This window comes from Maylandia zebra, linkage group LG10 (genome assembly GCF_041146795.1).
Source record: "Maylandia zebra isolate NMK-2024a linkage group LG10, Mzebra_GT3a, whole genome shotgun sequence".
In the NCBI taxonomy this organism is placed as follows: Eukaryota; Metazoa; Chordata; class Actinopteri; order Cichliformes; family Cichlidae; genus Maylandia; species Maylandia zebra.
Genome location: NC_135176.1, coordinates 3,783,243 through 3,853,765, shown reverse-complemented (window position 1 = coordinate 3,853,765; position 70,523 = coordinate 3,783,243). Strand labels below are relative to the sequence as shown.

Sequence of the window (70,523 nt, the reverse complement as noted above, 5' to 3'; positions counted from 1 at the left end):
CCCCCTCTTAATTCATCCTGACCAAACTGGTTTCATAAAAGGTCGGCACTCCTCAACAAACACTCGTAGATTACTTAATTTAATAGACTACTCATACGATAAAAACATCGAAACCATAATATTATCTCTAGATGCAGAAAAAGCATTTGACAGAGTTAACTGGAAATTTTTATTCGCAACTTTACAAAAATTTGGTTTTGGAAACTCTTTCATAAACTGGATAAGAATATTATACAATTCCCCAACAGCTCGTATCAGAACAAATGACCAGACATCCTCCAGCTTCTGCCTCCTGAGGGGCACCAGACAGGGATGCCCACTCTCCCCTTCACTTTTTGCAATTTTTATCGAACCTCTAGCAGCAGCAATTAGACAGGCTACAACAATTAAGGGCATAAAATGTAAGAACATAGAACATAAAATCAGTCTCTATGCGGATGATGTGTTGCTTTTTCTGCAAAACACACAAACCAACCTCTCTGAGGTAATTACTCTAATAAACTGGTTTTCAAGAGTTTCAGATTATTCAATTAACTGGCCAAAATCTACAGTTCTCCCCATTAACTGCTCCTTCCATAATTCTTCCTCTGCCCCACTGCAATCCGGAAATATTAAATATTTAGGTATTAATGTCTCTCCTAAGCTTTCAGACTTAACTAAATTAAACCACATCCCACTTCTAAAGAAAGTAGAAGGCGATCTGACTAGATGGAAATCTTTACCCATATCACTCATGGGAAGGGTCACCACTATAAAAATGATGATCTTGCCAAAAATAAATTACTTATTTTTGATGATCCCTAACAAACCATCACAAGATTGGTTCAGATCTCTGGATTCATATATTTCCAAATTCCTTTGGAAAGATAAACCCCCGCGTATCAGCTTAAAAACGCTACAAAGAACCAAGTATAGAGGAGGATTAGATCTGCCTAATTTTCACCAATACTTCTTAGCCAACAGGCTTCAGTTCATCTCAGAATGGTTAAAACATACCTTCTTAGATGAGCCCTGGCTAGATGTTGAACAGGCACTATGTAAGGATCTAGAGATTTCAGACCTACCATTTATCAGCTCAAACATCAAGAGACATGAATACTTTAAAAGTATCAACATCAGCTTCTCTCTGACAGCATGGTGGGAGTTTCTAAAAATAACGGAGTCTTCATTAATCCCATGCAAACGTACACCTATCTGGAATAACCCTGACATATTACAAAACAATAATATGATTAATTTCCCAGAATGGAGTTGTAAAGGAATTAAATACTTAGTACATATATTAGAGGGAACAGAATTTATTCCATTTGACAGACTAGTTGCACAATATGGGATCAACAAGAAAAGATTTTTAGAATATCAACAAATTAAATCCATAGTAAAAAAGAAATTTAACCTCAGTCAAGTTGAATTACAAACACCACCAAGTGCGGCACATTTCCTTACTCTTAAATCCCCCAAATTATTATCTAAAATATACAGAACACTTTCTAAATTAGATGAATCAATATCCCTTCCTATTGCAAAGTGGGAAGCAGATTTATCAGTCAGCTTAGACCAAAACTTCTGGTCTCAGGTATGCTTAAAAACCTTTAAATTGATTAAAAATCGCGATGCGCGTATCGAGGCTTGCTTCATTTATGGGAGGAGCTGAAAATGATGACGTCCGAAGCCTCGCTGCCCGGCTGTACCACGTCACTGGTTCATGAAGTGGTTCGAACTTTGCCGCGAGATATGACAGCGATATAAACCCCTCAGACTTCAATCAAAAATGTGAGTGTTTGATGGAGAGTTGCGGTTAGTGAGAGTTTGGAGACCGTTTGGAGGTTTATGAGAGTGAGGAGAGAAAGTCAGGAGAGAATGGAGCCGGCTAAGAAGAGGAGGATGTCCTCCCCTGTGTGGGAACATTTTGATCTTATTCCTCCCAACAAGGTATGTAAATTTCTACAGAAGATGTATTTTCATAATACTGATGGTGCAATACAATTTATGTTAAGCGGCTTTACTTTTGTACAAGGTGAAGTGTTTGCTATGTGCCAGGGAGCTGGGATATAACAACAACACCTCATCCATGCTTAGGCACTACAGAGCTTTGCATGAGAATAAGGGGAACACCGATTGTGGAGCAAGACCAGGTGAGCCATCAAATGCCATGATAATATAGCATGCAGTAATGTTACTAAATGATATAACAATATCATACAACTGTAATAAGTTACGTGTGTGATATTTATATTTGTGCTTTGTCTTTATTGTCTTTCCTCAGGAGAACAATCTCAAATAGATGAAGACCTGGTTAGCATGGTGATTGAGGACTCCCAGCCATTTAGCATTGTGGAGGACAAAGGATTTAAAAGATTTGTTAAATCATTAAATCCTAGCTATGTTCTCCCCACTAAAAAGGTCATAAAAGCAGTGGAAATTTAGTTTTTACAGAATAAAATGTGAACAGGCAGGACTGAGGCTCAAAGCCTCAGTGTGTAGCTGTCCATACCTCAACGTTACAAAAGCACAACTACTGTCCACACCCCAACCACACCTCACCTCACAGTAAATGATCATTTCCATTTTAAGTATTTCCAAATAATCATTTTCCATACTGCCAGTATAAATATACACAGTATACTGCATCACTACAATATAGATGTTTTACACACTCCTTTTGTTGTTGACATTTACAGGCGGTGTGCAAAAGGCCACACTCTTCAAATTCATGCCAACTAATATTTTTACATCCAGTAGATGTCCTACTACAGCAAATGAAGCTTCAAGAAGCTTTGCGCTGGGGTGAACCAATTGGATGAAAAGCTTCAGTGCTTCATGAAGCTTCATCTGCCCATCACTAAGGTGACTCCAGCAACTGCAGCACAAGAGAGTCTTGTTAACAAGCGAAATCACAGCATGTTACCAACATGTGTTGATGACAAACTGGCAGAGAATGAACATCAACTTGTGGCTTAAATTCCTCTGACTTGATGGCTCCAGGCTTGCACGAGCTGGAGGAGTTGGCCCTGCCCAGGGGCGGATCCCAGGTAAGTTCAGGAGCCTTACGGAAATTCCAGCCACCCACCACAGACCATGACAATTGTTACTATTGCTCACTCATAAAAATCAAGCTTTAAGTATTTTTTAAGTACTAAGTACTGTGCACTCACAATTAACAGGTTGCCTTGTCTTTGACATCTTGTCCTAGATCATTCCCTTTGCCTTTTCCGATTAAATGTTTCAGATCAATAAAAAATGCATTTTGTATTTACTACGATTGTCTAATATGTGTTTGCATAATTTATGTAATACTTATCTGTTCACCGCAACCATTTCCATCCTATCTGACAATCTCCCGACCTCCACAACACTATTCCCATACTCTTTCTTCATTATTTCCCAACTCCATTTTCCTTCCAATGTACACCATGGCAGATCATTTTGAATCTAGCTCCTATATGGCCTTGCTTCCCTTTCACCCGGTGTTCTGCACACACAATAGATCTACCTTTGTTTTGTCCATCATATCAACCAGCTCGCTCGCTTTTCCAGTCATGGGTTTTAGATTTAGTCTCTCCCTGCCATAGCTGGGTTTGAAATAAAACAAAAATAACAAAATACAGAATTATCTCTTCACTTGAAATGAAAGTAGCACAAAGAAAAAACTTACTCAATGGCCCCAACCCTACTGTATATCTGATTCAGTCCTGGTGCCTAAACCAACCATTTATCTATTCTGAGTCATGGGTCAACATACCCCCCCAAACACAATCCAGTGAGGGGCACTGTAGGTCCAGCCATAACCTTGTAGAAATCCTGTAGTCTTTTCAAAGTAAATGCCATCCAGATTGTCAGATAATTATTTGTGCCAAGTTTTACTGTTTTGTTTTTAAAAGAATCAATACAATTACAAGGGCCCAGACCTCAAAAGCTGCCTTTCCTCACTGCCTCACCAGTTCCCTTACCTGTTAAAGTAGGTGAGCATGACATGGGTGCTTCTATTACTGTGTTTTCACAGTACACACCTTTTTTAGGTGTACAATATGTGCCATGTTATGACTCAGAATAGGAAGTGGATTACTACATTAGCAACCACTACAACCAAGTAAGTGTTCCAGTTTCATGAGCAGGAGCTCTAGGTGTATGGGTTTAGAAGGTCACTGGCAAATACCAGTCCTCCAAACTGCAGTTTGGGAACCACATACAACAATAATTACAACAATCTGTTGGAAGTCTTTAGACCTTATAAAAAAAAATACTTCATCAAACCTTTTTCGATTCCCGCCCCACCCACTTCACAAATGAGAAGCGGCAATGTTGATCATGTGATTTTACAGTTAGAGCTTTGCAGGGGAAAAAAAATCCTGGCATTAATGTATCATAGTTTATCTGTCTTAGCGTTGATGCTCAGTGTCTTGAATTATTTTTGACTGAGATCTAAATTCCATCAACAAGAGTATACAAACAGAGCTAATTTATGGAAAAATGTGTTTCTTTGTAAATACAAGTAGCTAATACAAGGGAAGTGGTATTTTCATGCTTATGATATTATGCGTGTCTGATAACAAACACAAGGTAACGATTTGAAGGTACGTCATAAAACGCTGTTAGTATCACCGAGTAGTATAAAGACAGAAATCATTTGTATTCCATCATACTGAATTTGGTAAAGATAGGAGCCCGGAGCACAGGCGGAAATAAACCACCAGCCCTCCTCCTTCCTCCGATGTGTGGTCGTCAGTTGGGGCGTGTTGAAGAGCTCCTCCTACCAGCTGAGTTAGTGGAAGTCACGCAAGCCTCCCCAAATATCCTGCGGTCAACTTTACAAAGCTTGCTGCGTTACAGGTAAATATACATTAAACGTAGCGATTTCATAGAACAAATGAAAACAGTTCGGGTTTAGTTAAGTGTCAAGTTTTACTGAATATGACGGCTATGTTTACTCGTGTAGCTGAATTAGCTCAGAGCTAAGATAGCAAGTGTAAATCAGCTGCTTTCCAGTATATCGTTAGTTTAAGTGCGTGCTGCGACGTTACGAGTTTTTCGTTTTCATACGGTATTTTAACGCCACTGAGCAGCTGCAGGGCGAATAACAAGCTGACCTGAAACAGTGCTAGTTTTGAAGCATAACGCTACATAGCATGCGGATATATATTCAGTTTGCGTCGTTACCTAACCACACAATCTAGCAGTGCTGTTTAGAGGGGGACGTTTTACTGACTAGACCCCCTCATATATGTTCAGAGATGTCATTATCGATTTGCGAAGAACAAAGATAACTTTTCAAATCTCATCCCGTTTCAGTCTGGGTGCGTCATGGATTTTCTTCCATATCAGGAAACATTTTAACAGGGTCTTTTGGGTGTGTCGTTAATTAATGAGTCTATGAAGAAAACAAACAGTGTGTCTAAAAACTACAGTGTTTGTGCGTCTTGATGCATGCTCAATCATTCAGGTAATTCAATCTCCAAAAGTTGATTCTGTTCATCTGGACGGGGCGTTTTCAGTGGGAGAAACGTTTCCTCACTCATCCAAATGACTTTTTCAGTCTCAGCTGACTGCAGGTTTCCCCAATCTTATAAACACTACATTTGCATAATGACTGAAACCAGCCCACTGAAGGAACAATGGGCTGGGAGGTCAGTTCCTTCATCATAATTATGCAAATTCTCATAATCATTGATCAACAACCACTGATCAAGAGTGTGATATGTGTGATTCAGTGTTTGTGAAGGGTGTCACGCATTTTACCGTGTGTTTATATATTTATTCAAGAAAAAACAAATAAATATTTGCATTTTGCATTCACAGTTGACAGAAGATGAATTTTGTCAAAGCGATTATTGGAGGCATCATTGATGCTGCTGGGTGAGATTCTGAAATAAGTACCAAGTACCAGGTAGGCAAAAATTTGGTCGGTCTGTTGGTCTAACATCTGCTTTTGATCTCTGCTCCTGCCTTTGTAGCAACATCGACCCAAACCAGTTTGTGCCTTCTCAACCCGTGAGTTTACATCGTTTCATCACTGCCCATCACTTCTAATTTCTAGATTGGTGATTGCATTTCTAATATTTTCTCGGGCATCTGTCCCACAGCCTCCACCACGCATGCCAGTTACGTATGCAGCACAAAATGAGAGTGAAGAAGAAAAGCAGTTCCGCAGAGTTTTCCAACAGATTGCTGGAGATGTAAGTGCAATGCCTAGTTATGCTTCTCTTTAAATCTGTTGCTTTTTTTTTTTTTTTTTTTGCAGTGATCTGTTTCATTTTTAATGTGAAAACATACAATTGTAATTTAGTGCTAAGAGGTATGGCCAAGCGATTGTATTATGGTGTTTTGGTTTGGTTTTTCTAACTTCTGGGATTCCCTGTTTGCTTTTTGTTGACATTAATATTAATGTGTCCAGCAGAACTGTCAAATGCAGCTTAAAAAACTCAGTTTGAACTTAGACTATTCCATTTTTCACACCTGTTTTATTTATTTTTCATTGACTGAATAATTACCTTTTCCTCTTCTGACGGGTGTACTATGAAGCTAAGTTTATGGCTTCGCAAACTGAGTTGAGCTTAAAGAGTTTTCTGTGTCCTAAAAGCGGCTCTCTTGTTATCTGGATAATTCACTGTAGTAACTCATGCCAAACACGTAACCTGGCCCACCGTGCATTTTATTGCCACAGGAATGTAAATATATTACTCTGATGCAGAAAAATATATCAATGTTTTTATATGTGACTCTAATCTGCTGCTAAGGACACAAACCAAGAATACTGGTTTAGTTAGAAAAAATGATTTCACTTTGATCTACTGACATAATAAAGCTAAAAAATATAACTCTTTAGGTCACTATCCAATAGGCTAATTAAACTGGATACATTTAAACATTTTTAAGTTGCAGCGCTCTAATGGGCAGCTGGCACTGCAGGCCTTAAAGCTGAAGGCTCTCCCTCCCATTCTACTTTTAAACTCTAGGAACCACAAGTAGTCTGAGAGTGAAGTGCTCTGTTGGGACAGTATGATACTACAATCTCTTTAAGATATGATGGGGCGAGATTATCCAAGACTTTGTATGTGAGGAGACAACTTTAAATTTAATTAAATTCAATCCCCAGCTGGAGTTTTAGGTTTTGCTGGGCCAGCTAAGGCAAAAAAAAAAAAAAAAAAAGCCTGACTGTGTTCACAATAAACCCGTCTGTCATTGTGGAGGAGCTGCTTGAGCTCCACCCACAATGCCTGTTAACCTGTTAACTGTTAAACAGTCATGGGTTGTTTTGGAACATCTGTTATACTGTTGCTGAATGTGGCCCCCGAGCCCTTCCCAGTGGTTAAAAGAGTATACCATGTTATGCTTCTTTTGAAAAACTCATCTCATTAAAATAAATAAAATCAAACCTATACATCAGGTGTATGACCCAGCAGTAATATGGATATTGTTTTGATCATTTAGCTAAACCATACAGCTGTGTCTCTGCAGGTTTCTTCATGTTTTTTAATGATGTTCCATATTTTTCATGTAGGATATGGAAGTGAGCCCAAACGAGCTGATGAACATCCTGAACAGAATCATTGCAAAGCGTAAGATGTGTCTGCATTTGTCATACTTATTTTCATTATGCTTATGATTCAATTCTTCAGAATACATATACATTTTAGGGTTTCTTTTCTTTCTTTCTCTTTTTTACTAATAGATTTTTTTGTTATGTTTTAGATCATGATCTGAAGACAGATGGTTTCAGCATTGAGTCTTGCAGGAGCATGGTGGCAGTCATGGATGTATCTTTTCCTTCATTAGTACTCTGTGTGTTTTATATAACCTGGGTGACAGTATTGAACTGTCACTGACAGCAAAAGTTTAAAAAATGATGCAGAACAAATAGAAACAGACAACTAAAGTGGGGGATATGTTGGCTTAACAGGCCCATTCATACCTGTGGCTTACTAAAACCTTAAAGCTGCAGTGGACTGAAATCCAGAGAAAACCAAAAACAACTGAAGTCTTCATACACATTTTCTTTTACCCTCTCTGTTCTAGGCTCCTCCCATCACACAGTTCATATCTGGGTAAAAGTAAAAAATGACACTAAGCAATTATATAATTTAGAACGGCGACTTTACAAAATGCAGAAATGGATGTTGCTTTGAACATGTCTAAATATGTCCTTTGAAAACGACTTGAGCACTGTTAAATTGTATATACAGAAGTGTGTTAGTTAAAATCTGAATGGCCTATTGAAAGGCAACGAAATGATTCATTTTAGTTCATTTTTAACAGTTCAAGGTGGTCTGGTAATATAGCACCGTACGTAGCACTATGGGTGACACACTTATAGGCACGTTATAGTTCACTGGGTTGTTGTAGTATGTATATCATCTCTGCTGTCCGCAGTTGGCTGTTTGACAGGGGTATATATTCTGTAATTCTGTTCATTGTCCTAATTGAACAATAACAAAACGCTTTAGCTAGCCCTTCATGTGTTGCTAAGCTGTGGATTTAGAAAACATCTGATGGACTCAAACTTAAAGACTTTTTTTCTCCTGAGCCAACATAATATTGTAGCAGTGGATGGGGAGGATTAATCACATTAAAATGTTTGGGAAGTTGAACACTGAGAGGACCACAAAGTTTCAGCTGACAGTCTTATTTGCATGTTTATGAAAAGAAAAGTTAAATGAGAAATTTGTAATATGTGGTGGATTCCCTACTGAAAAGGCATGTGAAACCCATTGTGCAAACACTGTGCAAGTAACTTCGCAACTGTTTGCTTAACTAGAGAAGTTGTTGTCTTTTGGCCTTAACGCTTTTTCAGTCTGACAGCACTGGAAAACTTGGCTTTCATGAATTCAAACACCTCTGGGACAATATAAAAAGATGGCAGGCAAGTACAGTTTCATTTTATTTATCCTGCACATCTGTTTCTCTGTTGCATAGTCTAAGGCATTACTGTGGTCAGGCTTAACCATTTACAGCAGGGGGGGGGGGGGTCACAGAAGAATAAGTGGCTTAAAGATTTTACAGCATCAGCTGCTTAGGCGGGCTGATTTGAATACACACTGTGCCAAACTTCTCCCTAATTTGGTTAGCCGCCATGTTTTTACAACATAGAAATGTGATCTGTATAATTTTTTTTTTTTTTTTTTTTTTTTGGCTGAAGGAGATACAAGTTGTAACTTGTATATGGTGGTGATTGAATTTAAACCTTTATGGCTTGGGAGTTGTGAAAGCAGCTCTTTTTCCTTTTTTCCTTTTACCCTTTTTAGGTTGTCAGTGATCTTACCAGGAAACCTGGGTTGCCACAAATGTTTTAAATGTTTCTATTGTTCTTACTTAGGGAGTGTACAAGGCCCACGACTCCGATCACTCCGGTGTCATTGGAGCAAATGAGCTGCCTGAGGCTTTCAGAGCTGCTGGTGAGAATTTTTTTGTTCTTCTGCATTGTTCAAATGGTTCCACAGCACTTCACAAGAATGAAGGGAAAAGATTTACTTAATCCTCTAAGAAGAGACACTGGAAAAACAATACCTATACATACAATAACTGTTGTATGTACATGATGTTAAGGTTCGTGTTTAGTTTAATAAGCCAGAAAAAATTTGAGGCTTGGTTTAATAATTAGTCATTTACAACCCCAGGTCTGAAAAATTTAGGACACTGTATGAAATGTAATGAAAAACAGAAAACGGCATGTTCACAATAGAAGATTGAAAATGTCAATGGAATGGATACAGTATGTAGACACATTGTTTCACTTGCAATGCAAACTCAGCAGCCTGCAACAAGTGCTTTAAGGTGATACTGTGCAAAGGAGGTAACTCCTAGAATCTGATGAAACACCTGGCGACGCATAGCGGGTTTATTTTTAAAGCCGAGAAATGCACCGTACCTACTGCGGGTGTGGTGCTTGTTATCGGACCCGGAGTTAGCAACATCCCCCAAGAACCCGAAGAGGAGAGTCCTGGCCCCTAGCCCTGCCAGTGTAGCAGAAATGATGACGGATGATGACGGCAGCAGCAGCCGTTCTTCTCTGCATGAGTAGCTCAATGTTGTTCGTGTGTAATTTACGTTGAGTAGGCTAACCACGTTATTACATCAATGCATGTAAGGTGAACTAGCAAACACCGTCGTAGTTACATGCAGCTGTCTTCTTGTTTGATGGCAGATACTCCCTTCACCCTGGCCAAAAAGGCTAAAATGACCAAAGAAAAATTGGAAAACCGTTAAACATGAGAGGTTTTAGGACAAAGTTTGTGTTCTTGATTCTTTAAGCACCGGCACCGTTTCAAAAGTACAGGTTTGGCACCGGTATCGGATAAAACCTAAACGATACCCATCCCTAGATATAAGCAGCACAGCCTTATCCAGACATAATGCACATGTACCTGTTGTTGTACTGCTTAATTGTAACACACAGTTGTGCGTCTCTTCGTTAGGCTTCCCTCTCAGTGGTCAGCTGTACCAGATGATCATTCGCAGATACAGCGATGAAAGTGGAAACATGGATTTTGACAACTACATTGGCTGTCTCGTAAGGCTGGATGCAATGTGCCGTAAGTTTCATTTTAAAGACCAATCACTAAATTAATTCTTTATAGTTTAGTGTGATAGGAATGATTGACTCGGAAGTTTAATACCTGTTCTGAATCAGGTGCCTTCAAAACCTTGGATAAGGATAACAACGGGACCATCAAAGTTAATGTTCAAGAGGTAAAGTAATCTTTGTTGTTTGTATCAGTGGGTTTTGACTTCAGTTCAGACCGTTTTAAAGTATTTGACTGGTTGTTTTGTTCTTTGCTCTTCTTTGTGTCTTGTCAGTGGCTCCAGCTCACCATGTACTCTTAAGTCCAGATCATGTTTCTCCGGCTTGTTTCATGGAACCACTTTGTTTATATACACAATTCGAGATATTTTAATCATCATCCCAATAACTTCCTGTGTTAGCAAATCCCTTGTGTGTGCAGGCTTATTTTCACAATTGCATGTTAATGGAAACATGTGGTATTCTTCACAGCTCTTAAAACTTACACGAAAGATTGGAAAACACTGTTAACAAAGCTGCATGCAGAATGCTGCCGTAGCTGACGATGATCAAAGGTGAATGCTAATAAACGCTTTGGACAGCTGTGAAATCACATAGTTGTGTAAAAGTGATAGTATGTTGAATTGCTGCCATTTTTTGGCATTTTCTTTTGATCTTCCTCACACCCCAAATTTCTAAATGGCACAAGAAGATCCTGCTTCTGCCGCCCTGGGATTTGTTATTTAAAATCTAATGTGAAAGCAGTATTGCTCTTTGTCTGGGGCTGATTTGACAATCACCATGTCTTAGAGAATTGGTAGAAACATGTTTTTGCTCATTGGTTGTTTTTATCCTAAAACCTGATTGTCAGCTGGCTTTTTTTTTTCTTCTTTTTCTGCCTTTTAACTCCAAACTTTGCTGGGAATGCACCTGTGCGCTGCACAAGTGTTGTAAAAGACACACAAACCTCCTTCAGGTGTCACTTTATTAAAGATGTGACTTCTATTCTCTGAGCACAGGTCAGCTGTGATGTGGTAGACTAGGCATCGCACACCTCTTTCCACCCGTTCTACTAGCTTAGATCTTTCTAGGAATTGTGTGGGTGTGTGAGCGCTGATTGCTGTGTTGACAACTCTTTGTGGCTGCTATTAGTTCTGTTACACCTGTTGGGGCAGGTAGCCTATTTCATCAGTAAACATGTAGGTCCTTAGAATTTCATAAATTCTCAGTAGTTCCACCCAGTTTCATCCTGAGCAGAGGACTAAGCATAGTTGCAGCAAAAAAACCCCAAAGGCAGCTCACACCTAACTGAATGATGTCACTCTGAATATTCCTTCCAGAAGAAATTATGTAGAGACATTATTATTATTAACAAATAAACACATTTCCATTGACCTCCTCTTATCATGGCTGTCACTCATGCAGTGATACCAAGAGCTGTTTTCAGGTGTTGTGGCTGAAGAGTGAGCCCATACAGTGTAACATGTGGCCACATCTCTTGCAGTTCTAAATGTTATGGGTGTGTCTAAGCAAGCATGAGCAACAGGATAAACAGGCTGTCAGTCTGTGCACACCCATGCAGCTCAGAGGAAGAGGTTTCATTTTATAAAACAGGTATGAGCACCGTATCCTTGCTGAGACTCTGCCATGGAAGAGACCGCTGATGTTAAACTTTTCAACCCCATATTCAGCGTTTGTGAAACCAGCCCCAGCTCCTCTGACTGTAGATTTGTGCTCACTGAGACTGTACTGGCTCACAGATTTGTGTTTGCTGGTGAGTTACAGCACTGTAGGAACACACAGCATGAATTATTGATTTCTACACTCCATTCTTTTACATCATAGACTGTTATTGCATCTTATCACTATCAGAATGCCTTTTACGGCCACTAGATGGCTACTTGGTTTTTAAACATATATATCCTGTACTTTCTGGGTCCTGCACTTAATGGTAAGTTGATGCAACGACCCAACATAGCTGACTTTATCTTCCATCTATAGTAGTAATGTACATTAAAGTGTGAAAGGTGTGAGCTTTGCTCGAAAGGCTAATGTGCCATGTTTTCTGTTTGAAGTGAAAGTCTGCCATAGCTTTGTGTGTCTCAGCTTTCTGATCACTTATGCCTCCATTAGATGATGCCAGCATAGTGTGTGAGCTGATGCTGTATGCCACTAATGCATGAAGCCCAAAGTGAAATGCCATAATTAAGGGGTTTTAATCCTGTAACTCTTTATGCCACAGCCATTAAACTGTTATTGGATTTGCTTGATAAATGACCTGTACTGCATTTGGAATAAAAACATCATGTTAAATATGTCAGTCTTATTATTGGTGTACTGCTGACAAATACTCTGCGTGGGTTATTAAAGAGTGACGCCTTGGTCAGTTTAAAGCAGAAGATGATCAGTGATGGATGTTTTGTAAACGGCTTCAATATGATCATAGACTCTGAAAGTTGAAACAAAGTTCTGTAAAAACATCCTTCTGTATACTGTGCGTGGCACATCATCTTCTGGTTTTCATGTGCATCTTATCACTTTTAAACAAAGACGCTTCTTGTTTGGAAAAGTGTTTAAAATTCATTTACTCTAAGGCAGAGCTGTCAGACTCACTCACTTTGATCTTAATGTCTCAGTTTCCTATATGATGAATGCGTAAAATTGCAGAAAACATTCTGGTAAGTTATTGCCCAAACCTTTCTGTAGTTTTTATTGCTTAATGAAAATATCAATTTCTAGTAGATGGTGAAAAAACAGGAACTTTTCTGTCATTTCATTGATTATCTAATAATACTTTGGTATTTTTGAATGGCTATGTGGGAGGTCTTTATCAGCCCAAAAACTTGCACGACTTCTACAGATACAGTTGAAAGTCCAAAAATTGATGTGCTAGTTATTTTCCAAAGCCTTCTATTTGGCTGGATTGAAGTCTTTGCCGGGCTATTTCCGGCCCCTGTGCCTTACGTTTGACACTCCTACTAATACACACACACAAACAGATTTGTCAGACCCATCCTAAATTGATCTTTTTTTTACATTTAAGTAATTAACATGCCACTGAATAAAACATACAAGGGGAATTTGAAAGCTGTTTTGTGTGAATCCACAATATGTGGTCAAAGGAGCTCTTTATGCAGATGAGAGAGGCCATTCCTTAAGCTGCAAAATCAAAACTGTTTAATCAGAGAGAGCATGAGTATTTGGAGTGGTCACATCAGTGGTTTAGGATGTTCTGGGAAGACCAACAATGGTTTTTGGCAATATAAAACAAAACGCTGATATCTTCAAAGACAAGTGTGGTGGGTAATTGCAGGATCGTTTAGTAAATCGGCCCCTTAACATCATTCACTTTCTTCAAGGCTGCCATAAAGACAAAAGACTAACAAGCTGCACACCATCCATCTGCATTTAAAAGAAAAAAGAAGATGAATTAGAATGAAGTAAAAAAAAAAAAAAAAAAAAGACAAACCTGTTCTGGAACTGTATTTTTTTGAACACATGAAGATAAAATATATCTGCACGAGAGTTGATACAGAGTAATCCATGAACATGGATGACTTCATTAGCACTTCTCGATAATGTGACAGAGGACAGAAGCAGTTGAAGGAATTCTAAAGCGTATAGTTATGCTATTTACTCATATTCAGTCTCTATTACTGGCTTGGGCCACCTTTTGCCTTTATTCTTAATGGTGCTGAGAATATTTCTGAGAGATTTGACTTGACAGCATCACACATCCCACCACATCCCAAATTGGTTTGAGATCCGGTGTCTGCAGAGGCAGTTAGAAAACAGTGAACTCAATGTCATGTTAAAGCATGGACCAGTATCCTGCTGACAGTGATCAGAAGATGAGCACATCGTGGTCATTTAAGGAACACGAGGCAGGATGGATCTATGCAGTCATTTATGCCAAATTCTGACCCTCTCGTAATTGAGACTCATTAGATCTGACAACGTCTGACAATGGCTGTGTGGAAAAATCTCTGTAGTTAAGAAGTTTCTAAAATACTCAGACCAGCCTGTTTGGCACCAACATTGACAGTCACTTACGTCACCTTTCTTCCACAGTCTGATGTTTGGTTTGGATACAGACCACAAGGATGAAATGTTAGCATGGCAAAAATCTTCTTTATGTAGCTCCTTTTAGATGTTGCCATAGCATACAGTCTGACTCCATCTCACTCTGTCTCCAGCATCCTCTTCTGTCACACCGACCCTCTGCATGCTGTACTTTACTGCGTTCATTCATCTATAAACCTCTGAGATCTTACTTTTTCCTCCCTCCTGGCAGCTCTATATTCACCACCTTTTGTTCACTATCTCCACTCTCCCTCTGCACGTGTTTAAACCATCTCAGCATTGCCTCTCTAACTTTGTCTCCAAAGTACTCAACTCGAGCTGTACCTCTGATGTAAAGTACTCATGTCTAATCTTGTTCATCCTAGTCACTCCCAGTGAAAACCTTTACATATTCATCTCTGCCACCTACTGCTCAGCCTCCTTCTCCACCTTCTCAGCAACATCTTATAAACCTTCCTTTTCACTCTTGCACCTGAGCTCCTGTCACACTCATCTCCATCAACTCCATCCTGCCTGTAGTCTAATTTTCACCTCACCTGTGCACTGTCTGTTGCTTTGGATAGTTGACTTCAGGTATTTAAACTCATCTACCTTCACTACCTCTACTCCTTGCATGTTCACATTTCCAGCTGTTTTCTCTCGTTCCCACAAGTATTCTGTCTTGCTTCTACTGACTTTCACTCTTCTTCTTTCCAGGGCATACCTCTGCCTCTTCAGATTCTCTTCCACCTGCTTACTATGCTCATAACAATATTATCTGGAAGCATCAGAGTCCATGGAGATTCCTACCTGACCTCGTCAGAGGTCAATCACCATTGTATACAAGATGGGGCTCAGAGCAGATCCCTGATGAAATCCCACCCCCATCTTGATCCCAGCTCATAATGCACTCAATACTGTTTCACTGACTTCACACATGTCCGTTACTACTACCCTGCCACTGCTGACCTACGTAGTACCACATTTCCTTTCTTGGCATCCTATCATATGCTTTCTCTAGATCAGGGGTGGGCAACTCCAGGCCTCGAGGGCCGGTGTCCCTGCAGGTTTTAGATGTGTCCTTGAACCAACACAGCTGATTTAAATGGCTAAATTAGCTCCTCAACGGCTGTGTCCCAATTCAGGGTCTGCACGCTTGAAGTACGCATTTTAAGTGCGGTTACGTCACCGCCACGCGACGACGGCTGTCCCAATTCGAAGTGTGCTTCAAATACATACTCCAAATCCGCCGTCGATTTCCCAAAATACCAAGCGTGGTCCGGTGCATGCTTCGTGGTCCCATATATCCCACAATTCATAGCGCGGCGGTGGGTGTGGATAAGTTTGCCGCAGAAAGGAGCTGCCGAAGAGGTTTCTTTTTTCTTTTCTCCAAACTTTATTGAAATTATAAAGCGAACAGTCAGTCATTCCAGTACATACAAGGCAAATAAGAGTAACAATATACAGTACAATGAAATAGGAAGGATAAATAAATAAAGGATAAAAAAAAGAAAAAAAAGGGGGGGGGGGGGATGTGACAGACTTCATAACAACTTTGTACACAGTAAAAAATGGAGTGTCAATATTTCAGAGTAAACCTATTTTAACCTAGATAGAGTATTTACAACTCTATGAGGAGTAAACCAGCTCTAACATCAGAGTTAAAAGTCAGTGTAAAGTTTGTTAGTCACGCAGTGAAGACTTCACTCCACACAGTGTTGATTATTACCAGTCCGCAGGCGTGTGTGGCCTCAGAGCTCTAATGCGCATGAAATTTTCTCCGAAGAGCTGCCACAGTCAGGTAAGTGAAGTTAACATTCCCATATTGGTAACATTGTTTAAAAGGTATTTTTAAACTAAGTAGCTCTTTATAGTTTCACTGATGTCGAGTGAGGACATGTTAGCAGCATTTACCCATAGGTTTAATGGCATTCCAGTAGCTACATGCTAGCAGTTGCTAAAAGTTAAGATGTTCGTTATCTTCTCACTGCGTTAATATGAACCTAAAACATTTTAACTATGTATTTCTGCTGTCTAAATAATATCATTGTCACATGTCAAATCGCACAGTTTGAACAACTAAATTACCGTTTATCAGTAAGCTAATAATCGCTAATTAGCTTACATAAGCGAACATACTTTCAGAAAAAGTGGGTAACATTACCATAAAGTTAACTTTACTGGTTTATATTATTTTAAGCAAATGCCAAAGGCATACACTACTTTAGAGTTTTGCTCATTATTTAGTAAGAAATATGTATTTTGTGTAAATTAACTGATAGCAATGTTAATGACATGTTAAGTAATATTAAGTAATGTTCCTATTTTATAGAAAGGTTTAAGAGTATGGAAAAACCAAATCTCTGAGAGATGCAACCAGAAGACGGATGAGAAACATACTTGAGGCTGAGATGACAGAATGACATGGGTAAGAATCAAAAATGTAAGATATAAAGAAACATTTTAAACATTGTATTATTTTTAATTGTGATGTTTAATGCCAATTATTGAATTTATACATTAGGACATCTCCCCCTAAAAGTGTAAGAGTGATGTATGCGCAGGGCATTGTTGCTCTGTCTCCATATCTGGAAGACCCATATTCACAACATGGATATGTAAGTAAAGGGAACTTTTCAACATTAAATACATAATTGCCCTCAGAAATGTTGATAACATAGTCCTTCTTCGTTTATTTAATTACATAGAAACATTACTACGATCCAGAGAACAGTTCAGGATACATTGCATGGCGGTTGAAGACCATTCAAAGAAAAGCTGTGGAGGAAAGAAGCGTCTCAGTTTGCAAATCTCCCAAAAGTAAGTTCACTTATCATTTAAATGATACTGATGTAATTTGTAGGCAGGATTCAATCATACACCTCTCAATGTTCTGTATTTTTGCATTACAGATAGAACAAGATTTCCGACTCCTGTTTTGTGAGGTCACTGGGAGCAAATTCTTGGAGAGGTGGCTCACCAATCTCAAAGCAAAGGTTGTAAAGGAAAGTCATGGACTTGTCCCCACCTCAGAGCTCTTGGAGTTAATGTGCAATGCTGAGTCAGGTACTGAAGTTGAGAATGGTATGATTGTGACTGTTTTTATTTGCCATTGTTGGTTATATAGGTAATTCTGTCAATTCAATGTATTTTTGGAATAATTCTTTGTTTATTCGTCTGTAGGCTGGGACAGTGACTTGTCTACCATCTTGCTGCTGCTACATCTGCTACTACCATCTGCACAAGGGCGAAAGAGACCAGGAAAGATGTCTGCATCTCAAGCTGTCAATAACCTCATCAAATTCCCAAAGGTATGTTGTTTAAAATATACTTTCCATCACCTCTATTTTCATGGACAGTGAGTTGAGCTAATCTACTGTCAGAGGATAGTCACTTAATACTGTTGTTTAATGTGTTGTTGTAGGCTGGAACCAGTGTACAGCAGCATCTAGACAACATCACCCGAAGCAGTCAGCCCTACCATCTTACTCAGGGATCCACAAGAAGCAGCATTCACAGCTTCATTGTGATTGAGAAGCATGCACTTCCATGTAATGCGACAGGTTCTGTAGGAGCCCTTGATGAACTCTTTAGGGCCCATTATGTCTTTGGTACATCATACAGTTCATCCCTGACCAACTTTGTTACTTTTCTGCAACTACGACATTGGGGAAATGTCATATTGCTTTCTCTAGTGAGCATCATAGAACTGTGAATTGTAAAGGTTTGTTACGTTAATTAAATGACACTGAATTGAGAAACATAATAAATGCTGTTACTTTAACCTGTATATTTGTTATTTCCATAATGTAGGATAGATCAGTTATTTAGTAATATAGCATCATAAGATGAATATGAAAAGAATCACACTACAGAGAAATAAAAATGATATATTATTACACATCAGAGTGTTATTATTAAACTAAATTTGGAGTAAAAATAGCTCTATAAAGTGTAATCAAATTACTCTGAACAGTGTGAATAACCCTCAGTGTTAAATATTTTTACACATTTTGTTGTTAATTTTGACACTAAATTGAGTACAATTAACACTGAAAAGTTAACACTGGCCATAGAGTAAATTTAACTAATTTTGAGTGGGACCAAATGTTATCTGAAGCAGAGTTAAAATCAACTCTGTAAGTGTAAAATTGACACTTGGTTTTTTACTGTGTACTTGAAAGTTGTGAGAGCTCATTCGTTAAACATTTCTGAATGAATTTCAATCAATGATAAACCTTTTTTATTGGAAGTTAATTTAATAGAGTTTAAGTAATATTCTATTTCAATCAAAAACAAATTAAATGATGGGGTTGAGTTTTGGAATTTACATTTATGTATGTGGAATTTCCCTAATAAGATGGAGCGGCCGAAAAGTGAACTGTCAAAAGTACTGAACATGACGTCACTTATTTATGAATAAGCTTAATAATTAAAGTCAGTCATATATCCACAAACACAACAAGCTGAAAGTCAGTGATTTTATATATATATATATATATATATATTAGGGGTGCAACGATATTCGTATCGATATTGAACCGTTCGATACAGTGCTTTCGGTTCGGTACGCATATGTATCGAACAATACAACATTTGTAATTTATTTTATCAATTTTCCTTCTGACGATGCTGTCTGTGTTGAGCGCTCAGTGGATCTGTGTTCGACTACTCCGCCTAGGCTGCACTGTCGAGCGCAGATCCACTGAGCGCTCAACACAGACAGCATAGTCAGAAGGAAGAGCACAGGGCAAGCTAGCGAGACAGAAGTTAAGCTCTCCCTGCAACAGGCAAATTGAACCTCATTCAGATCTGGCGTTTGGAATTATTTTGGTTTTCATGTGACGTATGACCCTGAAGGTAAGCGAGTCATGGACTAAAGTAAAACAGTATGTTGGATGTGCCACGCAATGCTCAATTACATTGGTGTGAACTAGTGTGTTAGCTCGTTAACGTGTTGGCCGTCTAGCCCCATGCACGGAGCGATCGGCGGTAGCTCGTTAACGGAGATTTGCCGTGTTGTGGCGTTAAGGTCATTTCAACGAGATTAACCTGAAAGCACTAGTGGGAACACAACGAATATGACTGCACATTTACGCCGACATCATCCTAGTGCAAAGACAAAAACAACAAGCATGCTACTAACTTTAGCCGAGTCATTTAGACAGCTGTTAGCACATGATTCTCCTTATGCTGCTGAGAATATAGCCCAGAAGAAGCGGATAGTATAGCTTTTATTTTGGAAAGAGCCATTTCTCTGTAATAAACTCTCTTTTCCAAAGATGAGTGATTCCTCAATCAGATACAGGGCTTGCAATATCGCTAGCCCGACGTCCTGGAGCTAGCGGTTTTTTTCAGTCGGGCTACCAAAATCTTTCTCTTCCCTGCCCGTCGGGCTATTGTAGGAAAAATATATGTCAATGCTTTTGCATTCTTTCAGAAATGTAGCTGGGTAATTATGTCATTGGCATCGGTGAGCCACTGTCAATATGTGACATATTGAAGTCGCGTTTGAATTTGCGCTTGTTTTTTTGCTTTCACTTTGCAATCGTGCGAACTGTGTATAGAGAGCGACAGTACTGATTGGTGAGTGATGATAATTTGTGCACCAATTCCTCTGACATCGTCTTATTAATCGTTAGCTTACTATGCAAACATGACAAGTGAAATCTCCCGCAGCTTACACATGTGAGAGGTTGATCGCGCAGAGAATCGCTGAGCTTATGTGAGTCCGTGTGTAAAAGCATTTCAGTTCTGCTGAGCCAAATAAGACAGGTCAGGGTGAAGAAGTGACAGCCAAAGAAAAGCTTACCACAAAACGGAGAAGTTATGACAAATCATACTATAAGGCAAAAAGAAAGTGCAGCTTTATGGTTTCATGGACAAAAGAATTTCTGTGGCTGCGATATGATGAGCTAAATAACCAGGGCTGCACATAAGTGGTCCGCAGGTGCGCATTCGCTGTCAAAATAAAAAACACGCACAAGGGTTAGGGTTAAATTTAAAAACTGTACTTTTGAGTTAAAATATATATTTATAATTTTAATAAATGACAAATTAAAAATGCATGAACATTTTTTTGTATCGAAAAAATATCGAACCGTGACACCAAAGTATCGAACCGTGAATTTTGTGTATCGTTGCACCCCTAATATATATATATATATATATATATATATATATCATAATAATCTGACAATACTATAAAATTGGCCATATTATATTTACATTACCACAGTGAGATGACTTTAGTCTCATGAACAACTAATTGTTATTTACTAACTAATCTTAAATGACTGTTCAGCACAGAAATGAAGCCCAACAATCATGTTTTACAGTCCCGTGGTCTCAGCCTCAGATACTCAACTAATCAAAGTGATGTCAAAAATGAATGACCAACAAAACATTTTTCTCCTTCATTTCTGTCAAACAAAGCTGAATGTAACGTGTCTCGCGGTTAGTATCATGGTTGCTAGGCAACCTGAACAGCGCGACGAAGCGTATACCGTCCCATTTCACAAGCCTCTCACTTCCGCACTTCTCGTACTTATAGTACGCACCGTACGTAGTACCCGTAGTGCGCGTACTTCAAGCGTGCAGACCCTGAATTGGGACACAGCCAACATGTCCCGCAGTTCTCCAGAGGCCTGGTAACGAACTAATCATGTGATTCAGGTGTGTTGACCCAAGGTGAGATCTAAAACCTGCAGGACACCAGCCCTCGAGGCCTGGAATTGCCCACCCCTGCTCTAGATCCACAAGGTTGTCATGGCAAAAACAAACTGGTGAAACTGAGACTTGTCAAATGTTTCCTTGAAGTTTTGTGCAAACCTTATTAAAATTAAAATAAATTAATGATTCTGCAAAGCTCGGAATAAACACTTTGCATGATGGGATGCTTAAGTACTAATGCCGCCTACTTTAAGGAGTCAGAAATATATGATTGAGAAACAGGTGGGAAGTAACAAAGTGCGAATTCTTTCTTGCTGTACAATTTCAAGGTATCTGTACTTTACTTGAGTATTTTTCTGATAACTTTTTACTTTTACTCCCTTCATTTTAACACAAATATCTGTACTTTCAACTACTTCCATTTTCAAAACAGGCTTAGTGCTTTAGGCTCAGTGGTATCATTTACAGTGTTTATACTCGTAGGCCTACTTTAGTAGGCATATGTTGTAGTCAGCTTCTAGCTAGCACTACAGATGAGGAGTAAGCATGAAGGGAGTAGCGTTTCTACTCGACATAACATTTCTATCAGCTCAACAAAATCAGCAAACACACTGCTGAACAATGGGCTGTGAGGTCAGTTTCTTGGTCATTAATATGCAAAATGTCATGACTTGACATAAAGGAGAAGGATGTACACATCCTGGACAGGGAGGAACGCTGGTTTGAGTGGGGAGTCAAGGAGGCCACTTAGGTGAAAAAGGAAAGACCATCTCTGAATCGAGGAGGGGGCCTAAGGGTACATCTTTCACCATCTTACAATGTTGTGATTGCAGCCATTTCCCAACTGCCCATTGATCAAGGGTCATGTCAATTTGCATATTAATGATCAAGAAACTGATCTCATTGTTTGCCCATGGTGCTAGTTTCAGTGAATATATACTTTTTATAAGGATGGGGAAACCTGCATTGATCTGAGACTCAGGAAGTCACTTGGGTGATTGACTGAAAACATTACAACCAGATGATGTGTTTTATGGGTTACATGAAAATACTCTGTAGTTTGTGAAGGATAAAAAGGTTAGTTTGCATTAAAATGGTAAATTCACAGTAAAACACTGTGTTTGACTGCTACACAGTGGCTGTGGTGGTTAGTGCTGGTTTAAATCAAGTGTGATTAATTTACATTTAAGCTGATGATTCTGAGCTCCATTTACTGAATTCAATTGTTAGACCAACTTTATACCATCTAGTATAAAGACATCATACAGTATGCTGTTGGTGTAGCAAATGGAAGACAGCTCCCAGTGTAACTACTAACTGTACTTGTGTTTCTTTTTATGTGTGGAGGCAAAGTCACCCTCTTGTGGTCTAAATAACACATTCAAGCTAAGCACATTCATTAGAATTAGTATTTAGATTCAAATAACATTTGTATTCTCATATGTCTGAATAATTAATATTTTATTCTGACACGGTTGGTGTGGAGCACCCACAATTTCGTTGTCCATATATATTATGACAGTAAAGGGCTATTCTATTGTATTCTATTCTAATATTGTATTTGTATGACATTAATAGAGCAGAGTTACCTGTCCATAAAAATAGATGGTATAATTGTCTTTCAAGGAGCTACTTTTTATTTTCGGACTTTGAGTACATTTCAGAGATTGTGCTTTTTTACTTTCACTTGAGTAAAGAAGTGGAATCAGTACTTCAGCGTTTACTGGAGTATTTTCTAACACAAGTATCTGTACTTCTACTTAAGTACAGACTGTATGTACTTTTGCTACCTCTACTGAGATCACGTTGCTCTAGGACACACATCCATAGTTCCGCTATCCATCCATGGCAAACGATACCGAAATCCGGCTAGAGCCTTCAAAATAAAAGTCGCACAGCTCTAAAATAGATTATAAAACTCAGCAGTTAAATGGCCAGATAAATGATTGTCGTCGCTATATGTTAGATGTGAACCAAACACTCATAGGTAAGGTTGAATTCCCACTCTAATGCCCCTGTTTTCGTCAACAAGCTTTACTTAGCTATGTAGTTAATATTAACCGGACACAAATTGTGAAGTGATGGCGTCACAGCGGGTAACTTGACAATTGCTATCTTGGCGATAAGGAAGTTTATCTTCACGTTTCCGGACTAAATCCCAATTTATTTAACTCGGGGGTATGTTCATAATCTCATTAGCTATTTCTGCTATCGGCATGTACCTCTTGAGGTGAGGTTGCGTTTTAACAACGTGTTTGTTAGCCAAACAAGCGTAGCGTTAGCTAACGTTGCCTTGGTGCATATAGCTAGCATAGTGGGTATTTTGTAATTTTACTTTAGGCTAGCTAAGTGTTCAGCGTACTGTAATGGGAGATGACAGAGCCATCACTCAATAGAATAACGAGCGATATGTAAAGGTATCCTTAGCAAGTAGCTACGAGTGGCTTCTAAATGTAACAAGCTAACTATGCTATCGCATGTGTGAAGTGAGCACAGCATCCTCCATTGTTCATTCACTCCTCCAGAGCTGATAGTGTAAAGCTGAGCCTGAGCTATTTTCCTGCTTAACCTTGAAAGCTGTGTATGTTACAACTTAAATTTTAATTATATTAGTTTATTATGAGTTTAACTTATCGACTAACTCGAGCTCCAGAGGTGTCCGTGGCTCTTTTAAACATGCAGGAGAATAACAGATTATGAATACTACTAATCTGACGTTTCATCATGCCAGTTGTTTTTGTATAACCGTTAATCTAACATTAAACTCACATCAGAGAGACAAGACACGATTTACCGTCCACACTTTGTTGTTAATCAGACTGTTGAGCCTCCTATCAGACACCTGGAGGAGCTGAAGCACAGCAGAGACCTCAGAGCAGCTTGATACCTACCGACACAGTGTGTGAAGAATGTCTTCACCCATATACTACAATCAAGACAGTGTGACACGCTTCAAGAAAAGAAAGGCTCGTTTCTCTTTCAGTGAAGTCCACATATTGCTGGATGAAGTTAGGAAGCACCGTATGGTTGTTGTGGGTATGTATTAGCTTATCAGTTGCTTACAGCATTTAGGATTTTTATTTTTTTTAATTCAGCTCTTTCTGAAAAGATTGTGTCTGGAGAATGAATAAATGAGTGTGATGTGGCTGGTCATGAAAACGTTACCAGCAGAGGTAATTGAAACATTTAAATGTGCAAAGTATGCAAGAACTGAGTGCGAATTTCTGTATTATAATAACTTTAATCTTATGCAGTCACTGACAGTGACAGGATTTCTTTTTTTCATTCCCAAAGGCAAATTCAATCGTGGTGTGCCAACAGACATGAAAAAGCGCACATGGGCAGAGATTACTGCACGGGTCAATGAGATTGGAGAGTGCCAACGTGAGGTCATAGAAGTCATCAAGAAGTGGTCTGACCTAAAGTGTGACACAAAACGGAAAGTGGCTGCTATGAGGTCGGGGACAGTGCCCAACAGAGGCCTCAACTCACGCCTTTCCCGGGATCTTAACCAGACAGAGAAAATAGTCCTCCAGATACTGGAGATGGACGATGAGGAGCAGAGCTCCGGTGACTTCGGCCTGCTGGGGGAAGACGACGATGTGCCAGAGGAGGAAGAAGAATTGGACGAGGATGATATGATTGCAATGCAGAGCTCTCCTAATGGCGGGTTGGACATGACACCTATGCCTCCACCTTCTTCCTACAAGATAGGACAGTCAGGTAGCAAAGGGGGTCACATATTGACCTCATTTCAGTCTAAACATGAGTGCATTGTCAACACACACACATGTCCTATAAATTATTGCATGCAGTGTCTTTTTTCACATTCCTGCAATTAGTTTTATATGAACTGTAAAAGTGACAATAAAAGTGATTTGATTTGATTTGAACTGTTAATGTTGCAGGGGACTCATCACAGCCATCTTTTGATGTGCAATATGAGGTGCCTCCAGCAGAAGGTGAGCTGTCAAGAAATTGCTTTTCTGGTTTATGTTAGTACTTAGAAAATGCTGATGTGTCTTATTTTTCTCAGATACTGAAAATGCATTTGGAGACTCGGACGATGAACAAAGAGACGATATGCTTCCTTCAACTCAGACAGCAAAGCCAAAAGATGATCACCAAGCTAACAGCAGCACCCAGAAACAAGCGCAACCTCACACGTCTACTGGACTGCCGGCATCTGCGGCTGCGTTTCCGTCGCCCGGTCAGTCCTCGCAGAGCACGAGAGACAGCATGCTGCACAGTGCATCGCTGAGCCTTCAGGAGCAGCACGCCACCAACATCCTGCTGGAGACTGTGTCGCGCTCCCTGGAGCTTCTGTCGGAGTCAGTGCAGCAGCTGGCAGAGACTCAGCAGGAGTTTGTGCGCGAGTCGCTGCAGCTCCAGCGGGAGACGGTGCAGGTGCTCAGAGACTTCACAGGTGGAGCCATCGCACTCATGCATGACAAACTGAATGGACGGCCGGCATTATAACAGCAGTGACACATGGAGGTGTGAGGGTCTGTTATCTCACTGACGTCACACATGACCTTCAGGTGCAGGAACTTCTCGGTTCTTTTGGACTTCACCTGTGGTTTTTAAATCAGCAGATTTTCTGTGGTTATATTTTAAAACTATTGGTAGACTCATTGTATCGTTGGAATTACTGTTTGTGTGGTTATATGAAAGTGGATTGCAAAAACAACCAATATTAGCCATAAAGAAAGAACCTGGAGAGTTTTTCGTTTTGCTACTGACAGTGAGACTCCACCACATTTTCTATTGATAAAACAACTTGTTTAAAGCCTCTGAAAAGTTCTCAGAATGCGTTTGTGTCCTTATGTTGTACGTTTCCCTTACTTTATGTCTGGAGATTATCACGTGTACTGTAATGGTGAGTGGATGTCTGCACTTGACCATTATATGGTCTTTATGTCTGAGCGCTAACTGTGGTGTGTGTTAGATACTTTTAAAATACAAGTAAGTATATTATTTGTGATTGATTTTGGTTTTTTACATTGCAAACATGAACACTTGAATATGAAAATTTCACTAAGTTCTTTTAAAAATATAATAAACTGGTGTATTTAAACAGAACATAAGCCAACCTCTGAGCTGTGATCTATAACATGCAAACACTCTACAATTTCCAAGTGTCCTTTTGTGCAGGAACTAAGTGCTTCCGGTGAAGCTACCATCTTTAAATTACACCCTGAAAGTCCTATTCTGATGACTAGCACATCTGAGATGCTTGGTTGATCTCTTGCAGTGTGTCAAATGGGAAACGTCATGTTGTGTTTGACTTTGAGAAAGAAGGTTAAGTCAGAGAGGCACATCTAGCGAATATGGGTCATTTCTACTGAATGTGCTTCCCTCAGGAGATTACAGTAGTGCTGTTGCACATAGTAGCTTAAATATCTTAGAAATACATTTAAAGATTTATCATTTATGTGTAATATTTTATCACCCAAGATTGTGTTATCTTTAAATAGCTCTCACTAAATCCTGACAGTGCAGACCAGCGGTGTCAACAGAAACACCCAGCAAGTGTTGCAGGAGTACAGATGTAGCAGCAGGGGGCTCTGCTGCACTGATTGTCCAGGATGGTCTGTGCTGAGATGATGACAATTTGCTTTTTTTGTATAAGCATTCTCTACATCAATGTGCAAATGCATCTTATATGGAAACAACTGTGTGAAGCTATCAGAATAGCTTGTTAGTTTGTGGATCATTCCAACAACAATAAGAAGAATGTTAACTTTATGTACACGACACCTCTTGAAACCTTTACAGAAGACAAGATAGAACACAAACAGTTTATAAGTCAGTGCACATGTACTGCATTGTTGTGGCTGTGCTCCAAACTCTCTTTTGGGATTGACAGAAATAAACTGAATGTATCCCAATAAATCCACGCTCTGTTGTTTACTGTAGACTAAAACATGAATTTCCGTCTCTCCGCTGACAGATTTAATGAGCGTAATGAAGTTTCTGTCTTTTGGCATAAATATGCAGCCTAGCATTGTCAGATGTTGGGGTGGTGGTAGCCTCATTTATAGAGAGCTTCTCCTAATTAAATGCAGTGACAGATACTGACACACACATAGAGAGAGAAAGAGGAATGGTTAAGTCGAACTGCATTGTTCTCCTGCAGCCCTTCTGCCTCAGTTGGTTAAACAGCTGCTAGGGCTGGGCCGGCGTGCCGCAGCAGGGAGGGGAGGAGGGCGGGATCCAGCAGGAGTTCAACAATCTGATGCCGTTTCCTCCATCGCTGAGTGGTAGGGGGCAGCATTATTGTGTCTGGATGGGGGCTGGGGTCCTGAATAGGCAGCTGTATTCACATTGTGAGCGGGTCTTTCACCTTCAGTTCCTTACGGAGCCCTTAAAACTGAGACTTAAGCCTTTCTGAAAAGACCTTATTCACTTTGAGTGCCTATAAAACTGTATTCTGCCAGATTCCAACCCCCCCTCTTCTTCTTTGAGAATAAAGTATGACTTATTGGAGGGTACACTAAATCTACACACGATTCCATTCAGTTGTTAAATACCTTCATAGGCTGCATTTCTCTGTACTATTCCACACGACATGGTGCATTATGGTCAGAAGAATGAATGTCAAAGGTAAAAAATGCTGTGACCCATATAATAAAAAAGGTAGATTAAAACAAACAAGGTTGGATCAAATAATATACTAGACTTTATATTTTAGAATATGAGAACTACTTGCTTTGAACAGTATAGCTGCTGAAACACTGTAACAGTCTTTAGTTAAAATAGTTAGTGAAACACACTCTTTCTAGCTATAGTGTAAATGTTCACATTTCTGCAGAGCCGCTCACCATTTGGCAAGACAACAGATTTCAAGAGGCACATTGAAAAGGGTAAAAAGAAAAAAATCTATCCATCGATCTGTCCGTCTGCAAGTCTATATGTAAGTTTCCTCCCCCTTTCTAATGCCCCAGTTGACCCCTTGGCCTTTCCTTTTCTTCAGTTTTCACCAACACCTGTTTTCATTCCCTCGTTCATCCAGCTCCCCCTTTCATCTCCCATCTGCCACTGAAGCTGCTGCAGGGCTAAGTATGGAAAGGTAGGACTGGAGGAAGCCAGAGCTGCTGCTCAGCTTGGACGGGTTTAGATAATTATCATGATTTCTTTTGTGCCCTAACAAAAGCATAATTATGCATCTGCTGCTAAGCCAAAGACTTCACTTTTATTTACTTCATCGCGGCCGTTGTTTCGGGAAGGATTTGGGACTTGATCGGAGACACAGATTTCTTCCTTCCATATATTAAAGCAATTTTTAAAAATTTCTTTAAAACCATATAAAAGGTTTATAGTCATAAACTGGATCTGTGAAGTTATACAAAGACAATAACAGGTTGCACCCATTAAAAGGAACTCGGGCAGTTTTTTATCTGCTTCCCTTTTTTTGATCAAACTCTTCATTTTTCTCACAGAGTGGGCAGATTTCTTTCTAGAAGAACTTTGAAGACAGTCATCCTCATATTAACCTGTTTAGCCTGCATGTCCCCAGGACTTAATTTACCAGCATTATGAACACTACCATGGACACACAACCTGCAGAGGAGGGAACAAGTGTCAGTAAATACTAGCTGCTGCAGTATTATTGCTGTTGTTGTCTGTGGAATTGTGAAAGTGTTAGAAAGATGAATATGAATAAGATGTTATTAATAAAAAGAATGAGAATAAAATAAATGATCAGAGAGAAATTATAGAATATAAGAGAAGAGAGTCTACTCTTGTGTGATATTACTTCAGTATCAAATTATTCCATATTATGGGTGAAGGATTTGGTTTTACCATTGCAGTTGCACCCAGGTCCCTAGCATTCTCCTCTGTCACACCAACCATCTGCATACCCTCCTTTATTACATCTATGAACCCACTCTGTGGTCTTCCTGCTTGGCAGCTCCATATTCAACATCCTTTGTCCAATATATCAACTTTAACTTCTCTGTACATGTAGAAACCACCTAAACTTGCTTCTACTATAACTTAGCCTCCAAACCTCTCATCCCAGCCTGTTGCTCTGATATGTCTATCCTGTCCATTGTAGTCACTCCCAATGAAAAACGTTCATTACTCACCTTTAGCTGAGGTAACTGCTGTACCTCTTGAGCCACACCCAACTCCTATAGCACCTGGTACCCCCATCCAAGTACTAACCAGGCCTGACCCTGCTTGGCTTCTGAGATTAGATGTGATTGGGTGTAATCAAGGTAGTATGACCGTAGCCTCAACCAGTGGTCATTTTGTGAGGACAAGCTGATATCAATTAGACCAAAGTGAAACCATTCTGTCATAATTCTTCCCATCTATTCTTTATATTACTTTCATCCTTTGGAAATTAGGCATTATCAGAGGAAACAGGCTTGCCTTTAATTCCACTCAATTCTCAATTTCATGGACGTGTCTGTGTCCTATTAGAAAAGGCTTGAGCTTGTCAGGCTGAGAAAGCAGCAGCTTTGCTTCAGGTTTGTGCATGCTCATTGTGGATAAACTTCAGGTCCTTGATGGGAGACTGGTTAGAGATCAGGGTGCTGGACAAGCTGCTGCTGGCTCCAATTTCCCTGCTCTGAGATTAACAGTTGCTCGTTTTTGAACAGAAATAGCATCATTAAGCAGAAAAGTTTTCTCTTGCTGACCATATTGGGCAACATGTTTGATGTAGAGGAGCTAGAGTGCAGTGTGAAGAAATTCTTAATAACTGCTTTAGCACGTTAGCAAAGAAAACCCTGATGATAGAGTGCAGAGGTCGGCTCCTGCCACGTGCACTTTCATGAAACAGGCAAGATGAACCGGAGCACACTCGGACTGCATTTTCACATTAGCATCTCTTAGAAATAAATGGGTGGAATGAATGTACAACGTTTAACCAAATGTTAAACTATTTTCATAATCTCTTTCTGATTATGTCTATTCCTTCCTCCGCTGCTGCTCTGTTTCCTCCCTCCTTTCCTCCTCACCTCAGAGCCTGAACTGAAGTCCGGGCTCTAACACATGAAAACGTGCATAAACATGCTTTGTTCCTGATATTGCCACAAGTACTTATCATCAGCATATTAAACCCTAACCAACAATTTACTGCAATATTTCTATTTAGAAAACTTCGTAACAGACGGTAACTTATTCTTATTCTTGTACTTTTACATCTATTTTGTGCTTCTTTAGTTCTATATTTGATAAATTCTCCACATAAGGTATTTTTCTTTTTACAGACAATATTTACAGCTGACCTTGTGATGGATTATCTATATAATCTGTTTTTTTTATTTTGCTGTATTTTTTTATAATGTAATAATTTAAATATACTTTGTTTTGTTTAAATATTTTCTCATTGAATCTTTCTCAGTTTTGCACATACATATATTTTTAAAAAGCACTCACTGAGTCTTCCATTTCTCTTCCAGCTGTTTGTAGAAATATTTTATTATTATTTGCAATTACATGAAGGCCCACAGCAGACCATATGAACTGGATGAGTAACCAACTTTCACAGGAGGGCATTCAACTCAAGTCACTGTGCTACTCAGGAAAACCAAAAAACTGAAAATGAACCAAAATCAAAAACCCTTTACAAATAGTATACTCATGGAGAAAACAGGAGAGATTTTTTTTTCTGGGTGCAGAAGTGGATTGATCAACTCACCACACACTAGGACAGAATATCCTGTTTTCATTTGTTTTGCAATTTTGAAGCAGGGTTATGCTTTAAAGCTGCATGAGCTGATGAATGACCTCTTTTAGTTTCAAGGAGACATGAGCTGCACTTCCCAAAGTCTGACCTGCATAGAGCCACCTGCTCAGGGTCCTCCTCACTCAGGATGGTCACCGTGATTGCTGCAGAAGCAGAACTAAACTACTGTGAACCAAATAATTAAACTGAGCGTGCACTGCAAATACCCATTCAAACAAGTGTTTTTCATTACCAAACTGTATGAATTAATGTAACTATGCCAGCCCTTTCCATTTTTATTTTAAACATCTAAATGATTATGAAGTATTTTTGTAAAAATAAATAAATAAATAAAAATCTTTGTTTAATATGACTTGCCTGGAATGATATTAAGAAATGTAGATCAGCACAAAGGAAATAATTGAATGTTGTGGCAGCTTTGAAAGGAGAAGTTTGGGGCCTAGAAGGATTACAAGCACAGCCTGGAGGAAGTAAGCAGATACAGATGTCCTGAGCAGATGAGAAGTAAATTTCCTAAAAAACTTTAAAAAGCTCATTTCATGACATGTGGCTGGAGGCTGTAAAGATGAGAAGATACTGTATATTTGTTAGTTTTAGCCAGTGACTTGCCTCATAATACACTTCCAGCTATCTCACACCTCTTTGACTCATAAATTTATTCAGTGGGGAGGTGGCAAGGCTTTTCTGGTACCCAGCAGTGCATCCAGCATCTTAATGAGATAAACCAATAAGTCACATGGCATGCATAAAATTAGAGGCTGCCTGCATATGGGCGCACACAAACAGAACATCACAACCCAGTACACATCCATCCCGTACCTCCCATTGTTGTGCAGTCAGACAACAGGACGGGACTCCAGAAGTGGCCACAACCGGCTGACTTCTCCCCTGAGAGCCTGCGCGAGTCAGATTTGCAGCAGCTACCCTCCCTTCAAGAGTCCTCAGGGAGAAGGATCTCCAAGCTGCTGCGGGGCCATAGATGAAGCAGATGCCGACCACTCAAACTAATGGGAGGTCCGCGGCGGCCGGGGTGGGGGCTTACATAACTCTTCTTTGGTTCCCATGCCCTGTGGCACGTTCATGTCACACCCTCGCAAGTAATACAGATGACAACAGCAGTGAGGGTGCACTGTCCATCTGCTCCCCACACAAAGACACAGGCATCCTCCTGCAGCATCTGCAGGAGGATGCAGATACTGTATACGCTCAGAGTGCACACATTAAAGAACATTGCTGTCTCACCCAGAGGAACAACAGATAAGGTAATTGTCATGTCTGTGTGACACGAGGGCTGTAGGATGGACATATGATCTGATGTACAGGAACAGGTGTTCCACACATCCTTTGCTTCATGACATAAAACCACACAGAGCATCTGATACGTGCACAAAAACAAACAACTGCAGCTCTGATGTTTTGCATTATTTATGGGCTCTAACTTCTAACACACATCAGCAGACGGATGGCTATTTTTTTTTTCAGTTAACCAGTTGAAGCACAGATATTTGATCATTTTCTCTGCCGTTTTGTATTCTCACATTGTGATCATCATGGTAAAAAAATAAAAAACAAAATAATTGCTATATCAATGGGGATTTTTTGAAAGTATCAAGAAGTTAAACTGATTTCAAACTTTATTGTCTCTCCTTTTTGGGCAAATGAATTCGACCTAAAATAAAAGTTTATACAAAAAGAACAATTACAAAATTGTTAACAGCACGAGTCAAAATCAACACCCGCAGGTCAAATCTGGTCTCTACCCACAGTCCACAAACATGAGTGTTTGGTCCTGATGATTCTACAATTTAGGTAGCAAACATGTGCAGAACCAAGGATTTATATGGATTTGTACTTTTCAGTGATCAGTAAAATATATATAACATACAGGTGACTGCATTACACTGAGTCTGATCTCAAAGTGATGGGGCTGAAAGGACATTTCTATGTGCAGCCAGGTCCACAGCAGAAGTTTCCACTGTGCGGTACATGATGTTTTTCTCAATGTATCATAAATACATTGTTATTCTCACCATAAATGTGTTTATTTTTGTGTTAGAAACAAAACAAAACAAACAGTTGAAAAGTTTGTAATGAGGTGATAGCTGGCAATCAGGGCCAAGTCGGGAGAGCACATAGTGCCAACTTTAAAAACAACACAGATTACAAAAACGATAAACCTACAAACCTCCTCCTCATGGGTACTCCTCAGTTAACTGAAACGAGATTTTTTCCCCCATAAAACTCAGATGGTTTAAGTTGATGGATGGATGCAACAGATAACAATTCAAACAGACAAGAAAGTTAAAGAAGACACAACAACTCCTCTCCTGTCCAAGCAGGATTTATTTGGCCTACAGGCATACGGTTACACCTGCCCAATCAAACTATTGCTAAATCGTCCTTTTTTCCAAGGCTGTCGATATTTTAAAGGAGGACTTTTGTTGCGCTTTTAGAATGTTTCCTTTCCGTATTGTGCTCGTTATCTGCAGAGAAGCGTGCCAGGATATTCAGGGGGCCACTTCAGGCACGCGTTCCCCTTTCTCATTTTAATATCAATAGGTATCCACCCGTCGTCCAGCCCCCGTCACAGCACACATATACCAACTGACATGTCTGTAAAATGAAAAAAATAATGAACGTAGCTGAAATGCCTTGGGGTTACCATGGTGGAATCATGTGTCAGATTTTATATATTATATTATTTATTCAGTATTAATATTGTTAATTTGTGCTACAGTGACTCATCAATCCACTGTAGTGACAGGGATTTTGGAACTGAAGCACTGGGATGAAGAATTGGTTAACTCACCTTCAAACAAGTATTTATATTAATAAACAGTCAAGCTGCCACTTTTTTATTTTGTGCTTCTCTACAGCTTCGATAGCATTAACACTTACTTGAACTAAAACATTAACTGGCTACTAAAATGGATAACAACAAAGGTCGGTGGCAATGGTAGGATCAGTTCAAGGTCTAAAGCTAACAGTTTAGGTGTGTTTACTCTCCTGCGACAGGTGCGGGACTCGGCAACAGACCGGAGTTTTTTCTTAAATCAATAAGGGGTTAGTGGTTTGTGCGCGCCCGCGCAGTGGAAGAAGACGCTTTGAGGAGACAATAGCCGGGTTTGGAACCCCCCAAGGCGGATCATGTGCCGCTGATTATCATACAGCTGTTCGGATGAGGTTCAGACAAAGGCAACAGAGAGTCTCAACGACTCCCTGGTTACGCCTGCACACACACGCGTGCGCGCGCGCCGCCTTCTTTCTTGTGACACAAGAGCACAACAGAAGTCTGAATGACCGCTACACACACAATGCGCGCTTATCCGGAACCTGCCCACTCTTTGTCACCTCACACGCGCCACAGCAATTAGAAGGTTGAATACTATTCTTTGCTCCCTTCTGATCTTTAGTGTATGTATAAAACACTTTCTAAACTATGATATACAGCTAGGAAAATGGCGAAGAGCCCACTGTCATGATTCATGTGGGAGGTCTTGAATGCTTTGGAGTGCGTTTGATTAAAACTGCAACAAAATTCTAAATACAGAAGAAAAAAATCCTTTCAGAGAGAAAAGAAGTTCTGATTTAAAACTAACTCCAAACACGCTTCAACGCCCATCAATAAAAGTTGGATCGTTTACTATCAAACTGACTTTATTGTCTATTTGTGACAATCTAGTCCCATCACCTGCATCGGCTTGCTTTTTTTCCTGGCTGATCAAGAATCGTACAAACTTGATAAACGTATCTTCATGTACCAGCTTCTAATGCATATTCCAAAGAACTTTGTCCAGATGTAACGAGTGTTCCCTAAATCCCTAAGCAGGCCCCTTGTGTCTGGATGCAAATCTACTCCCCTGAGGTCTGCCACGGCTCCACCTCTTTGCCTGTGACGCGCAGATCAGAGGGTATAAAACCGCTCTGCGCCTTTACGCACCAGAACCCAAACAAGACGAGTGCCAATAAGAGGTGAGAGGACAAAGGAGAGGACTACAAAGAGGTCTCAGGATACCCTGAAAAGATAACAGACTTAAGAGTGATGAAAAATATTTGAGAGATTTCCCCTCCACTGTGACAGCATCCTGAAGTGATCTATCTGTCTGGCATTGTGACGCACGGCGAATGAGGAGCTCCAAGCTTTAAACTTGGAAAAGCAAACTTCAGGAAAAATGGCACATTTGCATCTGAGATGCCTATTGGCTCTGGCCTTAGTGCACGTTGTAAGTTGTCTTCAGTTTATGCTCAAATAACACCCCGAAGACGTCTTTACGCCGTGATATCTTATTTTATTTATTTCTCATTACAGGTTTTGTCCTCTGGTGTGTTTGAGCTGAAGATTCATTCCTTCCACACCGCGCAGCGGATCTGTCGAAGACACAGGGACTGTCACATTTTTTTCAGAATTTGCCTGAAACACCCGGAGGATGTCATCTCCGCAGAGCCGCCCTGCACCTTTGGTACCGGACAGACCAACGTCATCAGAGCCGATCACACCTCGATCTCCAGCAGCGCTCCCATCAGGGTGCCTTTCCACTTCAAGTGGCCGGTAAATAAATAAAAAAGAATATCAGTTACACAAACAGTGGTGCTGGAGTTCATATACCCGTTTAAAATATTCATAGTTTACGTCCGCTACACATCCCTGATCTCGAACTTACCAAGTACTGATGCGCTTTCCCCCTCCTGTTTTTAGGGAACATTTTCGTTGATCATTGAAGCCTGGAACGCTGAATCTCCCACTGAATACACAGGTAGGTTGTTTTAAATAACTGACCCTATTTAAGCCAAACCAACATATCTTGCGGAAGGGTATTTGTTTTACAACTTTCTGTAACCCTTGCAGACAACCAGAACAACCTCGTGAGCCGTTTGGCGACCAGAAGGAGACTTGCCATTGGAGAAGACTGGTCCCAGGACGTGCATTTTGGAGAACAGAGCGAGCTGCGCTACTCCTACCACGTCTTCTGTGACGAGTACTACTTTGGAGACGGCTGCGCTGACTATTGCAGGCCGAGGGATGACACGCTGGGCCACTACACCTGCGACGAGGAGGGCAACCGCATCTGCCTGGAGGGCTGGAAAGGAAACTACTGCTCTGAGCGTAAGCGTTCATGATTGATGACTTGAAGTGTCCATGAGAAAGGCACTTGAGTTTGCCATACTCTTTTATGTTGCGGTGGCTTTATCATATAGTGTATAACAAATACGTCTACTTAAGTTAGTTCACCTATTTATACAATATAGCATCTTTTAAAACAAACTTACAACGCTGATAAAACGGAAATTCAAATTTTCTCACTATAGTTTGATCAAAAATGTTAAATAAATGTAGAGAAAACAATTAAATAGAATTAAATCAAATAAAAAATGTTCCTAAAAAATCAATAAAAACGTTGAATAAATGCACAAATATAAGAAATGTAAGGACTGAGATAGATAGATAGATAGATAGATAGATAGATAGATAGATAGATAGATAGATAGATAGATAGATAGATAGATAGATAGATAGATAGATAGATAGATAGATAGATAGATAGATATGTATAAAAAAAATATGATGAGCAAGATTTATAAAAACATTACACAGATGCTCATCAGCAGATATCCTGTAGAGTTTTTTTTTTTTAATAAGGCGGGGTTTGGTATTCCATCTACCTTTTGTTGTGTTACAATGTGACAAAGAGCTGTGACCATTGTTAGACATACACATTTTTCAAGGTGATCAGGCTACGTGTGTGTGTGTGTGTGCACGTGTGTGTGTACTTGTGTGCATGTAATCGGGAAGAGATAAAAGAAAGCATTTTCTCCGGCAGTGTGCCTACCAGCTGCTTGGCTTAATGCTTAACCAATAGTGAAGTCTGGAACAGGGCTGGGGTCAGACATGGGGCCCTGTATGTGTTTGTGTGTGAGATGTATGAGAAGGGGTGCCCATTGTAATCACACACCCTCCCCTCCCTCTCCCCCCCAGCCATCTGCTCGGCGGAATGCAGTGAGAGGCATGGCTACTGCGAGGCCCCAGGGGGCTGTACGTGCCGCATGGGCTGGCAGGGCCCTTCCTGCAATGAATGCGTCCGCTACCCTGGCTGCCTCCATGGGACATGCAGCCAGCCGTGGCAGTGTAACTGTCAGGAGGGTTGGGGGGGCCTCTTCTGCGACCAGGACCTGAACTATTGTACTAACCACAAGCCATGCACCAATGGTGCCACTTGCACCAACACAGGCCAGGGCAGCTACACCTGCAACTGCCGGCCCGGCTTTGGAGGTACCAACTGCGAGCTGGAGACCAACGAGTGTGACAGCAACCCCTGCAAGAACGGAGGCAGCTGCAATGTGAGTCAACAATCAGTTTGTCTGCTTATTATAACAATGCAATAAGAGCAAGATAAGATAAGAAAAACTGATCCCATGCAGGCAAGTTTAAGTTTCACAACAGCAGGAGATAGGATAGGCCATGTGCAGCAATATACTGCAAACAACAGAAGAAAATGAATGGATGGATTATAAACTGTGCTAACAAAGAAAGAAAGAAAGAAAGAAAGAAAGAAAGAAAGAAAGAAAGAAAGAAAGAAAGAAAGAAAGAAAGAAAAGAAAAGTCAAAATTGCACTTGAGGGAGTAGAACTAGATGATTGCTCTCTACTGGTCTACAGAAGATTTGACACAATGCATACAGAATAGTTCTTGGCAGCGAAATAGATCGGCTGCTTACGTCTTATTTTCTAGATCTTTGCTCTGTGAGCTGAAGGTTTTCTTTCCTTCCACAGGACCTGGAGAACGACTACTCCTGCACCTGTCCTCAGGGATTCTATGGGAAGAACTGTGAGATCATTGCCATGACTTGTGCAGATGGTCCCTGCTTCAATGGCGGCACCTGTGTGGAGACAATGACCGGAGGCTACACCTGCCGCTGCCCTCCCAGCTACACTGGCTCCAACTGTGAGAAGAAGCTGGACCGCTGCAGCAACAGGCCCTGTCTAAATGGTGAGTGTACATCTTGTGGCTGAAGTACAAATCAACCAACCTTGGCTCTTCGTCAGTGGTGAAGTGTGACTCTCAGCACTTCTGCATGAATGCACTTGTACCAAATGTAATCCAATTAACACTCCTTCTTTAAACGACTGGCCACCTTCTGATTTAATGGATGCTGAACAGAGTGTTTCTCTCTTCTGCAGGCGGTGAGTGTCTGGATCTCGGCCAGAGCATCTTGTGTCGTTGTCAGGCAGGCTTCACAGGTGCCAACTGCCAGGTTAACATTGACGACTGTGCCTCAAGTCCCTGCCAGAATGCTGGAACCTGCCAAGATGGTGTAAATGACTACACCTGCTCCTGTACTCTGGGATACACTGGCAAGAACTGCAGCGTGCGCTCAGATGCCTGTGGTGCCCATCCCTGTCAGAACGGTGGCACTTGTTTCACCCACTTCACTGGGCCCGTGTGCCAGTGCCCCAAGGGCTTTATGGGTCCCAGTTGTGAGTTCACGCTTCAGCCCAGTTTCAAGCCAGCTTTGCGCCAAACCTCCCAACCCTCATCTACTACCCTCACCCTCTCCTGCGCTCTGGCTATTCTGGTACTAGTCCTGGTTGCAGGGATCCTCTACTTGAGGAGGAGGAGGAGAATGCAGGGAAGGAAGCAGCTAAGAGACACTGCAGTTTATAACGACTTGGAGACAGTCAACAACCTGGGTGGAAGCGAAAGAGACGCCTTCCTCGGCCCCAATGGCCTCTTCAAGATCAGCAACAGCACAGCCCGTCTCAGCCTCTCCCTCTGCCCAGATGGCAGACCGGGCTACAGGCACAACCCTGTGGAGAACAGCCTTTCCAGAGGGGAGCGTCAGGACTTCATGTGGAGAGATGAGGCAGGACTGAGATGAAAAGCGACAAAGCACAGATTTGAAAAACAGGGAAAGAAACACATTAGCACTTGTTGCTCCTCTTTCGATATGTACAGTGAGGGAAGGAGTAAATCCACGAGGTGGAAACCACTCGTGCTCACAAACCAATATAAACATCACTGAAAAAAGCAAAATTGTGACAAATAAACTATTCTGATATAGATGATTTATTACTGAGAAGGTATCCGGGGCCAAGCTCTTCCATGTGTAAGACCCAAAGAGACAAATAATATGATCCACTGTTCATAGGACCTAAAACACAAAACCAAATACAGGAAGATCCGATATCCAGGCCTCTTTTGGAAAACTGGCCCAGATGTGTTTTGCTGGGTTATTCTTTTGAATATGTTCACTTTGTTGTTGTTTTTTTTTAACACTCAAATTTTCTTTTGCTTTTCAATCTTCCTTTTGCCATTATTTCCTTGTTGTGCGTACCATCATTTTTTTTTTATCCTTTTATTATTAATTATTATTAATTTATTTGAAAACTCGTGTTTATGGTTTCACTTTGTCACAGATGTAGAGATATATTTATATGATGCTAAATGAAGACCGATGCTTGATGCTGTGCATGGATGTTTTGTAGGCTGTGTGAGATATCCCAAAGATATGATGGGCAGGGATATAATGAGAATGTGCTTTTTCACATAACGTCAGCCATCACTGTAATTTATATAAATATATATAATATAGTACTGCTGTTCATGTGCCATTTTGAGTTCATGCCAAAGTTTGTTTTATGTTGCATCTTTTCATTCATATTATTTATTTGTAAGTTCATTATGTCATGGTTGTGATGTGAAATAAAACTTTGCTTTAAAGCGATCCGAGATTTTAGGATTCTGTTCCACAGGCTTGAACAGTCCTGTTTTACATGGTATCAGTGGTGATTTATATTCTGGTTGATCTAGGAGGCAATGACTTCAGAGCTCAAATATATATTTTTAAATAAACTAGTTTAACTATTTACTAATTCGCTCAAAAAAAAAGGTCAAGATGCTGAAAAATGCATCTTCATTGCACTCACACACGGAAATTTCGAACCAGTGACTATCAGTCCGGTTCTTGTGTACTTTGGCTGACCTCAGATCTTTCTCCCTGTTTCTCTTCCTTAAGAATGGCTTCTTAGCAGCCACCCTACCGCTGTGACCATTCCTGATGAGGCTTCTGTTAACTGAACAGATGCTGTTCAGTTTATTAAACCTATTTTGCCTTCCAATTTTTCTGCTTCCTCAGATTTCTTTTCCAGGAACACACTGCACACTTTGCTGAGATACAGCAAGTTTTTAGTTTATAGCTCTTCAGGAATGAACTCGCCGATGCTATTTTATACCCATCAAACTATGTTCTGTTTGGCACTTTTCATAGATTCAACTAAAGAAATCAGAACAAATGAGGTGTTTTTGTAAGAAAGTAACTAAATTGGCAATTACAATAGAAGTGATTCTGTCTCCTTGGAGGCAAAATGTAAAGAAATGATAGGGTAGCTCAAAACACTTCTGGATTTTTATGTTAAAGTGAGACGGAAAGTACTAACTACAACAGCTGCAGGACAGAATTTATGTATAAACGCTGCGACATAGTTAAAAGACAATATGCAGGACGGTGTTTTTACAGCTATCTAAAAAGTGTGAGGAAACTGTATCACATGTTTGTTTATTAATTAATATTATAGATTTCCTCCATGGTTTTTCTTGATAAAAGCTCTGCATGTTACTGGTGTAAATACATCTGGAATGAGAAAATAACTAAAATCAGAGACAGCTTTAAGCCTTCAGGACCCTCTCACGTGGAATCAGCTCGCAGTTTAGATTAAGGAGACAGAAACCTTCTCTAAAACTTGGTTTGATAAAGCTTACAGTTAGCCCCTTACTGTAGCTATGATGACAGACTCATGATGCACTGAATGCCTCCCCTTAACCCCCTATTTCTCTCCCAATGCATTCATATATGCCACTAATGGGAATTATTAATTTGCCAATTTCCTAAATTGTGGGGGAAAATATCTGCTCCTCCCTTTTAAAAGGGCGTTCTTGCTCCTAATAGCTGTCATGTGTTTGCTCATAGGGGGTGATCGCTGGAGTTCTTACTCTAATGTTGAAGGGTCTTTACCAAACAGTATAAACTGCCTTGAGACAACTGCAAAATAAAACAAAAAATACATTAATTTCTATCTTCTAATCAGACATTCGGCTGTGCTGAAATACAGCAAACAGCTTCATTCAACTGCTGCAGTAATCCATATTAGAAATGCTCAGCTGAGTAAAGAGAAATTATAGTTCATCCAGTCTTCAAGAATGTTTAAAGTGTCAGTTGCACCTACAATAATAACCACCAAACGCTGTGATGAAACTTCTCCAGATCTCCAACAATTCCCTTTGATACTAAACAAAAGTGGATTGGAGTCACTAGCCTGAGAAATCAACAGTTAACAGCAGCTCAGATCAGAGCTCAGCTCAGTGCTTTGCAGCCATGTCTCAGAATCAGGTGTTTATCAGGCTTTCAAAGAAAATAAACCACTGATGAGGTTCACCAACAAGATGAGAACAAAGAATCATGGACATTTGGCCAGAAGATATTTGAACTTGGTCTGATAAATCTAAATATGAGATGCTTGATTCCAGCTGCCATGTCATTGTGGCAGAGAGAGGCTGACAGATGGTATGTTCCCTAAGGGTTGAAGGGGGGGTGCATTCCCTCTTTTATGGCTTCTAGACCAAGAATATTGAGTGGTGAATAAGATCCAATCACCACTACAACCACCCAACCTTAACCCATTTGTCAAGCTGTGAAAGGTAATGGAAAATGAGTATAGTTGTAAGAAAGAAAGTTTTACTATGTGTTATTGGGAAGATTCCTAAACAAAGTACACTCTTGGTGCTTCCACAGAATTTAAAGGGTAAGTAGCAGCTCAGTGCTTCTCAATCAAATCTTCTTCTTCTTCTTCTCATGGCTCATCCCATTAGGAGTCACTCCAGCACTTTTTCCTATGCTCTTTTTATGTAAGTGTACTTTCCAAGCACATAGTGTTAGATAGTAAACACTTACTAACATTCTATTTAAATGCACACCGATGGATGCATCCGCGTAACGCAGCGTAAAAAGATTAGTTGTTGAAGAGAAAGGACCCACTCCTTTCAGAGGTCTCGCTAAGTGCCTGAGGTGGTGGTAGGTGTGCATGCCATGTGCCCCCCGTGAACGCTTACACACGTTGCGCCTGTGACATCATGAGCTTAAGTGACGCAATCGGTTAACCAGGCACAGCTGAGTAATTAGAAAGTGAAAATATCTCTTCTTTTATTTTCATGTATTTATTTATTCTTTTCTTGTTTTTATTAAAGGTTTTACAGTCGGAATGGTTCAGTGACTTGCTCTATGTTCCAGAGAAGCCAAAGATTCAATTCAATTCAGTTTTTATCAAATCACAAAAACATCTCAAGAGGAACAAGGGAAAAAAAAAGGTGGGAGCTGTGTCGCCTCCCAGCTCCTCTCCCGTCCGTGCGCGTCAAAAAGGCGAGAAACCAGCCCGACCAGTCCACAGCAGAGATGGCAGCAGAGATGGCAGCCGAGTGGACAGACGCAGCGCTCGAAGAAAACGCCGGCGAAGAGTGCAGTCGTAGCATCCCGAAGAGACATGCCCGGGTTACGGTGAAGTACAACAGGAAGGAGCTGCAGCGACGCCTCGACGTAGAGAAGTGGATCGACGAGAGCCTGGATAGACTGTACGCGGGGCAGGTGGGTGTCTCTGAGAGAAGTGAACTGATTTAGGATACTGCACAGTACTGTCTGCGTGTCCAACACGTTTAAAAGCTTTCGAGTTGAGAAGAAGTTGAAATGCGAAATGGAAAATATTATATTTAAACAAGAATGTTGCGTGAAGACACTTTCCTGAGACTCATCTTCAGGTCTCTGTTGATTTATGAGGTGTTTAGGGAATGAGGGGTGGGGCACTATGTTGTCCTTACAAGGCCAAACATTAGATGTGAAATCTGCTGCTGTTCCTGTCTCACAAATCTGTATTTGTCTTGGAGCTTTCTGCCTTACATGGGCAGTGTGGAACTGGGAGAAAAGGAAGAGGGGGTAGGAGGGAGAATGCTGGTTTTATGTCCCAGGAGGGGGTAAACACTACATCTGGGAAGCAGCTGACAAGATGTTAGAATCCCTCAACAGGAGTTTCAGGGAAAGTTTCTTGTTTTTGGACTTAAGAGTTATAATGAAAGTCTGGTTTGATTTTTAAAATGGCAGAATTCAGATGGTTACAATGATAAGTCATCTCTCCAAATAAAAAGGAGCGAACATACCAATTTTCTCATCATCCCCATACCCAGAAGATTCTGAGTGAGACAAATGCTTTTTTTTTTGTAAAATGGTCCTTTACAGTGAACCGACCTTACTCAACCAAGTATGATTATGCAACATAAGGTCATGTCACACTCAAGAACAGCATTTCATTGTTTTCAAAAATAAAACAAGCCTAAAAACAGGAGTTGCTGTTATAGTGCATAGAGTTGCAGTCCTATAAGTGCCAGGGGCCTGATCACAAAGGCAGTGCAGTGCACTGGTGTGCATGGGTGGGTGGACTGGCCCTTCACTCAGCTTGTACAATGGCTGTTTGTTCAAACAGAACACGTCACTCTTACTGTAGCCTATTACATGAACACTGTTAACATTCGGTCCCCACAGCCTAAACAATGCAATTAATGTTTGCAGGCTGAATGTAAATATTCCAGCTACTATTAAAGCTTAAAGTACTATTTGGACATGGAGGTTAAATGTTTCAGGAAGTCTTTTTAACTTAGTGACTGTTAAAATGGACATTTGCACATGGCTGAATCTCTTTTCTCAGCATAAAGGTAGCCTACCTTTAGAACTTGGGTATTCAGAAAGTCCCTGTAAGTATGCATACTGTGTATGTGCTGACTAACAGACATCTGGTAAGAATATTACTGTAAAGTTGTGCAAAAGTTGTTTTGTGTGATCAGTTTATCCTGGGATGAAACTTTTTTTTTATTTTAAGCTCAGTCTTGAGGGTGTGAGGACTCTCTGAATGGTGTGGTGTGTATGAAGATGTTTTAGACCATCATATTAGAAAATGTTCATCCAAATGGTGAAAGTCCCCATCCAATGGTGACTTTCTGTTAGATTTAATTTTAATTTATCAGCTGTTTGTGTTCCAAAAATTATCATTCCCAGGGAGTGAATCCTCTCCTAATCTCAGCCTATTCCTTTTTATGGTTTTTATTAGCCAGTTGAAGTGGAAGAGTTGAGACAGGCTCTAGGTGGTAGGGAAGAGTTACCAGATAACTGGGAAAGTACAGCTGACGTGTTGAAGTATTTGCTGTATCGTCTGGACAAATGAAAGAAGACCAGGAGACTCAGCAGTGGAATGAGCAAGTACACAAAAATATTCAAAGGAGGAAGCTGGCACAGAAAAATTGAGATCGGTACATAGATGAAGAAAGTGGATTGGGGTAGGCTAGACATACAGCAAAGACAGACAAAGTAAAAGAAAAGGCTTATAGTGAGCTTATGCTAGCTTGGACACTGAAGGAGAGAAGGACTTGCACTAGCTTGGCAGAGGGCTTGAACTGGAAAGGATGTGCAGCAGGTCAGGGTGATCAAGGATAGACATGAAAATGTACTAATTAATAAAGAGTGCTGAGAAAATGAAATAACTACTTTAAAGAACTTACGAATGAAGAAAGTAGTAATAGTAACTACAGACAGATAAAGCTGGTGGTTGGTTTGCAGTAGTGATTGCCAGTTTGACAGATGTGTTTTGTTCACATGATCATAGTTACTTTGGATCCACTGACAACTGAAAGGACAAAGTCTTAAGTTATGAGTTAGTACCTGCTCCAAAAGGCACCGACAACACAAACACAGTAAAGATCCAGTGTAATGACTTAAAGTAGTAGATAAGGTCTAATCTGAGGCAGATTTAAACCAGCTCCAGCTGCCTATTTCTGGCCACCTGGCAATCAAAGCGGCCACCCCCCAAACTTTTGTATCCAAGTGAATTTCATTCAAAATAATTATGAAGGGGGAAACTATCCACAGAGGCTGAAACAGTTCTTTGTACCAAGCTGTAAACATGCTTTTTAGTGCTATAAAGCTGGGCATATTAATATGTGATTCTATGGGGAATGACTAACTCTTGAACCCAGCTTCAGTTGCTATCTAGACAAACAGCAGTCTTTGAAACCTCCGCATTGGCCTAGTTTTTCAACGCCATAGGTTGCCCCTTAAACAAAGAAACAGATGAACAAAGCATTTAAAGCTGAGTGCATGCCAACTGCAGGAAAACGGACGATACTTGATTTTTCAACTGATAACAAAATCAGTATTGTAGCATGCATCTGTCACATTCTTGTGACGTGTGTATGCCTTCTACGATGACTCGCTGAAGCGTTCCACATGTGTGTTTTCATTACTTCCATGTCCATGTGTTGCCCTCAGGAGAGTGACATGCCAGAGGAGGTTAACATTGACGATTTGCTCGACCTTCCGAATGAAGAGGAGCGTGTCAAAAAGTTGCAGGTAATATGACCTGTTGCATTTATCGCTATCTTTTCAATTTTGGCATGAGATAAATGGACATTTTGTTTTTTATTTCTGACCAAATAAATAAAGTAAAAAACACAAGGTGCATTAATGAGGTTGGTATACAAGTCCAAAATTGAGCAGGTAGACGTAGACACTCTTCAAGACAAACCCCCTTATGTAACAACGAACAAAGAAATTTACAAATTAAATTGTATACAGGTTGCTACGTTCTCATTAGGTATAGATATGTCCACATAACAATAATAATGGAAAATAGTAGTTAGAAATCAGCAAAACTGAGTCAAAACGATAAGTTTGATAAGTCAAATCATCTTCATACAAACTTTTTTTTTTTTTTTTTTTTTTTTTATACAGTTGTGTGAACTTAAGGTTTGTTTTAACACTGTCCTTTTTTTAAAAAACAGGAACTTCTTCAAAAGTGCAGAAGCAGCACAGAGGTAAGTTAAAACTGCAAGTTGCATTTACAAGCACTGATGCAAACATGCACGTGAGCTAAACTAAAGCTACAGTCCGTCTTTCTCCCTGTGGTCCTTCCACATTCCTCAGCAACAGCTCTTTTTTTTTTTTTTTTTTTTTTTTTTTTCCAGTTCAGTGATTGAAACAATGAGGCTCTCTGGAACAAACAGAGTCAGTGTAGGAGCTGCATTTTCATTTTTTTTGTTTATTTTTTATTTTTTTAACTCAGACTTAATTTATTAGACTTTTTGGATATGGATTAGATTAAACTGATTCACTTTTATCCAAGCACTGAAACATTTTTTTCTTCCCTTCTATATCCTCTCCTCACCATGGACTATATGCCCTAAAAAGTAAAGTTTTCAGTACGACTTCAATAAACACTTTCCTAATGAGTTGATGATCTCAGTTGTTAGCATTTAGTCACTGATGATCTCATTTAAAGAAAAATAGATGTTGAAGCAGAGTATTGTTTTGGCAGTGGATGCCTTTGTGCCTGACAAGATCGACAAAGATTAACATGGGGGCAGCCGAAATGCTGTTGAGGCTTCAAAATGTTAGTCCATAACTCGGTTAATGGTTTCACGGTTGCTGCATCCATCTTTTCTGTACAGTCTGCACTACTAACAGTGGAAGGGACAAAAACCACACTCCTGTTTGTGCAGAAATCGATTGCAAAGTTTATCTTAAATAAACGTGAGCAGTCCAAGTCTAAAGTTTCCATGCTGGACAGCTGTGGATGGATGTGACGTTTGCATCGGTGATGACTGAAGCAAGCACACATACAATATTCAACAGTCAGTGCACGTATGACTAGGTGAATATTGTTTTAAAATAGGTTCAATTAATGAAGGTAATGAATGAATGTAAAACACCTGCAACAGCTACAGCTGATACTAACACAGAGATTTAGTACTTCTGATGAATGTTTATGAATGTTCATAGTAAACAAATGTGGACAGGGAGTATTTCTACATGGCAGGGGCATCTGGTTTTTTCACCTGCACGTAGACTGTTACATAACACAATATATCTGGGTATTGCATGTCTCAACAAACTATAGGGCTCAAGTAGCTAAAGCAGCGAAAAGCTTAACCAAGTGTAATGCTAAACATAAAATTAAAGGCATCACGATCACATGCTACCAACAACTCACAAATCACAACAACAGTGTCCTCAAGGTGCTTTATATTGTAAGGTAAAGACCCAACAATAATACAGGAGAACCTCAACAATGTGATAACCCCCTATGACCAAGTGCTTTGGCAACCGTGAAAAGAAAAATATCCAGTTTAACAGGAAGAAACCGCAGACACACTCAGTCATAGGGAGGGACGGCCATCTGCTTCGACCGCTTGGAGGAGACTCTAGAAACTAGAGTATTGGGGTGATAATATTACTGGCCTGATTATTTAAGACCTTGTATGTGAAGAGCAGGATTTTGAATTCAATTCTGGATTTAACAGGAAGCCAATGAAGGGAACCCAATATAGGAGTAATATGTTCTCTCTTTCTAGGGCCTGTCAGGACTCTTGCTGCAGCATTTTGGATTAACTGAAGGCTTTTCAGTGAGTTTTTAGGACTTCCTGATAATGACTTCCAGCCTGAAGTAATAAATGAATGAACTAGGCTTTCTATCATCACTCGGCAACAGGATATTTCAGATTTTAGAGATATTATGCAAATGGAGGAAAGCAGTCCTACATGTTTGTTTAATATGTGCATTGAAGGACATATCCTGTTAAAAACCACTCGGGTTCCTCACAGCGTTACTGGAGGCCAAAGTAATGCCATCCAGGGTAAGAATCTGGTTAGATACCATATTTCTAAGATTTTCAGGGCCGAGTACAATAACCTCAGTTTTATCTGAATTAAGAAGCAGAAAGTTAGCGGCCATCCAGGTCTTTATGTCTTTAAGACATTCCTGCAGTTTAACTCATTGGTGTGTGTTATCTGGCTTCATGGACAGATAGAGCTGGGTGTCATCTGCATAGCAGTGAAAATGTGCACTATGTCTTCTAATGATGCTGCCTAAGGGAAGCATGTATAATGTAAACAGAATTGGTCCTAGCACTGAACCCTGTGGAACTCCATAATTAACCTCAGTGTGTGAAGAGGACTCTCCATTTACATGCACAAACTGGAGTCTATTAGATAGATATGATACAAACCACTGCAGTGCAGTACCTGTAATACCTACAGCATGTTCTAATCGCTCTAATAGGATATTATGGTCGACAGTATCGAACGCTGCACTGAGGTCTAGCAGGACAAGCACAGAGATGAGTCCACTGTCAGAGGCCATAAGAAGATCATTTGTAACCTTCACTAAAGCTGTTTCTGTGCTGTGATGAGCTCTGAAACCTGACTGAAACTCTTCAAATAAACCTCTGCAGATGATCTGTTAGCTGTTTGACAACTACTCTTTCAAGGATTTTTGATATGAAAGGAAGGTTGGAGATTGGCATGTAATTAGTGAAGACTGCTGGTAACAGTTTAACAACTACCAGGTTGAAGGCCTGTGGTACATAGCTGGTTATTAGAGATTGAAACATTAATTAATGGCAGCACTTCTTTATGCAGGTTTGTAGAAACGGGGTCTAAAAGACACGTTGATGGCTTGGAGAAAATTATTACTGAAGTTGACTTCCTCAGGCTTTACTCAACAGAGCTTTGAGTTTTTGTCAGCCTGGCTACGGTGCTGAAAAGAAACCTGGTATTGTTCTTACTTTCATCAGTCAGTGATGAATAATAAGTAGCTCTAGCTTTACAGAGGACTTAAAAAAATATAGCAACAATTTATTTTTCAAGGTTAAATGATGATCTTCTAAATTACTGAGGCACCATTTCCTCTCCAGCTTACAAGTTGTCTGCTTTAAGGTTCGCATTTAAGAATTATACTGGTGAGTCAAGTACCTCTGGTTTGAGGCTTTCTTTTTTTTTAGATGAGCTACAGTATCCAGAGTCGTGTGCAGTGAAGAAATAAGATTATTAACAACATAATCGACTTCTATGTTGGTAGTTCCTGTAGCTGCTCTGTATTGTGTTGGTGTATAGCAGGGGTGGGGGAACTCCAGGCCTCAAGTGTCGGTGTCCTGCAGGTTTTAGATATCGCCCTGGGCCAACACACCTGAATCTAATGACATAGTCATTAGCAGGCCTCTGGAGAACTTCAAGACATGTTGAGGAGGTCATGTAGCCATTTAAATCAGCTGTTTTCGATCAAGGACACATCTAAAACCTGCAGGACACTGGGCCTTGAGGCCTGGAGTTCCCCTACCCCTGGCGTATGACATTGAAGAATATAACAGTAGCTGTAGCACTTTCAGAAAGATATCTGCTGTGATGACATGTATTCCCCATTTTTTTTTTCTTTTTTTTTTTTTTAAGAAAAAGATGATGACTCTGTGTTTAAACCTCTATACACATGGACTAGACCTTACTTTGACCATTTAAACTTTTATCTAACTCCAGATTAAGTAGTTACTCATGAGGACATTTACACCACATCACAACATGGAGGGGGGAGGGGGGGGGGACCTCCCTCGTCGCAGCCTTGAGGTCATTCTCCCGGGACTCTGGTGCTCTTCGAGACATTCTTCCATCTATGGACATATGAACACTGAATACTCTTAAACAAGAATGTGTGGAAAAATGATTAAACGCTACATTTGGTTCTGCTTCGTGCCTCACAACAATTAATTGTTATCAAATAAGAAGCTGTTTGTTTTTGTTTTTTTTGATTGTCTGATAAGGGCTGCAGGGTTGTAATAGTAGATTCAGATGCTTCCAGATGGTTCCACATATAAAGTATGTTGCAACCGACACAACTATGGTCTCCTACAAATAAAATCTATAAAAAAACAAACCTTAAATATCTGATTAAAAAAGTTCCCATCTTTAATGTATTACCAATCTCGCGTATCTAATCAGGGCTACAACTGGCAAAGGCATAACTGAGTTCCTGAAGAGGTTGCAGTTGTTACACAGTACATACGTGTAATTATATTGAGCTCATTGTAACTTCATTTTACTTTCTAGTTATATTAAATTCTACTATTGTCCAGTGTTGCTTCAGTCAGTGAGCCATAAGGAGGTGCTATTACTGTCATCTTTTATTTTAAACAAAAAAAGACCAAAGTAAACTGCAGTAAGCCTGAGTGCTGTGGGTAGGATTAACCCCATTGTCAATCGATTTGATTCAAATTCCATTTTTGTTTAGTTTTTTGTTTGTTTTGTGGGCAGAGTCATGGAATACTTTTTAAATACTAGATCTTGTGTATTATAGACAGAAATGATTAGATTTAGGTTGTGCTGTTAAGTGTGAAAGATCTCTTAACGGACTGGGTTTCTGTTTCACCCTCAGACCTTCATCAAGGAGCTGGTGGTCAAGCTACAAGGAGTTCACAGGAAGGATGAGCTGCAGAGTGAAGGCATCGAGCATCCTGTCATCTGTCATGGCCACTATCGCCATGAGCCTTATCACTTCAACAACCCACAGCACCACCACCACTTTCACCACAACCAAGAGCAAAATCAGACCCTCTGATGGCCCAATAAACATGTGCGCGCACACACACACACACACACACACACACACACAGATACTATTGTGAAATGAAGTCAGTCGTCCTGGATTACAGAAGGCAAAGTCGGTGAAGCATTGGATACATTGTTGAAAACAACAACAAAATTATTAAATATAGATTTCTCTTGAAGTCCCTCTGTATCTCACTCAATTTTAAAACCCAATACAGTATTCATAAAGGAAAATATAGATTAGCTTCTTGGCTCACTCTGAAGCCCACATTGACCCAGCGGCACCACCGAAGCTCACTTGCTCACAGCTCTGGTTTCAGCTCGCAGCCAACAAACGTTGGTTCAAAAAGGAGATGTACATGTTGAGAGAGAGAGTGACTTTCAGACAGAAGAAGCTTTGCTTTGCCCCCTATTTTTGGTCTTTATGTCTAGCCAGTTCTATATGTCCCTTAACGTCGTACTATACCTTAAAACACAAACAAACATGTAGGTTTACTTGACTGGAAAAACAAAACAAAACACCGCTTAACTTGTACTCTTTGTCACTTTCCTTACGTAAATATAGTTGGTGTCAGAAACTGTTGTGGTAACGGATGAATGTATATGAAGGAAAACAGGACTGACAGCAGATTTTGAAGTGACATCCAAGGGTGGCTTCTAGGTCAACAAATTCACTGTGTGAACAGAACTGTGTCACAGAGCACATGAACATGGGTTTAGAAATAACACCGCTCAATCACATGCACATACGTGTGACTTATTTAACAGCTGGTAAATTCCAGTGGTTATTTATTGTCATGATTACAGAAAAAGGATAAGGATCTAACATACTGGTATGATGTAACACTGGAAATAATCCTGTTGCATTGCTTATCCACTGTAGCTTTTTAATATTTCATTGTTATTCATATTGTGTTTGAGTTTTGGTGTTGCTACGTTGTGAGTTATGTCGATATATTCACTAAATTGTAGTTGTGCAAAATAACCGAAGTCTCCTGAAGAAATGTCTAATAAAATAATTTTGTTCAGTTATAATGTTTGTTTTCAGGAGGAGGTTGCACTAATCCGCTGAGATGTGTAGTCTAATATACAGCTGGATGTGGGACACATAAGTTCAATGGTGAATTATGAACTTTAAAAAAAAACAGCTTGTGTCAAAGGCCACAACATTCCTCAACCAGGACTACTAAAGCTCACCAGCTGCTTGGGGAAGTATAATTTGCAGTTTGTGCTGCAGTCCCTACTGAAGGGCAGTATTTCAAAAGTAGAGGAACTATGTGGGTGAGGCTTGCAGTAAATAACATTTTGACAGGAGGCAGAAAAACATAGACCACTGTGGAAACACAGGCAGTCATTAACTTGAAGAAACCCTTGGACTAATACTTCTGGAAGTAAACTTAATTTCAGGGAGAGTAAGGGTGGCCACTTACTCCTTTTCCCAGTGTTTATACTGTTTATCTGGACGTAGGATTTCCAGTGGGAGGAACGTTTCATCCAAGTGACTTCTTCAGGCTCAGAAGAAAGACATGCCATTTTAAAAAGAGTCCAGTGAGCTCATAGATCATTTCTATGAGAGCTTGGGGAATTGACAAAAAGCCCTGATCAGAAGAACCGAGGCCCCTGCTGGTGACATGGCTGCAAAAGTTTGCTTGTGTAGGTGGGTGGGTTATCCAGAGCCCTAAAAATGAACACCAGACCTTGGAATTGAATCTAAACGGGGAGCCAGTGCAGTGAGATCAGCATAGGTTTGACATGAGGATGTCTGGAGGCTCTGGTATGGAGTCTTGTAGCAGTATTCGATACAAATTCTAGCTAGGTGAAGCGAGATGACTTACCGATCTCCATCTCCGCAAATAAAAGATCTCTTTAAGCAATGTAAGATAATTCAGCTGTAGGATGTGTTTATTTGTACTCATAGAGGCACTGCAAATATGTTACGATGTTAATGTATACACTAACGTGTGACATTTACCTGGTGCCCCAGCAGGGGTCTTTTGTGTGGCGAACATCCTGGCTCATCCTGACCTTTGTGGGAACGTATTCATCACAGCAAGAATTCGGCCTCAAACTGAGAGCCTGCTGGCTCTGTTTGTATATTTAACACATTTTAGGAAACACACATTTAAACTGTATTGACCTTTTGACCTTTTAATGGTTTCAAAGACTCCAGCTGACTGGACTCATTTTACTATTATAAATGCACATTCTATGACTCTAAACATACCCACTAAAACTACAATCTGGTGAAGCTGTTAACAACTTTTAGACATCTGAAAGTTGTGAATGATTAATGAATGCTAGCGACTGGGCTCATCTTTAACAAGCTGTTGTGTTTGTAATCAAATCAAAAGGAATCTTGATAATTGAAGTTCAACATATCCACCACTACATCTTTATGAGCTTTTTGGAACACAACATATTCATATCATATTAGCCATGCGTCCTTGGAAATAGCACATTATAAAAACATATCTGAAACGTGACATTGACGACACAGTCGTTTTCATGTCACTTATGATACACTGTGTGTATCTTTTCAGTGGCTGACAAAGCTGTTACTTTTATCTTATTTGCTCTAAAATTTAGATGTTTTAGAGCAAAACCTCTTTAGGTTTGAAGTTTTATGAGTGCATTTAATCAAATTTGTATTTATATTTGACCTAGGTTACATTAAATTGTACTTTGTGTTTGCAGCATAGTTGATTTCAGCTACCAGCCTAGCCTATTGTAAAGAAAACAAGTCAATGCTGGACAGCATCCCTGACTGTATGATACGGTGGCCCTGAGAGGCCAAACGGACTGCAACACCAGCAATAAGAAAAACGCTGCGAAAGCACACAAAACACAACGGAAATTCACCCAACCACTGTCATGATGAGAGACATTCATAATGGAAAACATGAGTAGAAATGAGAAAATTCCATCAGTCATCATGTCTGAACTGGACTAAACGCAGAACGCAACCCTTTGCACTACACCTCTCTGCACACTGGGTGGCAGGAGGGAGCCAGCGTGAATAAAGGCCCTTCATGTGTTACTGCATCTTGTTGACATGTTGCTTTTTTTTTTTTTTTAAACTCACAATACTTTGAACCGTCCACGTGCTCAAACTCTACAAACTCACTGCATTCTTCAATTGTTCTGTCCTGCATTAGACTTCTGTCGCGGCTATGATGAACGTAAAACTTTGCAGTAATGCAAAGACGTTCAAGTAAGAGTGCAAGAACGGGACTTTTCCCTCATGGCTGTTGACAATGAATAATCCGCATTTTACGTTTTCTACTGAAGCCACACTCACAAACACAGAGAGAATGTAGAGATATTCACAACCGTAGAACAAAACATGGGGATGTGTTGTCCTCCTTCACCTTAAGGTCAATACAATTAGTGTAATTAATTACACTTGGGGCCCAAGGTGCGGGGGCTGATCAGGACAGGGTGGTGGTGGGGTGGGGGTCTGTGGTGTGTGTGTGGGGGGGGCAGAAAGGACGGGACAAGCCTTTCCTCAGGAAAACATATCACCTTCAACCACAATAGGGTAAACCGCAGGAAATCAGGAAACCGCAGGCAGCAACATTGCTCTCTTGAGTCAGTGAGGACTTTCAGACACGCTCTCACACTCATCACAGACACTCTACAGCCGGGCAGCTCATTTAGCCAACACACTCCAGGATGACATTGGACTGAAACACAGCAAGGCATCGTCATCAGGTAAGTCTGATCCTCTGCAATCATCTATTATTTCATACTGAGTGTTTCCGTTGTGATAGAGATTTAAGTTCAAATGATTGTTTTTATGTGGAAATCATTGTGTTTGGCTGTTTTTCACCACCTCTGTCTGTAACATATATACTTAAAGTTGGGTAGTCATTTTTGTGTTTAGAAAAAAAACCCCAAACTGATTCACCGTTCCTCCTTTACTTTTTTCATTTTTGGAAGAGTTTCCCTATCCTGGCTAATTACACAAACAAACAAACAAACAAACAAATAAACAGCTTAGAAAAATCAAGAAAGAATATCAAGGAAAAAAAATCATACACAGTTCATATTTGATCAACCCACCAGTTGCTAAGTGTAATACAATGCTGATGTCTGGCTTTTGAGCGTTTGCCAGTCACACTGATTTTATGAACTTTGAGGTCATCTTCTTAAAAAAGACACAACTGATAAATACCATCCCTGCTCGTCTACTTTCTTCATCAGGAACATTCAGTATTATTTTTCCATCTAGACACTAAAGGATTCAAATGCCAAAGCATCACAGTAACCATCTCAACTCGAGTCACTGTTCTGAATTTTTACTAACAAAAGATCAATTGTTGTCACTGTCTGGAGTTTGGCTGTTTCTGTTGGCAGGAACAAAGATGAACAAACAAAAGGAGAACTCTCTTTCACTGCCATCAAAGCAAAAAAAAAATAAAAATTGTTCCCCTGCTACTATTTGTTCTATTCAATGTCATTATTTAAAAATGAAGTCCATATAACGAGTAAAAACTGACTGAAATGAGCTTGGCATGATACCGTACAAACTTTAATCACTATTAAAGCACCTAAAGTATTTTTTCAGCATCGCATGCGGTATGAAACTAAACACTGTTTCTTGTTCTTGATCATGAAGCAGTAGCCTCTCATTATAGTGGAAGTGAAACAAAGTATACTTACTGAATTAATGAAAAAGTACAAATGAAAGAAAAACATACTCCTGGGTTCCAAAAAAGTAACCACCACATCTGACCACAAGTAATCATATGAAATATTATGACCACATCATAAGGCAAAAAAACACAATAATGAAAAACAGCCAAAGCAGAAAAAATGGAGAGTCAGACAAAAACAGCAATCTACTGTAGGCCTGGTGTTAATATAATGTTGAGTCAGCAGGGGGTGCTTTTTGCCTTCAGTACTTTTTAAGATTCTGTAAAAATTTGCTCATTGAATATGCAACGCATGAGAGCAGACAATTTTATGTTTTCTACGTATAACAGCACAATGACTTGATTTTTTTTAAAAACTGGAAGTGGAAAAACAATCTTTAGATACCTTTAATAGAACTAGCTGTCCTGTTTCTCACCGATATCCCACCCAGGGCTGTGTGCAGTCTTGCATATATTAGCCAATACATATCACCTGAACAGCACCTTAGCTTCTTTTCTCTTAGTCTTGTTCGGGGGATGAAACGGCATTCTTCAAAAGGATATTCCAGCACTAGAGAGCACAATAACAGCACTGCTATAGGATATACACTACCCATTGTGTTGCGTTCTTCTTACTATGAAGGTCAAATATATTTCACATGAAAGTATTCAGGGAGCTCTAATGCCCTATTGTTGTCGCTTTGGCTTTTTGTCACTCCCACCAGGACAGAAATGTTTCATAGAGGGATAAAGGTGAACATTTTGCTCTGATGTGCAGTGACAATTCCCTACAAGGCGACGAGTGGCTCCAGAACTTTGTCAATAACTTGCCCACCGCAGAGTCACCAGATCCCATCACTTTAAGGATCAAAAGTTCTACTTTTTTCCTTTAATTTATCACATACTCGTATATTTGAAACTAATGTGACACCACCTGGATTCTCGGTATGAAACTGACTATTTGTGTTTCCCTGGAAACTGTTTTGTCACTAAGGTGTAAATCGGGGCCAAGAAGAACAGCAAAAACTCAGTTTCATCACCTTATATTAGAACTGAAAAAACGTCACAAACCAACTCTTATATAAAAAATGTCATTAAAAGTTATTTTAACTTTCAGTTTAAAATGAGTTCACTTATAAGTAGTTTGAAATGAAACCTCTGATCCAGGACTGTTTCTGAATTCTTTGGGGCATGAAATTATATTATTTTGCTCTTATCTTGGTAGGTTAAAGCCCGGGTATGTCTGGTACTCATGTCCTAGTTAATGTTAACTGTGGGTAATGTTGACAGATCTCTGTAGGTTGTGTTTTATCCCAGTTGTTTCATCCTAAGTATTTCCATAGAATTACAAACAAAAATCTAAATTAAAAGAAAAAGAAAAGAAACATTTTTCCTAGATCTTACACATTATCTTTGTTTTGCAGTTTGTTAACGTATTAAATGCAACCATGCCCATTCTGAAGAAACTCCCGGGAAGATCCAAGAGCTGCCATGAGTTCCCCAGAGTGAACGGTGAACTGATTCTGCCTCGCCTAGACTTAGACATCAGGGACTTGAACGAGCTCAAGGACCTGAAGGAGCTTAATGAACTGAAGGATCTAAACAAGAACCTGAACCCCTTTGAGGATGTGGACCTGGATGATGATGATGACAGGAACAGAGGTGACATGGGCCTCATTATGGGGGAGGTCAAGGGTAACCTCCAGCTGAAGTCGTCCTGTGATGGTGAAGAGGAGGAGAACGAGGTAAATGCTGGGAAACACGGGGCAGGGAATCCTAAAGTGAAGCCACTGCGGGGGACCCTTGAGCGGATCTGTGGAGTGTCTCCCCTTAAGACCCTTGGAAAATTGGGAAAGGGGCTTCGCATATCAGGACGGAGTGTATGGGGGAACAGCACCCCACACTACAGCCCTGGAGATTCAAATACACTACCAGCAGAGAAAGAGAAAAGAAAAGGACTACGCAGGAGCTCAGAGGGAATAATGACCCTGCTTCGGTGAGGAGAGATTTGGAGTAGAAAGAAAGCAGTTTTTAAACAATTTAACCTGTGGTACAGTTGTGGTTTGACGTTTACATTCACTCATCATTGACCTAAATGTTCTTTTTTCCAGGTGTAATCATTGTGCAGCATGCTTTTGCACTTTGAGTATACAAGTTTGAATTGACATTGGATTTTGTCACATCCACACAGGGCCAAACGTATACATATAGGCTAAAATATATTCATACACTCACTTGAATCTTTTAATAGGTGACACTGAAGGTCCACTGAATGTCTTTTAACTTGCCGAGGCCTACTAACTTCTCATTAGTGATCACCATTGACTACAACTGGTACTTTATCTTTGTCAGCACAAAAAGGATGTGTTTCACAGCTCACAGCACACATGGGATTAACTAATACTCATAACAATGGGAAAATTCAGAGAAGTCTGTGGGAAAAGATGATTAATAAGAACTCTAAATTTACGTAAATTTAAGCTGGGAAGGTGTCTTAGTCATTTCCACAAAACTGCAGATTCTGAGCTCATCATTTGAAGGAGTTATACCCAAGCACAAGTTCTAAAAATAAAAATTGGCTAGAATATTCAGAAACATCCCTAACCATAACCCAGAAAAACTGCTGGCATAACTGTCAGTGAAGCAAGTTTTACATTTCAGGGTTAATCCATTTGTAGAAATTTGTAGCTCCCTATGTGGACGAGCCAAATGCCTTGTGGGAAAGTTTTATTGTCAGACGAGACAAGACTGAGTCACAGTTAAAAGAGGTACGTTTGGAAGAGGCTTTCAAACCTGTGCCAGTGTTCAGCGTTCAGCATTGGTAAGCTACTGTTTGCTTTGAGTGCTCGAGTAGAGTAGAAAACCACTACATAAGAACCAGTCCATTTACCATCTACCAAATTAGGCAGATGCTTTAAACCTTGACATAACTGGGTGATCCAATGGGGCAATAATGTAAAAACGCACATTAAAATGGTTCTGGAATAGGCTAATATTAAGCTTCTGGCATGGCCTTCCCAAATCCCAGACCTCAACCCCGTTGAAAAATTCTGGACTATGCTGGATTTGTGCCAGGAAACCAACCAATTTAAATAACATTTTTACTAATTCTGCCAAGAGTACAGGTCAAATATCCAGCAAGAACTATGCCAGGAGCTTGTCGGTGATCAGAAGTTCAGGCGCAACTATCTAAGCAACAAATATTAGTGGGGGCATCTGTATTTCTTTAAGCCTGTATATACCTTTGACCCTGTGTGGATTAGAGAAAATCCAAAACGAAAGAAAATTTGTGCAAACAATTTTTGGTTAATTTTTAAGTCATTGAAGATGTAGGACTGGAAAAAGAACATTTCAAAGAAATCAAGCCCCCAAATTACCGTGATATTCACAGCCATGTAAATTCTGATGACAACTGTATGTCACTTATGTGAAGCAACTCTATGCTCATTGGACTCATATAATGCTTTTGATTGCATTAAAAAATTGTTTTTCAGCGACTGAGAATAAAAGTCCTGTTTACTGGTCAGTGACAGAATAACATATAGTGCCCTTATTTCCTAAGCGGTTGTGTAATTTGCTGTGGTAACTTGTTGATCTAAGGAACCTCTTTTGTTTTTCAGTGGCATGTTGTGTACTTGCTGTCCTCACTCAATGGGACTATTTTTAGACGAGGTAGCCACACACGGCAGCAACACTGTGAATGTGTGGCACTCAAAGCACAGGTTTTCCTAGGAACTCCGTACAGGACAATACAAACCTCATGCACTCATTAAAGTCCTTGCATCATTTAGGGCCATGATTTATGCTCTTTGTCATTGCTGTGGATGTTCTGCAGCTTCACTGGTCGACGGAAGGAGGAGCGCAGAGAAAGCCTGCCCTGTGGAGACCTGAGCGTAGGCAACGAGGTAGAGACTTCCAGGCGATCATCCTTCCTCAGGATGGTCAGTCTGGGCAAGCTAAAGAGGGAATCCATGTCAGACAAGGCATCCCAAGAGGCGGAGGAGGAAATGGAGGAGGAGGCAGAGGATCCAGTAGTGAAAACCAGAGAGCCCCTCTCAGGTAATAATTAAGAAGTCGATAAAAAAAAATTACTTTCCAAGTGACCCTGTAGACTTTAGCAAAGAATCTACATTACATTAGTTAATATTTCAGGTCAAATTTCAACAGCAGTTGTTGAAACCTAGACAACCCTCTGATGAGGTTAAAACTTTTCACTTGGGAGCCACTGCGCTCACTTACCATCAGGCTGAAAAGGAGAGGAAGTAGGGTCAGAAATGTTCCCCAGCTTCCTCTAGATAATTCAGTCCAGCTACTGTTTGGAGACTCCGGCAGGGAATTATATCAGGAACAGAGGAATGTGCAGACAAACCTGCAAAAAACAGGCGAGTTTGTCAGCCAGGTACATGCACAGCTGCTGAATGAGATACGTGCATTAACATATTTGTCACTAAACCTATTACCTCTAAACTTGTGTTTCTCTTCTGGTTTCCCACAGTTCTGGAGATCTTACAGCTGGTCAATCACAGGGACCTTCTCCTGGCTGACACACACATTCAGGAACTGGAGCGAGAGTGTGAGCTCCTGTCTCTCCTGCCAAACACAACTCCTCCTACCCTTACTCCTACCCTGTGTCCCAGTACTCCACCCAGCATGTTGTGTTTGTCCTCTTCCTTTGATGAGTCCCTCAGCTCTAATGCGACTTTGGACTCAAGCCGGAGAAAAGCTAAGGATGTGGAGCTCCTGTATGAAGCCCTTCAGAAGGAGATGTGGGATGTGGTGCGGGAGTCACTCCGTCAGCCTAGTGCTGGCCCCAACCTTGGTCTGGTGGTGCTGGTAATCCAGCAGGAGGAGCATGCTGATGCTGCCTGGGCTCTGAGGGAGGAGACTAAGCCAGAGCAAGAGGTCCCCTGCATCCAGCCCAGCCAGCGTCCCCGGCGACTGAAGATGAAGTGGAGGCAGGCTGTAGTGGAGGCTGCAGACTGGAGCCTGCCACATCAGGTAGACACCCAAGCAGGCCAGTTGGCCTCATACCTGGAGCGCCTGAAGTGTCGAATGGTGGATGATCTGGATGCAGCGAGAAGGAACGCTATATCCATTTACCCAGAGGAGTTTGCAGCCTTCCAGGTGTATGTGGAAAGTTACCATCGAGCTGTGGCCAAACGTCTTCGCACTATTACCAGTGGCCCACTGCAGATCACAGACGTATACTCACTACTTGACTGGTTCTACAACATCTACAACAGGTTGGTAATGATTGCCTGCTCCAATAACGACACACACAACAAGCTTTTATTCCTAGTTAAATTTTTACATTAATTCTTTCCCACCAGGGATGTCCTAGGAACAATCGGGACCACCACACCCATCAACTACAGCACACTGGATGGTATTCTGCCTCAAGAGACAGTGGATAGGCTGGAACAAGACTGCATTAGTGTAGTCAGGGTGAGAAAAGAGTGTTTGAATGTCTGTTGCTGGGAAAATGTGGATAAGCGATGCATTTAAATTTCCTGCTTTTTCAATTTTCAGGATAAGGTGACAACAGAGCTGATCCATGTGCTTGATGAAGAGGAGAGGCGGTGGGCCCAGACTTTGCACATAGAGGAGTATCAGTCTCACCTAGCATGCTCAGTAATCCAGGTACAAAGCCGTACTATTTCAGTAACATTTTCCTTGAATGAAACCTCTGTCTTATCACTCATGTCTTTTAAAATTTCAGAGGGTAAAGGTGGATTTGGACAGATCTACATCTGTGAACCAGTTTCTAGGAGCAAGAGTGGCTCGCTGCAGTCTCATTGGATTGGCTGACTTCATTTACAGGTGTGTGGACAGTAGTTTAAGGTTATAGCTGTTAAATCATATCTATATATCTATCTACTGAGAAAGAGAGAGAGAGTATTTGCATTCAAAGTGTTCTCATAAAACCTCTATGCATTCAGTTTCCAGAGGAAGGTGGAGATGTTTCATGACAGTCAGGCAGAATTTGGAGACCGAGGAGATGGATATGTGTCAAGGACTATAGCTCTGGTTAACTGCTGCCCTCCTCTCAGGTTGGCAAAGATCAGTGAAACTTCATATCTGAACATTTTCTAAAAGAGCTACAGAAACTAAACTGACATGTCATATTTCTTGTGTAATGTGTAGATCCTTTGTGGACCGCTGCAGGCAGTGTGACCCACAGGGCAGTGAGGAATCTGCGCAGAAAGCCAACTCCTCATTGGACAGGATCATCAACCAGTCAGTGAGGGTGCTGACTGACAGGCTATTTGACCACATCAGAGTGAGTAGGACAGTGGCAAGATTCATCTGAGCCATTAAAGATGGTTTTCTGGAAACATAATTACGATCATGACCCAGATGTGCTGTGCTTAACAAATTTATGAGAGCATCACCCAATAATAATAATAATAATACATTTTATTTAAAAATAGCGCCTTTCAAAGCACCCAAGGACACTGTACAACAGATAAAAACACAAAAACTGGAAATATACACAATAATAAGAATAACAGATAAAAGTTAAGAGCATACAGAGGTTTAAACATAAGCAATTTTAAACAGATGAGTTTTGAGGGTGGACTTAAAAAGAGGGAATGAACTAATAATGTTCCACAGCTACCCTAAATTAACAGTACTGTAATGGTAATCGGCAAAATTATTGTGTGTGTCACTGCAATGGTTGCTCCAGTATGCACAAGCTCTTCAATAAAATTATATTTTAATGCTAAAATATAATTATTTTTCTTATCAAAGAATTTTTCAATTTACTGTACAAAAAGAAAAAAACATTAAAGCACATTATTATTTATCAGGTTAAGATACAAAATTACAGTTATTTACTTGCATTCCTGAACAGAAAAATAGTTTTAGTGGTTGAAGGTTATGCTTTTGGTACAAAGCACAAATTCATTTCATTAAGTTTACTTATTATTAGTTCTGAACAAGTTTCTGGCAGATTTGTGTTCATGACAGGTAAGCTAAAACAAAACAGTATTTTTTTGTAGCTAAGTTTCTGGTCACATACTTGTGTCTTTTATTATTTTGATAATACACCGAATTATATGGAGAACTTACATGTAATACATGAAAAGTCAGTATTTGGGCAGAAGTGTTTTGTGTACACACAGCTGTTTAGTGTATCATTAGCTGTTTCGTTAGCTGTATCGTTAGCTGTTTCGTTAGCTGTATCGTTAGCTGTTTCGTTAGCTGTTTCGTTAGCTGTATCATTAGCTGTTTCGACAAAAACAGCTAATAAATACAACTGTCCAACGTGATGATGATAATAATGATAATAATAATAAACAATGAGTATAAAGTACAGTCTTTACCTCATTCCTATATCTGAAATTTCAAGTAATAAAACCATCCACACTAATTCAGTTAAAAGGACTAGATGTTACAGCCCCTGATAATGCATTGTTTTTGATGGAGAGACTCTTGAGGGATGGCTAGGGTTGCCAACTCCCTGAAAAATAAATAAGGGACACCTCGTGGCCAGGGCCGGGCGACCCAGTTGTCTTCACCCTTCCCAGTGTGGTGAATTTTCTAGCTCTTTTTTTGTGTGTGAAATTATTTTTTTAACCCTTTGACTTGAATTTGATTTAAGTAGATGTGTATTCTTTGTGATATGAACACATGTGAAACAAATGATCATTTAGCCATTTTTTTGTAGCTCAAAATGACAACATTAACACAATAAAACAGGTCTCCTTCTTAAACAGAAGCCTGTCATGCTTAACTTTTGAGAATATAAGTAAATCTTTCTTTAAAAGAACTCTGTCCTGCTTAACTTAAAATAATAGAAAACAATAGAAAGAAAAACATTCTTGTAACAGTGCACATTTAGTGCATTTAGTACAATCGGCTTCAGTTGAAATATTATTTCAGCTTTTCTAAAGCTAATCAGCTGCTCCTGTTTGTAAACCCGCTTGTTCCCATGACTACGCATCTTAACTCATCATCATTATTCATCTATGTATTACTTTTATGTATTAGTCATCTATTTGTTGTACTCATGTATCCTTGCAGTTGTTTATTACACAAAATAAATTATATTATCACACTTCTGGCCACATAGCGCTGATATTCACTGCACATGCCCATATTAACTTTTTCCAGCCAGGTGTTTTCCTTTTCCCATTCTTCCCTTTGTCTGAGGGGAACAAACATTGCTGCTCTAATGCTGGGCTCACACTGTGCGGTTTTAGGCCCATTTTGAGCCGATTTTTGAGTGATCGGACCGATTTTGGCCTTCATCGTGCATCGTGTAGTATACGTGGGGTAAAGAGAAGTGATTAACACCTCACGACCAGCTCCCGATCATCAATCGCTCGTGAGGTTCTCACCACAGCCGCTCACACTGCTCGCGCGCAAACACGTAAACGTCGGTGAAAAAGACGGAGCAGCACGGCTGTGCAGCGTGTGATCTGGACACAAGCGATGGAGGCACAACTTGTAGAACTTTGGAAAGCTCATCCGAGCCTTTTCGATGTGGCATCACAAAATTATCACGACCACAACAACCGTGAAAATAGTTGGATTTACATTGCTGCTCAATCACAGCTGCCTGATCATGTTTTTCATTAGCAATTTAGCAAAGTTGATGGTGGTGGTGTGTGTGTCTGTGTGAGTGAAAGACAGAGAGAGCGCGACAGATTTTCTGTTATAACCTTCATGTTATGGAGGCACAGTGTGAGCACTCAGGTCGCATCAGAGCATCGGGCGGTATAGTGTGAGACCCTGCATCGTGACCTACCAACTTCTAACCCCTGCGAGTCAACCGTGCAGTTTGAGCAGGTGCTGAATAACGTGACTGAAAAAATCGCACAGTGTCTGCCCAGCTTTAGGTGTACTGTCGTCCGAGACTTGCACCGCAGAGTCGGCGTTTGTTTCCCTGTTGGCCATGCTTCTTGTTGTGGTCATCTGTTGTCTTCCGGTATTTTCTCCGTAAGCGACCTTTCCTCGACCAATGAGATGAGCGGTAATCTGAATTGTCATACTCGAATTGTCATAAGTGTGCTGTCAGCTCATTGGTCACAAAGCAGGAGAGGGGCTGGGAATTATGTTTTCAAACAAAGTGTTAATTCCATAAACATTTATAGACTACTTTTGATTCTCACTGTATTGTGCGTCCCTTATTAGCTCAATACGGGACGTGTACTTTTGTTTCGAAATACGGGACGATTCCGTATTTTAAGGGACGGTTGGCAACCCTAGGGATGGCTGTTATGAGGAAAGGCAGCCCAGAAACTTTGCCAGCAGCCCACGTCGTTGTGTGCTCACTTTCAGTCTTTTACCCAGGCTAATCTGCTGTTTTCCTTCCTTGGTTAGGTTTACCAAACCTAAATCTGTTCTTAATCTGTACTTTGTCTGTTGCCTTTCTAGCCCTTCTTTGACAAACTGATGAAGAGAAAGTGGCTGAACAACACAGAGGCCTTCGAGGCTATTGAAGCCAGTATTAAACAGCATTTCAAGAAATTTAGAAGGATGGACTCTCCACCCTATCAGGTCAATACACGTTTGAAATGGTAGTCGATAACATTTTCAATGTATAAAGGTATGAAACTATATAAAACTATAGCTAATCTACAATTGCTGTTATGACTGACAGACACTGGTGGGTGAGGTGCACCGGCGGGTCCTAGTGGAGTATGTGAGAGCCATTATGAGGGGACGCCTCATGTGCACATCCTCCAAGATGAGGAAGAGGATGGCTTTCCGCCTGCAAGATGAGGCCAAGCAGCTCAAAGGACTCTTTAAGGATCTGGTAAGTCTGGTCTGCAGACACAAAACATTTTTTTTATTAGACTGTGTTAGTGTGGAAAAGAAAATTATATTTTAGAGTGCTAATGGTCTCCAAATATGGAGAAGGAAATTTACAGAGTCCAAGACACAAGTAGTGGTTATGTTTCCGGGGAGCACAAACCGATCCAAAGTGCTGATTCTCAAAAACTTGGAATGGGGAGGGGGAAAGAGTGTGCCGGCTGTGACTGGAGCCTGACCCTGGAATTTCCTAGGTCAGGAATAACTCAGACAGTGTTGATACAGGACTGAGCTCTGAAAAATGGCTGCCGTCAGTGAAATGGAGATGGATGAACCGGGCTTACGTTAGCACTTGCCAAAGTGGGGAAGAGGGAGTCAAACAACGAGGCCTGACGGCATGGCATTTGCCCCCTTTCTATCTACAAGTTCAAACAAGTGTCCGTCACCTCAGCTGACAACAGGAAGCTGCTGTGTTCGGAGGAAACTTCCTGTTCCTGTCAGCTGGCGCACTTTGATGTGGCTCTGGAATGGCCTTGATGGCCTTTTTCGCTGAGGAGTGGGATGAAGTTTCTGTGGAAACTGGGAACTTAGGAGCATTGGGGGGAGGATGAGTTTTTAACGACCACCAAAAAAAGACGTTGTTATTTTTAGTGAGTGGCAAGCAACCTCTCTTTTCCTCAGTGTTCCTGAGAAAAAAACAAGAACTGGGAAAGCAGAGGTTGAGGTCTGGTATTCACTAATCAAATTCCTAAGTGTTTGGCCTCCAGAGGCATTAACCTGTGCTTCCTCTGTGGGTTTCATTGTTCACTAAACTGCTTGTCACTTCTTGCCTGAAAAACACATTAAGACTTAAGAAGAGGTCATTTGGATGGGCAATGATAATAAATAAGTGGAACTCGCGTCTTCTTGCAGTCCATTTCTTCTCATTCTGTCCATCCAATGTCTCGTCTCTCGCTCACTGTTTTTCTTTGAAACTTTTGCACATTCAAGTGCATGTGTCTTGTAAACAGTGACCAAAGATGTCTGCAGAATCTTTTATGACTTTTATATCTAACAATACATTACCATTAGATGTGCAAGGATGCCAGCCTTTAGCCTTTTATGTGTTTTGAAATTTCATCCACTGTATTTGAGGTATTTTAGGTGTAATCACCAGAACTAAGTGCCCAAACGACATTATAAGTTCAAACAAAAGCACAGCTGTCCAACTTGACAGATTTATATTTATTTATGTAGCGTGCTTGCATTTATATGCTACTTTTGTAGTCTTACTGACGTTCAAAGTACTTGATTTATCTTGTAGTCCTGAGTTTCCTGTGAATGAATTGTCGCCTCTTCTCTGCCTCAGGAATCGAGCTCCTCCTGGTTGGACAGCATCATCTGTCACCTTGCTGACATCATTCTCCTGGAGGACACGCCCTCCATCCAAATGGAGGTGGCTGTCCTGGTGAAAGAATTTCCAGATATACGGTAAGGATTCCCCCCCCCTCACAAATGAACAGTCTTGAAATGTTACAACCAGGAAACATCTATAAGACAGATGCTCTCTGCACTGGTCCCTCCCAAAGGTCCTATATTCTTTTATGCTTACGGCTACACATTCGCTGTGTTGTTTTTGGCACTGCGCTAAAACAAGAAAAATGTAAGCCTGCATATGTTGTTTTGTTGCAATGGATCAAAACAAGGAAAAGGAGCGCGGAAACATATCTACATTAACTTTGCTATTTTTGGAGCGGTGCGGGTCTGTTTTGAGAATGGATGAAGCAGACAAGCCTCTGGGGGGGAGTTCCAGCCTGTTTGTGCACAGATTAAGACTCACATTAGTGACGGTTTTCGACCTAATGCACGTGACGCATAACCCTCCAAGGAACAGACAGGAAGCTGCTGCCGAATACTTCCTGTTCCTGCCATCCTGCAGGAGACAGACTGGTGCCACTCTTTGAGTCAGAGAGAGAAAGGTGTGGAAGAGAAGAGAAAAAGTAGCAGTTCAGACCTAGAGACACATTAACTTGCTGCATTTCTTTGTACCTTATGACAGACCCGCAAGTCTTTCAGGAGATCAAATGCAGGATTTCCCGAGTCTTTTATTTATCTACCTTAAGAGTCACATTGTGCACATACGGCTGTGTCTACATATTGTGGATAAAAAGTATGAAAAAATCCAATGATAAATAAAATACAGTGCTTAACAATTTTATTAGATCACCACCCAATGTAAGGTTTATGCCACAGCTGCTGGTAGTTATCAAAATCATTTTCTCATTTACAGTGGGGCAAAAAAGTATTTAGTCAGCCACCGATTGTGCAAGTTCCCCCACCTAAAATGATGACAGAGGTCAGTAATTTGCACCAGAGGTACACTTCAACTGTGAGAGACAGAATGTGAAAAAAAAAATCCATGAATCCACATGGTAGGATTTGTAAAGAATTTATTCGTAAATTAGGGTGGAAAATAAGTATTTGGTCAATAACAAAAATACAACTCAATACTTTGTAACATAACCTTTGTTGGCAATAACAGAGGTCAAACGTTTACTATAGGTCTTTACCAGGTTTGCACACACAGTAGCTGGTATTTTGGCCCATTCCTCCATGCAGATCTTCTCGAGAGCAGTGATGTTTTGGGGCTGTCGCCGAGCAACACGGACTTTCAACTCCCGCCACAGATTTTCTATGGGGTTGAGGTCTGGAGACTGGCTAGGCCACTCCAGGACTTTCAAATGCTTCTTACGGAGCCACTCCTTTGTTGCCCGGGCGGTGTGTTTTGGATCATTGTCATGTTGGAAGACCCAGCCTCGTTTCATCTTCAAAGTTCTCACTGATGGAAGGAGGTTTTGGCTCAAAATCTCACGATACATGGCCCCATTCATTCTGTCCTTAACACGGATCAGTCGTCCTGTCCCCTTGGCAGAAAAACAGCCCCATAGCATGATGTTTCCACCCCCATGCTTCACAGTAGGTATGGTGTTCTTGGGATGCAACTCAGTATTCTTCGTCCTCCAAACATGACGAGTTGAGTTTATACCAAAAAGTTCTACTTTGGTTTCATCTGACCACATGACATTCTCCCAATCCTCTGCTGTATCATCCATGTGCTCTCTGGCAAACTTCAGACGGGCCTGGACATGCACTGGCTTCAGCAGCGGAACACGTCTGGCACTGCGGGATTTGATTCCCTGCCGTTGTAGTGTGTTACTGATGGTGACCTTTGTTACTTTGGTCCCAGCTCTCTGCAGGTCATTCACCAGGTCCCCCCGTGTGGTTCTGGGATCTTTGCTCACCGTTCTCATGATCATTTTGACCCCACGGGATGAGATCTTGCGTGGAGCCCCAGATCGAGGGAGATTATCAGTGGTCTTGTATGTCTTCCATTTTCTGATGATTGCTCCCACAGTTGATTTTTTCACACCAAGCTGCTTGCCTATTGTAGATTCACTCTTCCCAGTCTGGTGCAGGTCTACAATACTTTTCCTGGTGTCCTTCGAAAGCTCTTTGGTCTTGGCCATGGCGGAGTTTGGAGTCTGACTGTTTGAGGCTGTGGACAGGTGTCTTTTATACAGATGATGAGTTCAAACAGGTGCCATTCATACAGGTAACGAGTGGGGGACAGAAAAGCTTCTTACAGAAGACGTTACAGGTCTGTGAGAGCCAGAGATTTTCCTTGTTTGAGGTGACCAAATACTTATTTTCCACCCTAATTTACGAATAAATTCTTTACAAATCCTACCATGTGAATTCATGGATTTTTTTTTTCACATTCTGTCTCTCACAGTTGAAGTGTACCTCTGGTGCAAATTACTGACCTCTGTCATCATTTTAGGTGGGGGAACTTGCACAATCGGTGGCTGACTAAATACTTTTTTGCCCCACTGTAGTTTTTTATTCTGTAATGTTTACATACACAAGTGCTTCTTGTTTTTACCTTATTCAGTGTTAGTTTAAGTTTAAATGAAGCTTGTAAATTTAAGTAGGCCCAATATGATTTAAAACCATCGCCATGCAAAATTTTAGACGGGCACTGAATTTTCTGTCCTTCCCAGAAGTGAACACAGTGACTCAGAGAAAATGACCGTTACTCGGCGTCATGGCACTTCTTAACAACACCACACAGATCTAATTTCCGATTCATACCCATTTATCCTTCGTCCTCCCTGTATCCTTCCTCTTTGCAGGAAGAAGCATGTCTCCACCCTGCTGAATGTTCGAGGGATGATGCGGCAGGCAGAGCGACAGGAGATCCTCAATGTCGTCAAAGATTTTGAATGCAGCAGCGCCCTCATGTGCCGGGACCACGCCCTCTTTTCCGATATTCCCATCACCTCAGAGGTGCACTGCATCAGCCTGGGTTTCCTCCGCCTCGCCATGACCGTCTCCAACTGGTTCTCAGAGCACCGGCCAAGACGGAGAGGCAGAGTAAGCATCAGGAACGCTACACCTCAGCCTGCAGAGAATAAGGAAGATGCGACTAAACTTCACAGAGAAGACTAGCCACTAGTGTTTGTGCTAGGAGAGTAGTCACAGGCATACTGCGAAGATGAGATGTACATGCACCTTGACCAAAACTGATTTTGTCACCAGCCACTTAAAAAAAACCTCAGGTACTGCACATACTGTACATCCTCAGTGACAATTCTCCATTTCCTCGTGTTCGCTTTTGCTTTAACGATGAAACAAACTGTGTATTTTAATAACTCACCATGATTTACAGTACTTTGCTGTTTATTTACACCTCTACAGAAGTAAACAAAAAAGAATATATCCTCTGAATGTAACATCATGTTCATTAGTTTTTCAGCCTTTATTTCTTAATTGTCATTGCACAAAAAACTTCAATATGATTTACAATGTCTGCTCTTCAGCATATATTTACCCAATGATATATACCCTTTCTCTGGTATATAGAGCATATGGATGTACAGTACTGTGCATAAAAAGTTAAAGACACTTGCTGTTGTTTAGCTGTTTGCTTCTTATCCAGATACCTGATCTGTTAAAAAGTCATTCTGCTGCGTGCAATTAGGCCAATATGATGCTGGCTTTAGTGATAAGAAAAACAAAGGGTCCTGAACATTTGGACCTAATCTGGGATCATTCTGACACTTACCGATATAACTGGCAAATGTTGTGAGTGTTACAAATGTGGATATAAGATAAAGTGGACCTGTGGCTGAGCTGCAGAAGTCACATTTGCACCAAATCCAATGAGGTGGGTCAGATTTGGGCCAAACATTCATTGCTATATATAACATGAAAGAAGTCATAAAATAACTGTGGCAAGGTCTCCAAGATCCTTTGATCAAACAAAAGTGGTGCAGTTTTATTGGTGTTTTTTCATGACTGCACTTTGAATTAAACTAATACAGAAAAATGCAAAATTGCTTTATTTTCTTCAAAACATCCTCCATTTGCATTTTACTTTTACAATGTTTTCTTAGTACTGCATATTAATTTTATGGAAATCTGTTGTGTCACTGTGAATGAAATGGATCTATTGCTGGAAACATAATAAAAGCCCATTGACTGGGTCGAGTAAAGTGATTCAGCAGCTCTGTCATTGTGGGTTCAAATTCTGTTTTGCATTTCAGGTAAAAAATCAGCAGTACTGTATAAACATACAGAGAGTGCAAAAAATAGTGTAGAAGGAACCCTCGCTGCATCATGGGAAACCCCACGGCAGCCTAAGCCTATTGCAGCGTCACTAAGGAATGGTTCAGAATCACCTGATCCATCACTAACTA

General features: G+C 40.4%; 5 protein-coding genes and 1 long non-coding RNA gene across 9 annotated transcripts; all 6 read left to right on the top strand.

Annotated features, from left to right (window-relative positions):
* Positions 1-4,675: 4,675 nt before the first annotated feature.
* capns1a (calpain, small subunit 1 a) lies at positions 4,676-12,810 on the top strand. Its single transcript, XM_004561584.3, has 11 exons — positions 4,676-4,830; positions 5,797-5,853; positions 5,952-5,988; positions 6,081-6,173; positions 7,499-7,556; positions 7,690-7,754; positions 8,789-8,857; positions 9,311-9,389; positions 10,410-10,526; positions 10,625-10,683; positions 10,792-12,810. Exons 2-11 carry the CDS (start codon positions 5,807-5,809, stop codon positions 10,816-10,818), a joined length of 651 nt encoding a protein of 216 aa, XP_004561641.1. The 5' UTR covers positions 4,676-4,830; positions 5,797-5,806; the 3' UTR covers positions 10,819-12,810.
* Positions 12,811-16,114: 3,304 nt separating this feature from the next.
* On the top strand, positions 16,115-18,627 carry LOC112435467 (uncharacterized). Of its 2 annotated transcripts, XR_013100385.1 has the most exons (7): positions 16,115-16,358; positions 16,890-16,985; positions 17,082-17,175; positions 17,266-17,377; positions 17,470-17,623; positions 17,741-17,868; positions 17,982-18,627. It is a non-coding gene; the product is annotated as an uncharacterized LOC112435467 (long non-coding RNA). The 2 variants fall into 2 exon arrangements; XR_003024623.2 differs by having other exon boundaries at positions 16,117-16,985.
* A 4,444-nt stretch (positions 18,628-23,071) lies between these two features.
* Positions 23,072-26,316, top strand: zgc:153990 (uncharacterized). 3 transcript variants are annotated; one of them, XM_004561587.5, is made up of 5 exons: positions 23,072-23,216; positions 24,048-24,265; positions 24,524-24,952; positions 25,138-25,191; positions 25,266-26,316. In XM_004561587.5, the coding sequence occupies exons 2-5, from the start codon at positions 24,139-24,141 to the stop codon at positions 25,706-25,708; spliced, it is 1,053 nt and encodes a 350-aa protein (XP_004561644.1). In that variant the 5' UTR covers positions 23,072-23,216; positions 24,048-24,138; the 3' UTR covers positions 25,709-26,316. The 3 variants fall into 3 exon arrangements, with proteins under 3 accessions (XP_004561644.1, XP_004561643.1, XP_004561642.1); XM_004561586.2 differs by lacking the exon at positions 23,072-23,216 and adding an exon at positions 23,268-23,407; XM_004561585.4 differs by lacking the exon at positions 23,072-23,216 and adding an exon at positions 23,319-23,459.
* An 8,571-nt stretch (positions 26,317-34,887) lies between these two features.
* Positions 34,888-39,652, top strand: dlb (deltaB). Its single transcript, XM_004561588.3, has 7 exons — positions 34,888-35,155; positions 35,242-35,481; positions 35,629-35,686; positions 35,779-36,036; positions 36,907-37,268; positions 37,701-37,917; positions 38,109-39,652. Exons 1-7 carry the CDS (start codon positions 35,105-35,107, stop codon positions 38,804-38,806), a joined length of 1,884 nt encoding a protein of 627 aa, XP_004561645.1. The 5' UTR covers positions 34,888-35,104; the 3' UTR covers positions 38,807-39,652.
* A 2,424-nt stretch (positions 39,653-42,076) lies between these two features.
* ppp1r14aa (protein phosphatase 1, regulatory (inhibitor) subunit 14Aa) lies at positions 42,077-51,417 on the top strand. The gene is made up of 4 exons (XM_076888911.1): positions 42,077-42,562; positions 45,287-45,367; positions 45,799-45,831; positions 50,217-51,417. Exons 1-4 carry the CDS (start codon positions 42,203-42,205, stop codon positions 50,397-50,399), a joined length of 657 nt encoding a protein of 218 aa, XP_076745026.1. The 5' UTR covers positions 42,077-42,202; the 3' UTR covers positions 50,400-51,417.
* A 2,421-nt stretch (positions 51,418-53,838) lies between these two features.
* exoc3l2a (exocyst complex component 3-like 2a) lies at positions 53,839-70,323 on the top strand. Its single transcript, XM_004576121.5, has 13 exons — positions 53,839-54,100; positions 56,448-57,019; positions 58,859-59,082; positions 59,519-60,266; positions 60,354-60,468; positions 60,553-60,663; positions 60,743-60,843; positions 60,963-61,073; positions 61,168-61,303; positions 64,408-64,530; positions 64,634-64,789; positions 66,134-66,255; positions 68,958-70,323. Exons 2-13 carry the CDS (start codon positions 56,472-56,474, stop codon positions 69,271-69,273), a joined length of 2,811 nt encoding a protein of 936 aa, XP_004576178.3. The 5' UTR covers positions 53,839-54,100; positions 56,448-56,471; the 3' UTR covers positions 69,274-70,323.
* The last annotated feature ends 200 nt before the right edge of the window (positions 70,324-70,523 follow it).

Excerpts from the sequence above, each read along its gene's own strand:
- exoc3l2a (XM_004576121.5), top strand. The coding sequence starts at position 56,472 with ATGCCCATTCTGAAGAAACTCCCGGGAAGATCCAAGAGCTGCCATGAG. Across the intron at positions 60,844-60,962 it reads TTGGCTGACTTCATTTACAG|TTTCCAGAGGAAGGTGGAGA; the intron begins GTGTGTGGACAG and ends CTATGCATTCAG. Across the intron at positions 66,256-68,957 it reads AAAGAATTTCCAGATATACG|GAAGAAGCATGTCTCCACCC; the intron begins GTAAGGATTCCC and ends TCCTCTTTGCAG.
- capns1a (XM_004561584.3), top strand. The coding sequence starts at position 5,807 with ATGAATTTTGTCAAAGCGATTATTGGAGGCATCATTGATGCTGCTGG. Across the intron at positions 7,557-7,689 it reads GAACAGAATCATTGCAAAGC|ATCATGATCTGAAGACAGAT; the intron begins GTAAGATGTGTC and ends GTTATGTTTTAG. Across the intron at positions 10,684-10,791 it reads TCAAAGTTAATGTTCAAGAG|TGGCTCCAGCTCACCATGTA; the intron begins GTAAAGTAATCT and ends GTGTCTTGTCAG.
- ppp1r14aa (XM_076888911.1), top strand. The coding sequence starts at position 42,203 with ATGTTCCAGAGAAGCCAAAGATTCAATTCAATTCAGTTTTTATCAAAT. Across the intron at positions 42,563-45,286 it reads ATAGACTGTACGCGGGGCAG|GAGAGTGACATGCCAGAGGA; the intron begins GTGGGTGTCTCT and ends TGTTGCCCTCAG. Across the intron at positions 45,368-45,798 it reads AGCGTGTCAAAAAGTTGCAG|GAACTTCTTCAAAAGTGCAG; the intron begins GTAATATGACCT and ends TTTAAAAAACAG.
- zgc:153990 (XM_004561587.5), top strand. The coding sequence starts at position 24,139 with ATGTCTTCACCCATATACTACAATCAAGACAGTGTGACACGCTTCAAG. Across the intron at positions 24,953-25,137 it reads CTACAAGATAGGACAGTCAG|GGGACTCATCACAGCCATCT; the intron begins GTAGCAAAGGGG and ends TTAATGTTGCAG. Across the intron at positions 25,192-25,265 it reads TGAGGTGCCTCCAGCAGAAG|ATACTGAAAATGCATTTGGA; the intron begins GTGAGCTGTCAA and ends TATTTTTCTCAG.
- dlb (XM_004561588.3), top strand. The coding sequence starts at position 35,105 with ATGGCACATTTGCATCTGAGATGCCTATTGGCTCTGGCCTTAGTGCAC. Across the intron at positions 35,687-35,778 it reads ATCTCCCACTGAATACACAG|ACAACCAGAACAACCTCGTG; the intron begins GTAGGTTGTTTT and ends TAACCCTTGCAG. Across the intron at positions 37,918-38,108 it reads CAACAGGCCCTGTCTAAATG|GCGGTGAGTGTCTGGATCTC; the intron begins GTGAGTGTACAT and ends TCTCTTCTGCAG.